General features: G+C 40.2%; 3 protein-coding genes and 1 long non-coding RNA gene across 6 annotated transcripts; 1 reads left to right on the forward strand and 3 right to left on the reverse strand.

Moving 5' to 3' along the window:
- Positions 1-11,002: 11,002 nt before the first annotated feature.
- On the reverse strand, positions 11,003-31,561 carry LOC140937713 (trimethylamine monooxygenase-like). 2 transcript variants are annotated; one of them, XM_073387277.1, is made up of 5 exons: positions 31,331-31,561; positions 17,354-17,525; positions 15,371-15,535; positions 13,078-13,834; positions 11,003-12,522 (listed from the first exon to the last, which is right to left on the reverse strand). In XM_073387277.1, the coding sequence occupies exons 2-5, from the start codon at positions 17,520-17,522 to the stop codon at positions 12,246-12,248; spliced, it is 1,368 nt and encodes a 455-aa protein (XP_073243378.1). In that variant the 5' UTR covers positions 17,523-17,525; positions 31,331-31,561; the 3' UTR covers positions 11,003-12,245. The 2 variants fall into 2 exon arrangements, with proteins under 2 accessions (XP_073243378.1, XP_073243379.1); XM_073387278.1 differs by lacking the exon at positions 31,331-31,561 and adding an exon at positions 26,616-26,798.
- On the reverse strand, positions 18,736-25,796 carry LOC140937208 (uncharacterized). 2 transcript variants are annotated; one of them, XR_012165442.1, is made up of 2 exons: positions 18,903-25,796; positions 18,736-18,815 (listed from the first exon to the last, which is right to left on the reverse strand). XR_012165442.1 is itself a non-coding variant. In XM_073386744.1 (2 exons), exon 2 carries the CDS (start codon positions 25,279-25,281, stop codon positions 19,144-19,146), a length of 6,138 nt encoding a protein of 2,045 aa, XP_073242845.1. In that variant the 5' UTR covers positions 25,282-25,528; positions 25,616-25,796; the 3' UTR covers positions 18,736-19,143. The 2 variants fall into 2 exon arrangements, 1 of the variants encoding a protein (XP_073242845.1); XM_073386744.1 differs by having other exon boundaries at positions 18,736-25,528; positions 25,616-25,796.
- A 990-nt stretch (positions 31,562-32,551) lies between the features above and the next one.
- LOC140937212 (uncharacterized) lies at positions 32,552-40,223 on the reverse strand. The gene is made up of 4 exons (XM_073386747.1): positions 40,086-40,223; positions 37,743-37,945; positions 36,134-36,213; positions 32,552-34,879 (listed from the first exon to the last, which is right to left on the reverse strand). The coding sequence occupies exons 1-4, from the start codon at positions 40,147-40,149 to the stop codon at positions 34,756-34,758; spliced, it is 471 nt and encodes a 156-aa protein (XP_073242848.1). The 5' UTR covers positions 40,150-40,223; the 3' UTR covers positions 32,552-34,755.
- A 1,563-nt stretch (positions 40,224-41,786) lies between these two features.
- On the forward strand, positions 41,787-44,799 carry LOC140939005 (uncharacterized). The gene is made up of 2 exons (XR_012165593.1): positions 41,787-41,904; positions 44,247-44,799. It is a non-coding gene; the product is annotated as an uncharacterized lncRNA (long non-coding RNA).
- Positions 44,800-61,292: the final 16,493 nt, after the last annotated feature.

Raw genomic sequence — 61,292 nt, forward strand, 5'->3', positions numbered from 1 at the left:
AACCATTTAACAGACCGGCGCGTCTATAATTGCCAAGAAACTCACGAACATCTTCTCTCGTCGCCATAAAATATTGGAAACTCAACAACAGGCCTATACAGTACTTAAAAACGAGGCTCTGGCATGATTATTTCGTTTTACAATTGACTTTACTTATAAAAAGAGTTCTCAGTTGCTTGAAACGGCAAAGTTCCTAGCACTGACAGATTTCCAGGGGCTGATCTTAGACTCTTCAGTTGTTCTCACCAAACCGTGCTCAGCAAAATGAGAGAGTTCTCCTCCAAAATAACAGGTTGTCCACCAAAATATGCTCAGAAAAATAAGAACGTTGTCGACCAAAATAACGGATTCTCCATCAAAATATGTGGGGGTGTGTTCGAGCAACTCGCTCGCTACACGATGAGGTACAAGGAATCTGATTTATACCTTGGCCTTTATTCTTCTTTGTCTTCTGCTAACAATCTTAATCTTCCTACTCTTTTAACTCTTTTCTACTTTTCTACTCTTCTCTACTTACTAGTTCAAGTATAGTAGCGGTTTTTATAGCCAAAGTTGGACATGTTTGGGTTAAAAATAACTTTCTAGTTTTGATAAAGATGGCTGACAGTCATTGAAACTGTCAGCATCATTAAGACTTTTTTTGGCTATGTTTTGAGAACATTTAAATAGATATTAACCTTACTAGGCTGATGAATTTCTTCAAGAATTTATGTCACGATTGATTGATTGATGTCACGATTTGATGTCATTGATGTGTTCGATCTTGATGTGCATTTGTATTTTTTAAATATTTAATGTAAACAGCTAGCGTAAGCTCTCTAGATGAGCCCTTTAGGCTCTTAGAGCAAATGTTGCAGTAAATATTGTTTATGCATAAAAAAAGACGCTGACTTGAGGTCCTCAGGGGGCTTTCGGAATAACAGGAGTTGACTCTAACGATCAGTGCCTGATTTTACCTGTACACTCTGCCTGTGATGTTGGGGTTTAAGACGTTTTATTGATCAAAGACCCTTCTGCGGTTTTTTCAACTTTTGTCTTGGACCAGTTAGGAAAAATCCGTCGCCTTCACTGGAAATAACACCTTAAAATTAGTAAACTTGCGATGTTTGAAAGTGACACGTCTTAAAAGATGTTTATATAACTGATCCAAAAGGAACTAACAAAAATAACTTTGGCTCTAAGTATTTCAGTCATTCACATGCTCGGACCTCTTTGTAAATTTTACAACACTTTTTTTTGTTCTATTTTACTCCTTTCATTTAAGACTTAAAAACCAATACTTGCATCTCTTGGTTTCAGAGTCTGTTGCTGAAACTCACGTTAGATTTTAGACTATAACAAAATAGCGTTATTAACCACTTCTTTTTCTTTCTAAAATGACACTTACTTTTAAATTCATGTTTCTCAGATGATTGGTTTACACCGTCACGGGACGATTCGCAACGACGATTTTTAGCGCAACACAGCATTGGAGCAATGTTGCAACCTTTTGAACCAATGTCGCAATAATGTTGTTCTGCTGTGTTGCTCTTAGACCTCTTAAGGTGGTTCGACAATTCCAATTCACGTATGGAAACTAGACCGAGACCGCGGTCATGTTGGATCAAAAGTTTCAACTGCGAATTGTGTCGTTCTGTTTATTTTCTTGATCCATTCACAGTAAAAACCGATCAAGCCTTCCTACGAAGGATAAAATTAAAGCCGATTATTTTGCTGTTTAGCTCATTTTTTGGTTTAATATTGTTCTCTTCAGCTGAAAAATTGTAAATTCAAACATGCCTCGATTCAAAAATCGAATCAATGGTAGTGTTTACACTAGAGCCTTAATAAGCTAAGAAAGTTTCAAGACAAGTAAATTTAAAAGAAAGCTTCACAAACAACCTATCTTTTTTACTTCAGGTTTACTTAAGCCTATTTTCCCACTCAACGTAATTAAGACAGGGGCACCCAACGAGAGTATAGTTCAAAACCACTTAAAAATAGCATTGTTAAACGTATTTTAGTTTTTAAAAGGTAGATATGGGCATATTTTTATCCCCTAGAAATTTTCCATCTGTTCGGATTTCCTAGGTGAAAGTCTAGTGATCCGAAAATTATAGGGATCAAACTTACCTTTTCGAAAATTTCTGCTAGAAAAAAGGCTCCCGAAAATTCTAGGTGACCTTTAAAGGGTAAAAATCCGTTAAAAATGGGCAATTATACCATTTTTTAGATGTTCGAAAATCCTAGGAGAGGCAGGCAAACAAGAAATTTTACAACAAATGTTCCGAAAATTCTAGATCGCAAATCGTCTTCCTAAGAGATATTTTCCGAAAATTGTCGTTGGGTGCCCCTGTTAAGATTGATTGACATGCTTCGCGTTTCTCAAAGCTTAGAAACCGCAAGTTCGCTAAGTTAGGTTTAATAATGGTTTTCAAGTCACTTGAAACTTTCTTGAATCGTTTAACTTTCCGACTTTAATGAGATTCAAAGTAAAGTTACTTAAGATTTTACTTAGGCCTTCACACGTATATTTTGGTTAAGTAAAACTTAGCAGCTCTTAAGTCTTACTTAAGGTGACTCGACCCAGCTTTTTTAGGGGGTACCATCCTACTTTGAAGCTCTCTGGTATCCCCACCTTTACTTTTATCGTAAGTCTAACACATAGAATGGATAACATATAGATCAATCCACAATATAACATAAAATTTTTGGCGATCGGAGTAAATGTCAGGTGGTTATAACGCCACGCCCCTTTAGGGTCTGAGTCGAAAATCTGCTGTTGCCAGCATTTTTTCGTGAAAATCTCTCGGCTACACATAGTGCGCATTAGTGCCTTACGCTGAACAGAGTTTCACCAAAATCGTAAAGACCCAATTCGAGAAATTCTTTGCACGCGTGCTGAACAAGAATGCTGTATAATGACAGACTAGAAACAATAGACAACTCCCAAAGCACAAACTCAGCCAAAACGCTAAAAATCTTCAATGTTTACTCAAGTTTGGGTTTATAGAAGATAATGTGACAGTTTTTCAATGACAATGAAATTCAGAGTCCGGGTTGTTAGTTAATCAATTGTGGCCCTGAAAAAATTTGAAGGAAAAAAAAACTACGAGTTTTTAAGAAAATGCTTTTTTCGTGAGATTGACTCTTAAACGCTGACAAACGTCAACAAATAGCGAAAACTATAATTTCTAAATGTTTGCTTTGTTCGAAATCGCGTGCATTTACAAGGCCCTAAAGCGTTTTGCTGACTTGCAAGGACCCATCTGTTATAAGGATGCCCAAAATACAGAGATGAATCTCATAGTTTATTAGATATAATCCGTGTAAAATTTGCTTATCATTTTCGCATAAATTATGACCTAAATTTGGAAACTGCTGAATTTCTCGAATTGGGTCTTTGCGATTTTGGTGAAACTCTGTTCAGCGTAAGGCACTAATGCGCACTATGTGTAGCCGAGAGATTTTCACGAAAAAATGCTGGCAACAGCAGATTTTCGACTCAGACCTTAAAGGGGCGTGGCATTATAACCACGTGACATTTACTCCGATCGCCAAAAATTTTATGTTATATTGTAGATTGATCTATATGTTATCCATTCTATGTGTTAGACTTACGATAAAAGTAAAGGTGGGGATACCAGAGAGCTTCAAAGTAGGATGGTACCCCCCAAAAAAACTGGGTCGAGTCACCTTAACAGCCCAGTGTAAATATATTATCAGAAACTCATAAGGGGTTGAAACGTGAAACTCTCATATGTTTGCTTTGTCCGATGCTCGTGATTATTCATTTTAGAAAGTACCATATTTGGAACGAGAAGAAGCGATAACTGACCAATCAAATTTCGTAAACAAGGTGACGTAATTTTCCTTCAGGTTCCCGCGCCCGCTTAAAAAAATGGCCGACAAACGGGAGAAAATACTCCCGAAAGCCGAGAAAGCTTTCAAAGGTTGAAACCAGGAATATTACCGAAACACTGAACAGGATATTATTGCCTTGCCACCTGGGCCAAACGTAACATTATGAAACCCATTGACGGTTTCGCAACTTCTTGAAGTTGTCACCTCAAAAAACGATGCCTCGTTGACCCTCTGCACAGTAAACTTATACTGCAAATAGGCTTTTAAAATTCTTGCTAAAAGTCTAGAATAAACAGTGAAAAATATTTTCGAATAAAATTCATTAGCTGCGTATCGAAAGTGTCCAAACCCTGAACCTGACATCTTCGCAAAAAGTGATGCTTGTAATGAATGTGAGAAGCACTTTAAAAGCTTAAATTAAACTTAGATGTTGTAGTCACGATCGTGTTTTGAGCTAATTTTATGAATGAACAAACTCAAAACAATAGACAGAGAAGCCGTTTCTTGAAAATTTTTATTCAAAGTCCAAAAAGTTAATCCTTTAAAGCAATTCGGAAAACACTATCTGGATCGTGGATCCGTTCACGCAAGTGACATCGGCTAAGGAGTTTGGATAGAGTGCGAGCCAGCGAGCCATGCAAGCCATGCGAGCCATGCGAGCCATGGCAGCGCGCCATGCGAGCCATCTGAAAACCTATCTACACGAACGATGAAACCGTATCGTTTTCAAAACGCGCAAAGCGTTTCTAACACGTTTCTAAATCCTTTCTCTTGATTACGTGGTATGCCACTTTTAAAAAACTTCAAGAAAAGACAGACAAACACTGATAGAAGCAACGGTTTCTTTCCCCGCTTGGATCGATGCTTCAACGAGACACTGCATGCGTCGATTTGCCATCTGCGAACTAAATAAAATACATAAAACATTAGCAATGATGAATAATTCATTGCACAAAACAGCTGACAACAGACTAAAGCAAAAGTAAATCAGGTAAATACTCACTTTTAGAAGCAGTTTATTGCTAGATTAATTCGACTGAACTGGATTGTCCAAAAGGATTGAAGACTCTGAATATCCGGCCACGAGCACGCTGAACGGTTCGCAAGAACGAAACAGGAGACAAAGACTATCAAAGAGGGGAGAGAAAGTCTGAGTCAAAATTTGTCGCTCTCCCTCGACCCAGACTGTTCGCGTCCAAAATAACATGGCCACCGCGTGAGCCATCGCGGTTTAATATTCGCGATTGAAAGCACATTTCTAGCAGCAAAACCAATTACAAAACGAACTATTTCCAATTAGAATATTATTAAAAATTTATATTTTCCGATGGCTCGCATGCCTCGCATGGCTCGCACGCCTCGCATGGCTCGCTGGCTCGCAGATTATCCGGACCCTCGGCTAAGCAAATGGCAAAATTCAACACAAAACCATCTCAAATCAGGGCACATTTTGTAATTTTTCTTTAGCGCCGAAGAGAAAAATTTATAAAACGTCTATGAAACATTTAAAAATACATAAATTCCCTTTCAAAAACGTAATTGTCTTGGCCATAGAGTGCAAAATGTACCTGAAAATTCAGCCAAAACTTCGCTGACTTGGTTGCATTTCAAAACAGACCATGGGCTCCGCCATGAAGAAAACAAGGTTGAATTCCTCGAAGGACGATTTCTTGATGAAAAGCTTCCCTTTCTCCACATAAAGAAAGCTGAGCATTCTTTTGAACTTTCTCTTTCCATTTTTTGTCTTTTAAAGGTGCATTTTTAACCTTGAAATGCAGAACTCTTGTCTTAAAACATCTGCATAGTGATCGCTCAGCAGCCATTCTGTTGAAAACGGATATCCGTCACTAAGATTTCCAAATATGGTCAAAATGAATATTCACAAGCATTGAACGCGAGTTACACGTTTCAACCCCTTATGGGTTTCTGATATTATATAATGAATTGATTATTTGAAAGAATGAATCCGTCAGTTGTTCCCGTATTCAAATTCAATTCGGCATTCTGCATGCGTAATGAGCAGTGAATATGTTACGAGAACTTCTCTGTATTTGGACGGATTGAGAATCTTTGAATGGATGAAATTTCTTAGAAGACATTTACATCAAATTTAGGGAAACTGAGCTGGTAGAAATTTCCTAAGTGCCTCGCGTGTGAATTCATGGCTCATTGCGAATGCAAGGATGCAGAGATGATTTGAAGTCTACAAGTACCAACGGATTCAACTTTCAAATAACAAATTCATTAATGGTATCTTGCGGGGTACGCTTCACCTGGCTTGACTGTAATAATGCAATTTATGTTGCCGGATTGTTTTTGGTTCATAGATTGTGACGGAATAAATTAACGCGTTTATTGGTCAGTATGATCAAAATGATAGGAATTAATTGTCCAACTTTAGTTGTGTCCAACAAAATCTCGGACGTGAAGAGCTTTTCGTTTCCTTTACCTTTGTCAGTTGACCTATTTTCCTCCGCGTAGATCATCTTTTCGAACTTTGCCGTTTCGAAGTTTGATGCTTCATTAATTCAGTTAGAATTCAATACTCGAGACTTGACCGCCGAACCGTCGCAATACACACAGAAGGACCTGAAGTTTCGTGATTAGAGTTAAGAAACTGAATAAATCAAGTTCCTGTTGGGTTCATTATACCAGGGTAAGCTGAACTGAAACTCATTCACTCAGTTTCCTAACCCTAATTACTAAGCTTCAGAGTTTTTCGGCATTCTGCAATATACCCCAGCCTAGCTATACCCAAATCGTGGGAAAAGGAGTTGCAAATGGACCATCCATTCCAATGAATTCGTACCTACCTGATCCCAAAGAAAAGCTGTCCTTATATTGCCCTTTCACTGGACTCTTTCTGACACTGTTTATGCAGTTAAAGAAGGTAACCTCTGACAATCAATGCAATTCACGCCTAGTTCTGGTAAAGGCGAAAACCAGTAGGGAATGAGGGGAGGGGACGAACGAGGTCTGGGATCGAGAATGTTCTCCCAACTTGCAAAGTGGTCACTTATCGTGGTGATCAGCGGATAATTGCAGTATTATTTGGAAGCGAGAAGCGAGCCCACAGAAAGAAATTCAACATTAGATTGAAAAAAATAATATTATGCCTCTTTATTTTTTTCGCATATCGTATTCGTCCTTTGGTACTGAAATTGCAAAATGGTCGCGACAGTCACAGCAACCTTGTAAATTCTTAACCGGTAACAACACGGGCTGGACTATAGATCGAGTTTACAGGTTACTTCTTTTTTGCCGGACGAGGACATCAGAAGATTATAGAAGTTATGATGTTGATAAAAATTACTAGAGAAAGTCTTAAATTTATCTGAAGTAGGTCTGTTCAAGTCAACCTCGTTCCCAGGGTTCTCTCCTACCCGCCCTCTGTAGGGCGGGTAGGAGAGAACTCTGGAAACGAGGTTGTATTCAAGAAAGTTTTATAAATATGAGCTTATATTATCACACTCCACACTCCATAACAACAGCAGTGATAAACATTTCCCCTAGTTTATTACGATCAGTCAACATCTTGAATTCAAAGTTAAAATTAGAAATGATCCTAACAAACAAGTCACAACTATGGCTGAAATCTCTGTACCTTGAAGCGACAACCATAGCTGAAAGCTCTGTACCTTGAAGCGGCCTTAACTTTCCTTAGGTTTCCAGCAAAACACTACTTTGGTGGTTCTTATCACCTTTACGCAGCTATATGTTTCATATTCCAAATTCTGCAGAGGATAATTGATTAAAACAAACTATGTCTGTCAAGCGACATAAAATGAACAAGTTTGCGAATTACCAAAATGTAACGGTCCTTCCTTCGACCGCCATGTTTTTGTTCCTTCTCAAAATTGGTCTTTGTTTTTTGACGTAATGCGGCTGGTTAGAGGGTTTAGCTCAGTTGATTGTTTACCAGACGTCGGAACCGTAGGCTCGGATAAGAATCCGAGTGGAACACACATTCCCAGTCTTAAAATAACAGAGTTGAATGTGCTGCTTTGGAATATTGGCATGACAAGTAAAAGAACTACTAGTAGTAACCAACGGTTAGGGAGTGCAAGCGATATGGATCAAATTGTTTCAATGCTGTGCTTTGCGTGAGTTTCACGTGATAGAAGGTCAAAACACAAGTGATCAAAATTGCTTTCTCTGCATTCCATTCATTCTTGGTGGAGGTCCTAACGAATCCTGGCCACATACGTGCTGGGCATGCGCAATAACAACGCAACGATGAATTTTGAATAATTTAAATTTCGAAATACAGCTAGTTATTTGATTAAGCCTGATTTGTATCCTGACTGATCACTGATCATTTAGAGAACCAGTGGTAAGAGTTGGAACAGGTTACGCCATGTCTCACCAGTTGACGTGATTGAGTGCAGACAGTGATGAGTGCCCAAACATAATCCTGCATGAGCAACGACTATTCATGGTCTTTCCAAAGGCTTTTAAATTATTTCTTATTCTTGTCGGCGGCAGTTGTAGCGAACGCTGATTTACAGACCGAAGGTGCTATGAAAAGTGAATATAAATTTGCAAAACTGATGGTACTAAGTAAAAATTTACTTTGCCGTAAACACGACACCGATAGAACCCAATTATCACCTTTCTCGTCAGCCAATCAGCATTAAGGAATGTTTATTTCTATGTTGACGTGTTATAATTCTTAGAAACGATACGGAAGCCAATATTCTATAATAAGAAATCGGAAAACACTTTGAGGAAAGATCGAAAATGGCTTCCGCAGCTAGAATTCTGAAATATCCACAAAGATTAACTAACCACTTGAAGAAACTAAGTGCTGAGAAAGACGATGAATGCAAAATCTATGCGCAATGGTATTTTAGCCACACAGAAGACAGCGGCGAAGCAGATAGTCAATGCCCATGTGGAAAAACAGGCATACGATATCTTTGCTACATTACGAACAAGATCACTAAAAAGTCGACCTTCGTAGGTACAAGCTGCGTGGAGTTCTTTGATGAGGAAATGAAAGAAGTGTTACAGATGGTTCTCAACTTAATTTCAGTCGGTATAATTGGAAAGTATAAAGGTGGAGGAAGTAGAGGAAAGAAGAGGTTCGAAATTCGCGCAAACGCGAATCTTGTAATGAAAGAGTCACGCTTGAAAGTTCTTTTCCAACATGTTCCTATCTACAAGAAAAGAAACGGGAAATGGGAGATTCAAGTATTTACCCACAAACAAGGATTGATTGAAGATCAAAAATACGAATTGAAGATCCAGTCTTCAAGATGGAGTATGATATACGGAACTGGCATATCATTTAAGCTGATCGAGATAAACGAAATTTGACTTATTCATTACCGTGGTTTTGTTTCACACTGACGAACATCTTTTTGGTCTGAAGAACGATTAGAAAACGGTGGTGAATTGATGCCATGTGGAAGAGTTTTTAAAAATAGAGGCCTTTACCCGGCGAGCTTGTTAAACGGTGCCAGTTTGTTTTAATGACTAACATAAATAAACTTAGTCAGAGAAAGCATTTTAAAAAATACTGTCTGGGTAATACAATGTTATTTAGTAATATTGCAAGGTATATTCAAATGTCATCCTATAGAAGCGTACTCATGTGATCAGTTTGAATTCTTAAACTAATACTGAAGCGACTAGGGAGCATGAAAATACTCGCTGGAGTTTGACTGATGACGACAATTTAAGTAGTATCAGCCTTGCCGCTTTTTTTTTTCGTTCGAGCATTTTGGCTGATTATATAGATCCCACAAATGCCCGGGATATTTCACGTTTACTTCGAGGTCTTTACTGGTACTGTTATTACTTCATGCAATTTGTGCCCCTCACAGGTCTTGTTTCTGCCTATGTTTTCTACTCTGAGCTGAGGTTGGTTATGGCAATCCCGTACTTATTAACAATGTAGGACCTCGCGAGACATCGGTACGAGACATCGACCTATGCCGTTATTGCAGCACATAAATGAGTCCTAACAAGAACGAACGGCTGCGTGCCTACTTCGCTCTGTTGGAGTTTTACCGGTGTCATGTTGATGTCTTGCTATAGCCTGCTCTGTTTCATATATGTTTATTAAATTCATACATGAAACCCTGGGGAACTTCGTGGAATCCATTGCGGCAAGTCTAACTAAGAGGGTCGACGATCTCGTGGGTAAAGTTTCAGACCTTAAAGCAAGTCTTGAATTCAGCCAGAAGGATATTGAAAACCACAAAACACATTAATTTGATTGATACGAATTTACACTGATCGCCTGTTGAGGAGATCACTAAGCTTCAAACCTTGGCGCGAAGCAGCTCGAGAAAGCAACTTACCTCGAAAATCAAAGCCGTAGAAATAACGTCCGTATTGAAGGCATTGTAGAGGATTCGGGAGTTCAGAAAGTTGGAAGAGCACGGAAGTCAAAGTGAAGGAGATGTTCACTGAAAAACTGCAGATGGAATCACCTCCCGCAATTGAGCGTGCACATCGAACCGGAAAAGACAAGAAACACCATGGTACGCCAAAACCGAGAACAGTCGTATGTACTGACTCTACGATTGGAAGGAAAGAGAAGCGATCCTTAAAGCAGCCAGAAGAATCAAACCCCATGGAATCCATATTTCTCCTTACGTCATGTCAACCTAAACAGTCAGTTAGATGCTCATCTGGATGATTTGCATGCTACTCTTGACTTATTAGGCTTCCCCTTCCAAGTTATAGGAGTCAGTGAAACTAAAGAAAATGTTTTAAGAGGATTCAAAATGAATAATGCCTTGCATGGCTATAATTTGCTTTCACAGCCTTCCAGATCAGCTGCAGGTGATGTTGCTTTTTACACCAGCAAATCACTGAATGCTGTCAAAAGAACTGATCTTGGTGTAACTGATGAGGAATCTGAAACTGTTTGGGCTGCGATTAAGAATATAAAATCAACAAGTATTTTGTGCTGTTGTGCCTATAGGCACCCTTCGTCCTCTCCTGAAAGATTCACTGAGCATATTGAGACCATATTGCATAACTTAGCAAGAGAAAATAAGAATGTATTTATACTAGTTGATACTAAATTGTGTAAACCATCCTGCTTCTGAAAATTTTCTCAATATGATGAACTCTAATTACCTATTGCCTTATATTCTCCAACCAACCCTTGTAACCGATAGAAGTGCCACTTTAATTGACAACATTTTTGCTAACACTTTCAACTTTAATGCTCTTAGTGAAGATCTAGTCACCAAAATATCTGACCATTTCCCACAGTTTCTGATCACTGAAGATCTTAAAGTAAATTATGCCACCCTTAACTATTAGAAACATGACTATTCTCATTTCAGTGAGGAAGCTTTTGTTGATGAAGTATCGCCTTGATTTCACTCCTATTTACAATAGTAATTTGAACACTAATGGCAAATTTTACCTTTTCTATTACTAAATCGATTCAGTTTGTAAGGCACATGTACCTTATAGGAGGCTTTCCAAGAAGGAGGTTAAAATATCCTGCAAACCTTGGATTACTAAAGAAATCCTTGCTAAAGTGAAGTATAGGGATAAACTATATTCCAAATTACTTAAAAGTAAACAACCAAATCCTAACCTTCATTATCTCTATAAGAAATTTAGAAAAAGGGTTGTTTAAAGATCTGAAAGATAGTAAAACCTCATATTTTAATCAATATTTTTCTTTAAATAAGCATAACATGCAAAAGCTATGGTCTGGTATTAGATCGATCTTAAACGTTGGTAAATGTAAAAACAGCTACAAAACTTTCCTTTTAAATAACAATAAGTCTGTTGATAATCTTAAAGACAGTGCAAACATCTTTAACAACTTTTTTGCAAATTTTGGTAAAATTACAGAGAAGGGAATCCCCCGGGGAAGTCATAGCCCATCATTCTACCTTAGGGGTTGCTACTCAGGATCAATGTTTTTAATCCCCTGTCACTTCACACGAAATCTGGACATTTATTGGTAAAATGGATGCTAGCAAGTCTTCTGGCCCACACAGTGTACCTGATACCATTTTGAAAACTATTAGGGACTATATATCTGAGCCTCTTGCACTTTTAGGCAATGATTCCTTGGCTAGTGGTAATTTTCCCGAGAAATTAAAATTGGCAAGGATTGCTCCTGTTTTTAAGAAAGGCTCAAGATTTGACAAAGACAATTATAGACCAATTTCTGTACTTGCCAACTTTAGTAAATTGTTTGAAAAAGTTGGAGCTGAGTTGTAGATAGTTTGGTGGGATAAAGGAACCAGGCTAAATTGGCGATGATTTGAACTCTGACACTTACCCAACCTACCCGGCCGAGGATTAAATTTCACCTGGTACTAATGACCGGCGGCCCTCAAACCATTTACAGTGAAACAAAAAATTTGCGTTGCAGGTGAAAATATATATGAAATGTGCCTCTTTTAAGTTCTGGCATTTTACAGGTTTCTTTGCTCAGTCTTAAGAAAGTGCTCCATGGAATCATCAAACTCTTCCATAAATGGAGTGTGCGATAGCGGGGCCTTGTGACCAGTATGCTTGCTTGTAAAACTTTGATCTCTGTAAGTTGTAATGTTATCAAGTTTAGTCTTGTGCCAGGCGTGAAGCATTTCTGATATATCCAAATCGTAGCCGTAATTGGATTCTTTGACAAGGTCAGCCAAGTAAGCTGTTTGGAAGTCGATTCTATCATCGACGTCGTTTAGTTCACCCATCCTGTTGGAAAGAAGTACATCAACATAAATGAAACGCAATCACGCAAGACCTTGGCTAACAAAAAATGGTCGTGGCACACTTATTTATTTATTTATTTTAATCTTCCACAATACACCCTGGGCTACCTTGGAGACCAGGCATAGCTTGCATTTGATTATGGATGCCTAACATAAAAAGTTGCTACAATTTAAAAATAAAGATATTTAAAGATATTTTATTTATATAACGCTAAAACTACATTTATACTCAAGAGCACTAATAAACACTGACAAACACAGACACATAACAATTGTATACCCAGAGAAAATAAACATGAATCACCGTAATCTAGTGAATAGGTTATCCTGTGCTAGTAAAAAAAATAACGTCAATCTGAATTACGCTGTTCATATTTCCAGCTACCAGACCAAAGATCCCCCCATAAAGGTAGTAAAGTGTTCCCACCCTGGGAAATTTTCTGGTAAAAAAGAAAAAAAGAGAGATTTTATATTCCTTTGCAATTTTTTCCCTCTTCCTCCTGAGGTGTCTCTTCCCTCAAAATAAACAATTGTTTACCTTGTTATCCACTTTCTGCTGTCAGTTTCCATCTCTTCTTTATTAGGAAGTTTTAGTTCCCCCATGATGTAATTTACCACCCACTTTGCTTGTACATCAAACATAGGGAAGGTGTAGGACTGATCCTGCATTCCTATGTATAGAACTTTGTTATTTCCACCTCTGGTCCAGAGAATCGATTTGTAGAGTCCCTCAGGGTACAAATTATTGTCTGTTTTCAGGCGCAAGTTTTCTTCCATAAAAGGCAAGGAGTAATGGTAGCCTGTGCAGAGTATGATGTCATCAACCTCTGCCGTGCTACCATCCTTAAAGTGGACTGTGCTTTCTTCTATCAAAGTCAGCATTGGTTTTTCTGTTATCCGCGGGGGCCATTTGAAACCCATAGGTCGAGTTCGCCAACAGCAGATGATATTTTCAGCACCGTACTTAAGACACTGGAGAGCGATGTCTTCTGCTGAGTAGCTGGAACCAATGACAAGAACTCTTTTGCCTTTGAAGTGAGAGGCATTTCTGAAGCTGTGTGAGTGAATAACTCGACCTGGAAATTGGTCAATTCCAGGAAAGAAAGGCATTTTTGGAACAGAGAAGTGCCCACTTGCTACAACGACGTAGTCAAATCTCTCAGCCGGAAGAACCTTGTCTTCTGAAAGATCTTTGACGACTACAGTGAAGTCGTTGGTAGAATCGTTGTAGGTTACTTGACGTACAACATGACTGAAACGAATCCAAGGGCGAAGATCGTTTTTAGACCAACGACCTGTGGAAGTGAAAGTTTGTAACGAAAGGTTTGAGGCCATAAAAATCACCTGGATTTTTACAATTAATGAAGTTTGTTGTTTGTAAGAATGCTGAGAACTTCATTTTTATACTTTTAGCCCACCTAAGAAACTCCCACCTTTGGTGTTAGCTTCTTTTAATCCCCTTCTTATAAATCCTAGATCCGCGAAAGGGTTCGATAAACCTCGTAGTTTGTAGAAAGGAGTTTGCTGTCGCAATTTTAGCCTGCGTTGCAGACGGTATTTACGGAGCATACATGGAGCATAGCGCGATTGCATAAAGTCTTCCCGAATTAACGGTTCCTCGGAAACCGACCACCAACACCTCCCTTAAGTCAACATTAATACTTACTTCTCACTTAGGGCAAAATTGTGACTTAAGGGAAGGGTAGGTGGTCATTTACCCAGGAACAACCATTGATGCAGTCTTCCTTCAGAATACAAAATTTGGGCATGTTTGAAAGGCTCGCTTAAAAAGCCATACTAAAGAATTTCAAAAGCGTACTGCAGGTATGTCTTTGCGTTTAAACCAAAAGCACCCACATTCAGCAAATGTATTAATGTTTACATGCCCCCTCCGGAGAAGAGCTTAATTACTTGATTCAATCGCTTCTTAGCACTTGTATCCATTCCCCTGCTCGTTTAGCACCGGTGGTAAACGAGGGAACAGGCTACTTTCTTGTCCTGCCACTCAGTTTGCATTTGTTTTCATGCTAAGAGTGATGGATGCCCAAAAGAAGTCATACAGGAGCAACCATTGTTTATAGTTTGTCCTGGGAGGCTTTCGAATTAAAGTTTCTTATTCGTAACTGTTGGCAGCGTAACAACCGTTGATTTATGAGCTGTAAGTACTATAGTCTGAGACAACCGTCGACATTTGGCGAAGCCACCACTGATTTTCTTGCGAAATAGGGGGCTAAAGCAACGACGTTTTTGAGCGACGAACGTCAACAGCAAGTGGCCTTTTTGCAATCTTGGGGCGTGATTTTGATCAAATTTTTAGGCAAACCATCTCTGTGAGAAGAAAGGCACCTCTTAAGAATACAGAATTGGTAGCGTCAAGGCATATTAAAAGGGAAAATACTTCATTTCCGGGTGACGTGTGTCGCTCAAAAACGTCTCTGCTTAAACTCCCTAATGAAGTCTGAGAAACGAGAGCAGAAATTCGATACTGATAACACATTCACTACCCTGATCTGGGTGGTGCTTTTGATTGGTCGTGCCGTGAAGTAAATTTACGTCAATGAATCAAAAGCAACAACCAGCTATGGCTAGTAACATCGTTCTCGTTTCTCAGACGTCATTTCGAGGGGGAAATCGGTGTTTGCGACGCGAAAGGTCTGCTCTTTTCTCAGATTATAAGTTAATCTCGTATCCAGATCTCCCACGGCCAAGGAGATCTGGGTATGAGATTAGCTATAAGTACTGTCATTTTTTACCTAAATAGTTTTACCCATTCATGTCACTTGCTGACATCCGATAAACCAGAATTGAATTTCAAACAATCGGATACTTACTTTGCAGATAATCGTAAATAATCTCCCTAGGTGGGTACGATGGAACAGGTTTTCCAAAGTGCTCTTTCCAGGTATAATCTGGAAGTTCATAAGCTTCCTTTGGGCCATTTGTCCAAAGTCCTTGATACATACTTCCATGCACAGGTTCCCCGTATTCATCAGTGCCTATAAGCAAAGTCAGTCGATGGTTATTGCATAACAGAAGTAACCCAAGAATTCTTAGGTATATGTGGTACGTAGTTCTGTTAGTTCTGTTCTGTTACGGATTATGCTGGTCAACTACTGGTCTCCGAGAAGCACATTCCCGACAGCAGCTCTGGTTTCGCCGGGAAATGCCGTCCGAGAAACGAGCGCAAAAACTTCTTTCCTGCTGACGTATCACTACCCATAGTACATTTGATTGGTTGAAGCAAGTTACCAATCAGAAGTATTACCCTGATCTGATAAGTGACACGTCATCGGTATGGAATTCAGTTCTGCGCTCGTTCCTCAGACGTCATTTCGAGGGAAAAACGGTGGTGGTGTCTTAGACTGTCGGCTGTTTTCTCAAGCTATTGAAAACATCGTTGTATAGAGTCCTTTCACGATATCAACAAAACAATCAAAGAAAGAAAATCAGGAGCTAAATGATAAAATTGCTAAATTTTAAGGTGAATAGACTGTCAACCAACAAACATTGAAAGATTGACTCGACGACGCCATGATCTACTGTCGTAAACTCTTTCCCTGTAATTTTTAAGAGACCCAAGTTTTGGAAATCCTTACCAAATGATATCACCCACTCTGCAATGTTGTCCTGTTTTAAAAGGATACTATGAAACCTTTTACTAAAGCGATAGCTTTTTCCTATGAATTGTATGTGTCCCATTCTCCTTGTAGATAGAGAGCAGGAAGTTTATTGGGGCCACTTCCTCGAAAAAAGGAGGCTTCGTGGTATAAGAAGATCGCGAAAGCAGCGCAATAGATGCTGGCCTCCTATTGGGCAGAAAAATATTTTTTGTCCCCAATCAGAGACAAGTATTCGAATGAGTTGTGGAACTGGTTTGTTACGAGTAGCATCCCAGAGGCTCTCTCGCCCGTTCTTGAAAACGTCCACCACCGCCAGTTTTCCCGACCCGAATGACCACCCCCGGATAACCGAGAATGATTGAATATCCGTGCCTTCTCAGTGCTTTCAAGTCCTCGTTCCTTGTTATTCACTTCAGCTAATACCTGTTTAAACTGTACCAACGTGTAGCACAGAACCTATCCCATATGCGACGCTCCAATTTCGAGATCAACGCGGCGCAACTTCACTTCGCTGCAGAAAGCGCGCCAAAATAACCGTTCTGTGTTCATATGTATGAACAGAAGCCATATCCTTATCAGTTACGGTTTTCGTGCAGGTGCAAGTGCTACCTGCTGTATTGTGGGTTATAAACTTAATCTGCGCGAGAGGTGAAGATTTGCGGGTAACAATGGATTCCCTGCTAGTAGAGGTCTCTCACGACGAGGTAAAAATGAGAGAAAGGAGAGAGACCTCTGCCGGCTTCCCACGCGTTTCCTATCACGCATGCGCTGGCGTTTCCTTAACAACCAGTGATTCAAACCAGTGACGTTTTTCTCACGTGTGACACAACCCACAGAACCGGTTTGCGCGCGAAACTTCAGCTGAAGGCGCGGGTATGTTGTGGAGAATTCTTCGCAATGTGAAACGATACCAAGAACTCCACAATCTCGCAAATTTGGGGAAAGCGCGTCACCTCTCCTTTCTCTCATTTTTGCCTCGTCGTGAGAGACCTCTGCTACCAGGGAAAACAATGGATTGCTAACCCATAAAATATAGATTTTACATTATTCCCCTCTCAGACCTTTGGCGACGCAAGGTTTTATTGTAACATGTCATGTGACGTCCAGGTAACCAATAACAACGTGCTGTTGTCTGTTTCGTTATCAGGATATGAAAACAAGAAGAAAAGAAAAGGACAACAACGAGCTTCTCACCTGTTTGCCAAGAGTACTTCCAAAGACCACCCCAATCAGACTGTTTATCAAAGCACACAATCTCTGGAATTTCCTGTCCCTTCATTTCCAATTGCTTAAATTGATATAGAGCGGACATTCCACTGGGTCCTGCACCAATCACACAAACACGTTTCGCCGCCTTATGCATTTCCTGAGAAACAAAAGAAGCAAATTGACTACTTTCCTGACTAGTTAAATAATCATTATGTCATGTGCTTGAGACATGCTGATTCGTATCTTTCTTTATTTCAGGCCTTATCCACACGAATCCCGAAATTTTTGAACCCCTCCCCTTTTTTTTGCGGATCCGTGTGGACTGGGCCTGAAACCGCTCTGGTGAACAGTTTCAAAAAAGAAGCAGTTTTGGTGAGAGGATTCACTAGCTTCGTGTGGACGGAACTCGACCGATTCATGTAAAAAAGTATGCTGTTTTATAGCCTTCGTAGCAAGCTTTTCAGTGCGGTTTCGAAGCAAAGAACGAGGAAGGAGAGACAAAGATCGCGCGAAAAATGGCGCGAGTAAAAGACCGGGAAGGGGGTTGGAAAGAAAGGTTGGCTCTCGTTCTATTTCTCTCGCGACCAAAACCGAAAATCCCGTTCTGCTCCCAAACCAAGCGGAAACGCTTGCTACGCAGGCTTGCTATTTTATAAATAATTATCCGGTCGGTTAGTGCACGACCTTCTGTTGGGGGAAGTTCCAAGCTCGATTTCCAGGTGTGAAACCAAATCCTTGTTTCGACTTCTCTCCTTTCCGTGTCACTTTAAGTAAGTGGTTTTACCCCTGGTTTTACTAAATACCCGGAACTGCGGAGATTTTATGGAGAGAAAGGAGTGAAATAAGCGCACCCAGCCGTCCACTTCGGCTCCGGACTGGCAAGATCCCTTCATGTAATAACCTTGTTTAGTAACCCGTCAAACCGGGCCAGCGCAACTCATTTAATCAGGGTCATGACTGCTTTTGGTTCTTTTATAAGGACATTTCAATAAGTATAACCCCAAGTAAGAGAGGAGAACCGACGTATCCTTTTCTGCCGTAAGCGAAACCTTAATGGTAAAAATGTCGGAATTTTCCTCAGAGAGCCCTAAAGAGACTGTGATTTCTACCCCTAAGCAAGACGGAAAGCAACCTGTCATTTTCACACCCCTCTCGTAATGGTTATAAGACAGAACTTTTCGAGCAGCTCTTTAAAGAAGATATTTGAAAACGCACTTTTTTGACAAAAAAAGATGCGCTTTCAGACTAGTGAAAACCAAGAGAACACTCACTGAATCACTGGCTCACTGGTTAAGCCAAGGAGCAAATATTCCCAGTATTGAACAGATTGTAATGTTGGGGTCGACACAGAAATTTCGACGCGTTGATTGGACTATTAATCTGTCTTTAATCGCCAAGTTTCTCGTGCTTGGTTCGATCGGTGATCACTGGTCATGAACGGTGAAAACTGAACATAAAATAAGCAAAAATGACAAATAAACCTAAAGAAAACCTAAATAAACCTAAAGCGACACTAAAGAGCAAAACTACTTACATTCTGTGCGATGCAATCGATGAGAAATTCAAAACATTTGCTCTATAACACTACACTTGAAAACACGTGGTGATCTGCTTTTGCTGTGGTCATGTGACCATCCGAAACTAACATGATATAAGTAGTCACGTAGTGTCCAAAAAGGAAGTGAACGCAAAAATAAATCAAAATAAAATTTGGACTAAACATTCCGCCGGCCTTGGGACAACCCAGTAGGTAGGCCCAACGTCACTAGCCTAGACTAATTATTCTCAAGATCGTTCTCCAGTAGGCATAGCTTCTGAATAGGTCGGATGAACACAGAGTCCTTTGTCTTGACTTTCGCTGTGCGCACCAGGCCGTCGGGGCCAGGGAAGACCTCTAGGACTCGTCCAAGTTTCCAGCATCCTCTCGGCACGTTGTCATCAACTAACAGGACAAGGGCCTTCGGCTTCAAGTTAGGTAAGACCTTTCTCCACTTTCCTCGGGCTTGCAGGGTAGGTAAATACTCACGCAGCCACCTCTTCCAAAATAGGTCTGCCAGAAATTGTACCTGCCTCCATTTCCTTCTGTGATACTGATCTGCTTTCTCAAATATGCCAGGGGGTAGGCAGATAGTCTTCCTCTGCATTAAGAAATGCGCTGGCGTGAGTGGCTGAAGGTCATTTGGGTCGTCTGAATTGGCGGTGAGCGCTCGCCCATTTAACACTCGTTCAACTTCAGTCAACAGCGTCTGAAGAACTGCTTCCGTAACTACTTGGGTCCCTAGGATAGACTTCAGAACAGTCTTAGCACTTCGCACCATCCGCTCCCAAATCCCAGACATGCTAGAAGCAGTTGGCGGCTGGAAGACCCATTTGCACCCTCGTTGTAGAAGCTCTTGCACAATTTGTTGCTGGTTCCACTGCTCGATCGACTCTCTCAGCTCTCGTTCACCGCCGACAAAATTTGATCCTCTGTCACACCTTAGTTCAGTCACTTCACCACGACGGTTTATAAATCGTCGCAGACACATTATGAAGTCGTTTGTGTCCATCGAGTGAACCAATTCAAGATGTACACTACGTGTCGTCAGGCAGGTAAATAAGCAGCACCACCGTTTGGCTGTTCCTCTTCCATGCTTGACGTATAAAGGACCGAATAGATCCATTCCTGTGTAGGAGAATGGGGGTTCGTACGCCATCATCCGGCTTCTTGGCAGGGGAGCCATTTGCTGAGTCATCGGCTTGGCATTCAACTTCTTACAAACAAGACACCGACCCAGGACAGAACGTGTTAACACCCTTATTTGTGGGATCCAGAACGTCTCTCGAACCCTTGCTATGAGGTGTTCACGCCCCAGGTGACCAATTGATGCATGGGTGTGGCGGACCATCAGGACTGTCGCTGGATGATCTCTGGGCAGTATTATTTGATTCCTGGCAGTGTCAGCAGCTGGTGGTGATGCTATACGTCCCTTGACTCTCAAAACACCATGGTCGTCTTGCATTGGGTTCAAACTAGCGATCTTACTGGATCCCCTGACTTCGCCCCTGGTCTTTAGATCCTTGATCTCTTGATCGTAGGCTGCGTGCTGGACGATCTTTGCGATGGATAAGGTAGCAGCATCGTAATCTTCTAAAGTCAGACGACCTGTGTGGACAGTCTTCCGGTCACGGATGAAATGAGTGAAGCGTGTGAGCCAAGCCACTTGACGTCTGAGACGGTTCCAATCAGAGGAGGTGCTTATTATTTGTTGCATGGTGGTCTCAACAGGTGTGGCGGGGGGGCAATTAGACTGTACGCTTGCCTGGCGGGTCTTGACATTGGTGTTTATGTCAGTACAGTTAGCATGGGTTTCTTTCTTAAGCTCTAGGCCTTCATCGGGGACTTCTCGAAGGCTTGCGTTGGGCCAAAAGGATTCAGGTTGCCATAAGAACTCTGGTCCTCGTAGCCAGCGGTGATCAAGGTTTAGCTCAGAGGGGTTCAAGCCACGTGACGCATCGTCGGCTGGGTTCAAGACACCTGGCACGTGGTTCCAGTCGTCTGGCTGTGAGTTTCCTCTGATTTCTTCGACTCGATTAGCGACATAGGTCTGGAAACGACGCCTTTCATTCTTCAAGTAGTGGAGAACTATTTCGCTGTCTGTCCAGAACTTGGTGCTCTGAATAGGAAGGTCCAACTCTTCTCTCAGCATCTTATTCAAGCGTGTAGACAGAACAGCAGCTTGGAGTTCAAGCCTTGGAATGCTTGTGAACTTGACAGGTGCATTTCTTGCTTTCCCCACAACAAACGAGCAGTGAATAGACCCATCTGGATTCTCGACTCTTAGATACGCAGATGCACCGTAGCCAATTTCAGAGGCATCAGAGAAGATATGCAGCTGTAGTTTGCATTTGGAAGCATCTGTTCCAGCTGGCAAGTAGCAACGTGGGATGCGCAGTGCAGAGAGGGATGACAGCTGTGAGGTCCAAGACTTCCATCTGGCTAAGAAGTTTTCTTCGAGTGGCTGATCCCAGTCTACCTTAGCCTTCCACATATCCTGGATAATTACTCTGGCAGTAAGGGCCACAGGCGCAGCAAACCCAAGAGGGTCATACAGGGAACAAACGGCGGACAGTACTCCACGCTTTGTTTCGGGTCGATTCAAGTTCTTGATGTCAAATCCAAGCTCATCTGTTTCAGCAAACCAGCGAATCCCTAGCGCCCTTTCCACTGGCAGTTCGTCTAAGTCAAGATTCAGATCTGGTGTGGCTCTTTTCTCGGTGGGAATGGTTGCCAAAACATTCTTACTGTTCGTCATGAATTTCGTAAGGTTGAAGCCACCGTGATTCAGGATTTTCACTAGGTCCGATGCTACAGTAGATGCTGTATTCTCCTCACTGAAGGATGGCAGAGCATCGTCAACATAAAAGTTCCTGTCAACAGTTGCAACAACTTGCGGGTTGAACCTTTCAGCATTGTCACTGGCTGTTCTTCTCAGGGCCCAATTTGCAACGCAAGGGGACGAGGTTGCTCCAAATATGTGTACTTCCATAACATAGACATCCGGGGGTTTGTCGTAATCATCTGTCCACCAGAGGAATCGTAGAGCTTCTTGATCTTGTTTACGCACACGCACTTGATGAAACATTGCCTCGACATCAGCGGCTACCCCTACATGCCCCTGTCGAAATCGCAGCAGCACACCAACGAGACTGTTTGTCATGTCTGGCCCTTGAACGAGATTCTTGTTTAGAGATGTTCCTTCATACTCAGATGCGGCATCGAAGACGATACGGAGCTTGTCAGGTTTGTTGGGATTAGTCACTGGATGATGAGGTAAGTACCAAGTTATCGAGCTTTCTCTAGCTGCTTCTTCAGGGGACAATTTGCGTGCATAACCCTTCGAGATGTACTCAGTCATGACTCCACGGTACTTAGCAGCCATTTGCTCATTTCCTGCTTTGGTCAGGCGTCGTCTAAGCAATTCTGCTCGTCTTTCAGCTAAAATGCGATTGTTTGGCAGCTTTGGCTGATCTTCCTTCCATAGTAGGCCAACTTCATAATGCCCGTCTACAAGGGTAGTAGTTTCTTCAATGATTTTTAGGGCTCGTTTGTCTTCCACAGATAAGGGCTTCTCTCCTGCTTTCAATGTTCCATAGTCTTCGATCTTCCAAAACCTTTCAACAAAGTCGTCAGGTTTGTGTCCAACAGAGATGAAATTGAGCTCAGCTCTTCTTGTCCCAGCGATAGTCAATGGACCTGAAATGCTCCAACCGAGAGGGTACCGATAACCGTAGAGGCCGCTCTTGTTGTCTTTCGGGATTCTGACTTCCTTCTGCAAGTGTGCAACAGGGACGTTACTCCCCACAATGATCGAGACTCGTTCAAAGTCCACCACTGGGAATGTAAGGTCTTGAAGGTGCGGATACTTATGGACATCTACTGTCCCCGGCAAAACTCGTTCTGATTGATTCAGGTCAGGGAGAACGTAAGCTTCATTAACATCAATGTCTTCACCGTATGCTTCTACAGGACTGAGAGTAAAGGAAACGCGTCGACTCTCCACCAGCTCCTCGCTGTTCGTAATAGTCTTAATCCCGATTTGCTCCGAGATCCCTTTCAGGTCAAGATGATCAGCAAGCTCTTTGTCAATGAGGGTATCGGTACAGCCATTGTCAAGAAATGCATATGTAGAAAGGGAACCACCGTTCTCTGCAGTAATGGTTACAGGAACTACATTTAACAAAACTTGGGCTCTTGTGGTGCTGACACCGGCAGATGTAATCGAAGTCTGTGGCCTGTCGCTGGGCGGCTGTCTTGTGCCTTGCTCCATTTGTGGTTGCCGGGTTATTGGGTCAGCAGTCGGAGTACTGTATCGGTTAGTGGGGTTATGAGTGTTCTTGTTTCCAGGAGTTCTGCGTCCATTGTTGTTGTCCCTATGCAGTATTGGTAAGTGGTGTCCAGGACACAGAGAACAAGCTGGTGGCTCAGGACAGGAAGTACCACTGTGATCGGGATTATGGCAACCACAGTTAAAGCAGAACCCATACGATGCTGCATATTGTCGACGCACGGCTACACGGTCACACTGTTTGACGATTGGGCACTCCTGGAGTCGGTGGGGAGTAGACTTGCAAATTGCACAGTTTGCAGAGTTCTCTTTCTTGGGGGCGTTCTTAAGCGATGTGGCGTTGATCGTAGCATTTTTCGTGGGCAGGTCCGATCCTTTAGAAGCTTTGGGGGGGGACTTGTTTGTCCTGTTTTCTCCCCTTTGCGGCTGCATTCCAAACACTGGGTCATTCCTTATTGACGCTTGCCTTTTCACAAATTTTGCAATGTCCTTTAGTCGTGCAGTTCCACCACGGCTAACAATCTCGTAGTTTTCGGTCTGCCACTTGGTGATTAAATCATTTGGGAGTCTGTTTACGATTCTTCTCAAATTGGTAGCTACGCTTGCTTCGCGTTCCACATCTCCCTTCAGAACCTTGGTTGAAGTGTTCAGCTTCTCGGCAAAATTAAGCAGACCCATGTTGTCACCATAGGCAAGTTTGGGGCCTGAGACTAACTCTTCGATGCAGGCTTGCGTCACCTGAATAGGGCGACCAAAGCGTTCCTCTAAGATCTTCATTAGCTCACTATAGGAGGAGCCTCGGTTTCTTTTGATGACCTCCAAGGCTTCTCCTTTCAGGAACTTCGGTAAGTACTCTACCCGCTGCGCATCAGTTAGTAGCTCACTTTCAAGGTGAGTATGTGCCTGTTCTTTGAAGAACGGGAAGTCTGCTGGGTTGCCATTAAAGGGTGTAGGAGAGATTCCGTTCAGAAGCTGTACCTTCCACATGGCTGCTACATGGTCTTTAGGGGCTTGCTCTATTACTTTGTCTTCTGGCTGAGACTTAGGTCTATACTGGAAGGTTCGTGGGGCTTGGTATGGTGGCTGCTGGCATTCAGTGACTGGCAGTGCTCCCTTGTTTGCAGTATCGGCAATATTGGATTTGACCTCAGTGGCTGGCTTTTCCTTGCACGAACCAGGTGCTGTGTCTTGGGGGGTGGAGCAACTGACAGGTATAAGAGGCAGTGAAGGTTTGGGTGTCGGTGCTGGGATTTTTGGTGTTCGGGGTTCTGAATCATCAAGTTGAATTTGAGGTGACTGTCCCAGTGGTTTCTCCTCAATGGGATAGGTTGTCTGAACAATATTGTCCACACCATTAACAACACCAGTTTCCTCGTCGAACTCATTTTCAATCTTCCAGTCCAGCTCAGCTAGAACGGCTTCGTCCTCGAGTAGTCTCAATTCCTTCTTTGCGCTCCGCTCATGCTCTGCTTTGACCAATTCGGCTTCTTGTTGAGCCTTACTCTTCGCCAACTCAGCTTCCTCTTGTGCCCTACTCTTCGCTAACTCCAATTTCTTTTTTGCTAAAAGCATGGCTCTAAACCTTTCTTTCCGGGACGACGAAGAGGATCTTGAAGTAGTGGAGCTCTGAGACTGGTGCGACTTGTGACTTTTAATGGAGCGTTCATCATCACGTTTTTGTGTTTCTTGATCAGTCCGTATTTGGGTTTCGCATTCTTCTATTGTAAACATCATCTGTTCTTTGAGGGACTTGAACCTTTGCTGTACTTCTTGTAGTCGTTTGCTGTCACGTATGCCTGGCAGGTACTTCGAGTGTACAGTCTCAAAGGATTTCCAAATGATAGCTAAACGATCTACTATTTTGCGGGCGGACAAGTGCTCCCAGTTAGTGTAGAGGAGAGTTTGGAGCTGCTGTGTTTCAAAGGCAACTTCTTTAGATTCCTTGTTCCACAAAGATGCAAGTCTGCGTTGTTCGCTTATTTCGCGTTGATACACAAGTTCACCAAAATCAATTTGAGTATTTGGTACGGGGTCCTGGCGTAGGGAGTATCCAACTGCTCCTTTCGCTGAGTCCTCAGGGTCCATTCCGCGATCCACTATCGCGCGGTCCAGTCCAGAGATTCCTGCGATTCCGTTCGGTCGGTTCGGAGCGTTCGTTTTCTCGAGAATCCAGGTGAAAACACAGTTTTCTCTTCGTACTTTGTAGAATTTTTCACAATGTTGGGGTCGACACAGAAATTTCGACGCGTTGATTGGACTATTAATCTGTCTTTAATCGCCAAGTTTCTCGTGCTTGGTTCGATCGGTGATCACTGGTCATGAACGGTGAAAACTGAACATAAAATAAGCAAAAATGACAAATAAACCTAAAGAAAACCTAAATAAACCTAAAGCGACACTAAAGAGCAAAACTACTTACATTCTGTGCGATGCAATCGATGAGAAATTCAAAACATTTGCTCTATAACACTACACTTGAAAACACGTGGTGATCTGCTTTTGCTGTGGTCATGTGACCATCCGAAACTAACATGATATAAGTAGTCACGTAGTGTCCAAAAAGGAAGTGAACGCAAAAATAAATCAAAATAAAATTTGGACTAAACATGTAATATTTGGGTTATCCACGTTTATACAACTAAAAGGGCGACTTGTCTTAAACATTTTGTCTTTAAAAACATATTCGGACCGGCACCCAGTCAAGGCTCCGCTAAGTGTCCCCTGGGAAGCAGGAGAGGCTAAACAAATATGTTATTTGTATGCAACGACACGATCTGACCCGGTAGACTGAGTGCAAAACAAAGGAAAGCCTTCCAAGCATGAAATTGCGATTGACCGAACTGGAAGTTGGAGGTAAAATAGACCTAAATAACGTACTCGATAGCATAAATAAGCCAATTCTCGATTCAGAGGTTGGTGCTGCTAGTTTTCAATGTGACTGATAAGGAAAGATTAGCTTTAAGCAAATCGCATCATAAACTGATTTACCGGCAATTGGCCACAACCGTTCTGTTTAAATTAATACTATGAAATGCTAATATGGAGTTGACCTTGTGCTGATGTGGCAATCGGCTTCTAAAAGTCACGAGCGAACATCGCAACTGAGAGTATTTCTATTGCTTTTTGAAATTATTCCGCACTGTCTGTCGATGTCTTAGTCGCTGTGTATTGAGACAAGCGCATGCAAAGGGACCAAAAATTACCAAGACTCGTGCAAACCCACAAATTTGGGGTCGAACTTAATTAACAGATTCTGCAAATGGCTGACCGCACAGAGAGGCTGACACAGATGGAACGTCACAAAATTGTGGAACTGCTGTTATTAAACTGTTACTTTCCAGTTATATGTCTGATTGAATCACGCAGTATCGAAAACCGACAAAATGCAAGAGAGTTTAAAGGTTCAAATGAAAACCTACCTGGTCTCTGACAGATTCGATTTTACTGAAGCAAACCACAGCTAAGAATCAACTAAATCTGCTGATTTCGGTTCGCTGGCTATGTACCCTCAAACATGGGCCTTAAGGGCAAGGGTGTGGAACTCAGTCAGTCGCTTGGTTCATAGCGTTTTTCACATGACGTCACGGCGGCCATATTGGTGTTCCCAAACAATAAAACGGCGGCCGTGTTGGTGTCCCAAACCAATCCTGTGGGAGTTGAACTCTTTTCTCATGTAAACACTTTCTTTTGCCCCAAGAAAATTTTTAAGTTTTAAAATTTGTGTAGATGCTGGTCACGTGACCAACACCTAAGGGTCTTAACATAGAATGTGCTACTTTAGCTTTACCTCTGCAGATCGGTATAGATATAATATAGTCTCCCTAGATGATGACAAAAAATCGTAGGCCCCGTCTCACACTGAATCTGGCTCCTAGATTGTGGGACTCAAACAGACCCACTAGTTAATAACGCCCTTGGGTTTCTGCACAGTGAAGCTGACAAGAAAAGACCTAATTGTTAATCTTTAGGTATTTAGGTATTTTATTTATTTGCCACACGATTACGATAATTACAAAAAGATGCCAAAAAAAAAAAATGTAGGAAGAGATGGCGAGGAGGCCTAAAAGAAACTATAGAGCTTATGTTAATTAGGCCTCCTCAATTACAATTTTTCGAAGATAGTATAAAAATTGCGGCGACGGATACAACATAATATGAGGTGAAAAATTAAACTAATCAATATTACGGAAGTTTACAAATGTTGAATATTAAAAGGCTTTTTCCCAAAATTTTTGTTGGAGTATACTAATAATTATTACAAATAAATGCCTTAAGTGCTCTTTTAAAGGAGAAAGGTGAGGAAGCGTTGATGATGTTGGTGTTTAAGGTGTTGTAAAATTTAGGTCCTTGATAAAAAACGGAAAATTGTTTGGTTCGAGTACGACAGAAAGGCAGACGAAATTTACACGAGTTTCTTGTATTATACGAATGAATTTGACTTTCTAAGGTAAATTTACAATGAAATTTTAAAGGTAGAGTATGGTTTTGATAGGAGTACATGAATAAGCCTAGTTGTATTAAGTATATATCATGAAATTTTAAGATACCAAGATTTTGAAAGATTGGATCAGTATGTGCATAATCTTACGATTATACATAGAGATTGTTAATGATTGTCTTCCGTTGACAATGAAGAGAAGTTGCTTTGCCTCCTCACGCATCATTAAATATTCATTTATTTCATAAAAACAAAAAAAAACAATGTTAAAAAAAGAATTCGGAGATGGGAAGAAGGGCGTCGGAAATGAGAAGTTAAAAGACAGGAAGTCGGAAGTTTGTCTCTAGCTAGCTATTATAATAAACAACTGGTTATGATTCTTAAGTGATCCTACTAGGTCTAATTAAAACTTATTGGAAGGCGTACGTTACTTACAATAAAAGACTACAATTATTACAACCATTTACTGACATTATAAACAATAAATCGGGCTAAGCAGAAACGATAATTTCCCAAGTTAAGAACTGGGGAGAGGGGATGTTGCACTGGATTAGGTAGCATTTTGACCACGATTAATAGCTTCTGAATAATTGCTGAATTAGCTAATTAGACTCAAGACTCTTCTGTTTAAATGCCACTTTTTCGACTAGGCATGACCATGGTTTAGGTTCAGTCGTCGTGCGAACCTCATCATTTACTCAAAGTTGAAGGCTTGTGTTTAGTTGCTCCTAAATGAGCAGTGCTTAAACTTGTTTTGTCTTTGTGGAGGGAACGGTACGGCCATTGTGTCTGGCGATCAGCTTTTTCCTTGGACATTAATACCCGATGTGTGGGGGGATCGGAAATCCTTGTTTTTGTATTGGCTTTAAAAATCAGCCAATTCCAGAGCGACTGTGGATTTTGAAAATCTTGAGCTTGTATTTAAGGAATGTTTTTTTTAGGAAGGCATTTTGTGAAAATTTTAGCAATATTTTTCAAAGTGAGTTTTAGGTAGTTAATTACTGAAAAAAGGTGCTTCTAAAATCTGGAGTGGATCATTTCTTTATTGAGTGCGCTGTATTTTGCTTTCTTGGCATTTCCTGATCAGTACTAGGTTCTTATGAGTTCTTGTTTTGTTTTCAGTAAGGCATGCAAGGTAAAATGGGGAACCGGACTTAAATATCGTTCTTTGATAACTGATAAATTCATAACCAAGCTATAACCCACCAATCGATGGAAAATCATCTACGTGAATAGTTTGAAAATGACGTGGATGCTTGTCGTCTCGCTTAGGGGTAGAAATTGTGGATTTTGATCTCACTAAGGAAGCCAGTGTGTTTGTGTAGGTGTTGCACGGTATGTTGTAACAATATTGTTAATTAGCAACGGGTCAGTGGATACACAGCTATTTCAAGAAGGGTTCTCGGATAAAGAAATGTGCACGCGACAACCCCGAATGGTAATATGGCCAGTTTGATCAATACACTGTTCCTGACGACTGTAGCTGTCGAACCTACTTTTGCTGCTTTCCCTTAGCACTCGCAAACTTCTGTCTATGGCCTCTCGTGCTATTCTTTCAAATTTCTTTGAAGAACAGTGAACTCAAAACCGCCCACAATACCTATCGGGATTGTCGCGTGCACTTTTTCCGACAACCTTTCTCGAAATAGCTGTATACTGCGGTACTTTTACTTGTATGTTCATTCGCGTCATTCGACCGCCCCCTACGCGCCCCCATCAGTTTTTCATATAATCACGCATTTAGGGACGGACCATTAGAAAACTTATGGGGGGGGGGGGGGTGGGGGGGCGAAGTACAAAAAACATATTCAAGCAAAGCAAAATTAAATGAAAAAAAATTCATGCATGCCAATTAACCGTAAAAAATATTCATGCTACGGCCTAAAAAAATTCCTGCGGCTCTAAAATTCCCCTCCCCCCCATAACTTTTCTAATGGTCCGTTCCTTACAAGCCACCATATGCACGATTTAGCGCCTTTATGTTTTCATTGCTTTATGAGCATGGCATTAGGCTTTCCGCGCGTTTGTACAGTTATTATCATGGATTCAGTTTGCTGGTAACGACATAATAAAGAGGGTCGCACACTTACGGCTCGTGTGGACAAGCCCCAAAGATGGTTGCTTATTACACGATAAATATTTTATATTCGTTTAGGCGGGGTAGCGAATTTCAATATAAATATTTTTATCCATAAAGGTACTGATCTTTTAAAGAAATCCTCAAAACAAAACAAAACAAATGCTGTCATACAGTGTGCTGGAATATGTTGGTCTCCTTCAGGGCTCTAATAAAGCCTGAGCAAAGCCGACAAGCGTGACCGTCATTTTTTTTCCTCGAGGGCCCCTACGGGGAAAAGAGTTGAGGGTCAGGAGGGTATTCCCTTATACATGCCATATAGGTATGTGCTGCCTTATCGGGTAGGGTTTTTGCGCCGTTTTGGTCTGAAAGCGGGTATAGATTTTGCCCATTTTGGTCTGGAATCGGGTATGGTTTTGGAAGGAACTACGGAGTGCATGGACGTATTTATCGTTTCAGTTCCAAATGAGTGAGAAAGAAAGAGAAATATACGAATTCGAAATAAATTTGAATAATTTTTTGTTTGCGCTCTAACAGCTAAGTATCTGTCTAAAGGCCAGGGGCCCGTTTCTCGAAAGTCCCGGTAACTTTTCGAGCCCGAAATCAAATATTCAAATCGAAATAAAAAGAATGAGAGCGCCGGTCCTGGCTAGCAAACTACTCCATTTTGTTTCATTAACTGACAGTTTTATCATGTTAGATGCAAAAATATTGAAACCTCAATCTTTAATGTAAACGGAGACAGCTTACCGGGCCCTTTAATTATCGGGACTTTCGAGAAACAGGTCCCAGGTCTGAAAACGGGTATGGATTTCAGAGGTCTAGTCTGAAAACCGGTGTGGAAAATTACATTTTTTGGTCTGAAATCGGGTCAGGTTTTTAGGGGCGGCACACCGCCACTAAGAATTCCCAGGAGTACTCCCCCCCCCGGGGTTTCTGTATCATAAATGCTTGAATTATGACTGTGGGGCCTTAAGTATATGAACAGCGTATGATATTTGGGTTGCCGTCCTATAGAGGGTCTTGTCTTAAACAAGGCAATAAAATGCCAATGTTGTGTCCTTGGACACTGCTTAGACTGCTTAAAGGATTTGCAGCCCTCTGTTGCAATCCTAGCCCCACGCAAGCTTCCGTTAACTGACCTCCGGGCCCAAGCTTAAGCTAAGAGGCTTGCATGGCTAGAGTTTTGAGATTCGATATGACAAACCTGATCTCACAGGAAATTCTTGATTCTAAGACCAGCCCTAGTAGTTTTCTCAACCGGATTCATGAAAGAATTCTATTTGAGCAAGTAACACTTTAAACACATCATTTCTTATATTAAAACCGACGCCGATGACGCCGGCCATCAACTCGAGAGTTCGCCTTTTCGCTGATGTACAACAATGGGGAACTGCGACAGTTACGAGAGCAAAGTTACAATGCGAACACTGTAAGAGACCCAAAAATGCTTGGGATCTGGCTCCTGCCCGGCGCTTTGTAAAAATTTTCCACTTGAGTGGCGAATGTCGCAATATCCAAAACCCGCAGAAGGGAGTTACAAGAGAATCTCAATGGGGTTGACCGTTAGGTGTATATAAACTACAACAAAACTTAAGCTGATAGATTTTCACACCCACCTCTAATCGCGCAGAAAAACTTTCCGTCGATTCAAAGTTCTGTGGTCGTTTCTTTTGCACTCCTCCTGGCGTTTATTACAGTTCAGTTGTTTTGACTTCTCAGAATAGTCAGTGGGGAACCTCCAGCCTTTGTTGGTGATAAATTACAGACGTCACCTATCTGAGACTGCTGGCAGATGTTTATACGAATTACTCAGTAACCGTGGTTTTACTTGACTTAAGGCGGCTTGAGAAAAAGTACAATATACTCTTTGATATACATAGCCTTATCACATGTGCTTTCATGTGCTTGCCAAAGTACAATCACGTTACACTGTTACCAGCAGCACGCCCCTAGGGGGGTACTCCTTAGTGTGTAACGGGCAGGCTTCTGTAACCGGTCAAGTCGCCCGAACCAAAAATTTAAAAGAGTGCATGAGCGATAATGAGACGAAACAAGCGGGATAATTGTGTAATAAAGCAGTGGCGGATCCAAGGCAGGGGCCCGGGTCTCCCCTTATTTTTAGACCAAACCGAAAAATTTTTTTTGGAGACCGGCCCCCCTCCCCCTTATCTAAGGGTCTGGATGACCGCCCCCCCTTATCCGGCACTTTTAAGTCTCGTTCTTTACGCCTTTAAAATGAAACAAAATAAGCACGATAAATGAGTAAAATGTATCTTGTTCTTAAAGATTTGATGAAACGAAACAAGCGCAATTAAGATGTTAGGATTGTTATTGAGAATGATAAAATTTCGGGCGACTGGTTTCCGGCGACATAACTTTCCACTTGACAGGACTGATTTGACCTTACCCCCCCCCCCTATAATGGCCTATACGTTGAGACTCCGTGCTAAAGGGCTACCCCCCAGGGGGGGGGGGGTACTCCCAAACATTACCTATACGGGTATAGGAAACAACTTATACAAACCCTATACGGGTACCGGAAACAACTTAGCCAATATATTGCGCTTAGAAGAAAGACGATTTGGAGAAAAAAAGCAAGTAAAAACAAGAGTGCTTTGTAGAGTAAATTAAATGAGCGCCATACATCTTGATCTCGTACCCAGTAACACAATTTTCTTGACTTTGAGTTTAATCAACACCCACACCATTTTTTAACGCAGGCACTTGAAGTTTAAGAGTTATGTTACCCAAACTCTACTTTCAAAATATTCTAGGCAAAAAGTAAAACAAAGACAATCTCTACATACTTGTGCATGCACTGAAGACATACATTGTAGTACTTTTGAGTATTTCCTAGTTTGGTTTCTACCACATAATTATTCATTTTTTAGCCGTAAACTCCCTTAAAAATCTACACGAGAGCTGGGAAACTTATTATTGATGTTTTCACAATATCATGTACATTTAACAGAACTGCTGATTATTTTGTTTCATTCCGGGAGATATTCATGGCATCTTCCTAGTAGGACAGACCTTGCTCCATGTTTCAAGTCAAGGCGATGGCCAAAGAGACTGCAAACATAATTTCAGAGATGCTATAGGAGACGATATTTGTGCTTCTTCTCCTTTAAATGTTACGACAGTTCATTACTCTTAAAGCACTTTTAATTTAATTATTTTTTACTCTTAAAGCACTTTTAATTTTATTATTTTGGAATTTCAAAGAAACTTTCACAGTTGAGCAATGTCATTTCCTGGAACTAAAAACCTAGTATCAACGTATATAATTCAAACTGATGTCCATCCACTTCATACGATAACATTCGTGAGTACTGGCTAAAAAGACCAAGAAATTTTACCTTCAGCTACTGGTCATTAATAGCAATACCCTGAGGGGAATACTGATGATATCACTGATAGGGCTTAATATTATATAAGGATATAAGGCTCAAATTAATGTTGTACATTGCAATGCACAGATAGTATGAATGCTTAATCTTCAACTAAAAACATAACTATTGTCATTTTTATATTAATATAATTATCATAATAACAGTGTTACAGTGTGTATATATTGTGGTTCAGTTTTATCCTTGGTTTCAATTTTATTTCTCTTTGTTTTTAACTCATTATCATACATCAACAAAAACCCAGAACAAAGGGAAATAAAATTGAACCACAACATAATATATTATTGAGTTATTGAAGGGGTGGGGCAATTTCCAGGGAAAGCATTCATTAGAGTATGCTTGCTTTTTTTGAGTACATACAGCATTATATTCTTTTGGTACTATTTTTTTCTTTCATTTCCAATGGAGGTAACCAGTGGTCATGCTCATAGCAGCCACAGGAAATCTATGGACCCTGGCCTGATATTCTAATCATCATCATCATCATTATAATTATTATTCATTCAAAATATTTCTCTGTTTCTGATTGGCTAAAATCCCACGTTTAATTCATCATAACTAGCTACTGTCGACCAAATTTGTGAGAATTTTGTGATATGTGAACTGATGATGTCAATCGTGCAGCAAAATTGCCAGATTATTGAACCCTTAACTGAGAAGACCTGGGGAGGAGGTTGAGTTGTTTTGGTAGTGATACAAAATGGCGGAACACTTCACTCATTTCACGAGGATGAAATAGGCGAACTATTGGCTAAAAGAATTGGGAGAATATTTGCAGAAAAGAACAACCCTTTATCTCCTAAACTTGCCGATAAACATGCAATATGGAAGATGAACTTATCATCGATGGAGGTAAGCATGTTTTAGATCGTTTTCAAACTAGGAATTATTTTGAATGAATTATAAAACAATTATTGAATTCTGCTTACATATCATGTAAAAAATCATGAAGATCTCGGAGGGTGTTATCCACCTTCTCCATAATTCTTTAAAATGATACTCAGCCTCATTCAATAATTGTTAATTATTATTATTAGTTACACAATCAAATAAGGCAAAATCTGGCCACGGCCAAAAAGTACCCTTCTATCAATGTGTGGCACTAAAGAATAGTCTTCTGACTGTACCTTTCTCTAATTAACACCCACTATCTAATAGAGGCCTCCTATGAGAATTACTCCAAAATACCAGGAATTAGGAAAAAGGAGTCAAATAATTTAGTTTCTTGCTTGAAAAGGCTTTGTGTATTTCATCTTGCTCAATGTCAAGTTCAAAGTCAGGATAGACTGATGATGGCAACACAATAACCCTGAGCAAGGATTCTGACATTGACGTTAGAATTAAAAAGAGCCGCATGGATCTCTACATGTAGATGGCCTAGACATATTAATTGATGGAGTGGATATTCCACTGTTTCTAAACTTGATATTTTCGCCGAAAGTATATTACTTTTGTTGAGCTTGTTAAAGTTATGAGAATACAATGCCTCTCTTTTTAAATTAAACGCCTCCTATCTATTAAATGCCCCCACTTGGACTCCGGAATTAAATAGACGCCCTAAGTGTTTATTAGGTCATTATTGTGGATTAGTTTGGCTCTGTAGTACAGTAGTGTATGAACTTAATAACCCCTTATCTTGGCCACTTAGTGTCTTTCCGGTCAAAAAGTGTCATGTCTTCTTCTTCCTCTTCTTCTTCTGTAGCTTTGTCTAGAGGCTGCAATTCTGCTGAACCGGTTCCATGAATAACACCATACCTAACAGAAAGTAATAATAAATAATCAGTTTTTGTTAATAGATGTCTCTTTAATAGTAACTAATATTTATTTAGTCGTTTTCCTTATGTATTTTTTTGCTTTCTTTTATTCATTCTATTGCTATGTAATTTGCTGCACGTCTGTTTGCGCAATGAATTATTAATAAAGACCTTCATCATTATTATTATTATTACAATCACAGATTCACGCTTATGTGATAGCACACCACAAAGCAATTCACCTTGGTTCCTATTCAAGATCTAGGGGATTATGCTTGAAAATCAAGTATTACCAGTGAAACTATTTGGTATTAAGCCCAGCTGAAGGTGTTATACTCCTAATTCGCCTCATGTAAGGGAATCCAGATTCCAGAATCTGGGTAATTTTTGGTTGCAAAATCAGAATCCCGGACATCGGAATCTGAAATACAGCTCAAGGAATCCAGAATCCAAGTTCCACTTACAAAGACTGGAATCCAGTACCTAGTAGAGTTGACTCCCTTTATTATGGACACCGTTGGGACTTTGAGTTAGTGTCCTCATTAGCGAGAGTCCGTAATAGCAGGATTTTATTTCAGTCAAACGTCTTTAATTTGTTTTTGCCAGGTATTTAGCTACTGTCCATTTTATTGTGGTGTCCATCATAGCGTGGTGTCAACAACGCAAGAGTTGACTGTATCTGCCTAATGACACTGGACGTTTTTCCTTCTCCTACTACATGTATCAAAATAAAACATTAAAAGTCCTACATAGTCTTTGATAACTGATTCTGAAAGGAAATGTTAGCACCTTGCAGGCCTGACTTAGTAAGGTAAATGACACCCTATGTCACTTATCTATGTAGTATTGGCTGGAAAAATTAAAACACATTTTTCAGAAAAGCAATACACCATCTGATTATCAAAATGAATAAAAAAACTAAATAAAATAAGAGTAGTGATGCTGGTATTATGCTAAAATGGCTCCAGATATGTTACGCTAAAATACAGACCTGTGTATATTAAGGTTAAATTGGCTTAAATTTCATTTTGAAAAATGTTTCAGACTCATTACTGCACATTACCATACCCTAATCAAAAGTAAGTAAAAATCACACAAAGGATATATATGGAACCAAAACAATTATTTACAAGTACAAACTGATATTTTCTTAAATTCTGTCAAAAAACAGTGCAGCTTCCAGTGAATATCACACTAAAAAAACATGTGACTAACAAATTTCTGTGAGCTTTGTTCTAAAATGAATAAGACATACTTTTTGGCTTTTCTTCTCCCTCTTGTTTTAACCGCACGCACAATAAAGTAGATTACAACAAGTGCACTGATTCCAACAGCCTGCAAAGAACCATAAAAATAGTTAGTACACTGGACAAAACTGTTCTGGATTGACATTTTACCATACAAAAATAAAACAAGCCAAAGAACCTCAATTTTATATTTTTCTCTTTTGAACTTTATGGCATTACACACGGGGAAAAATGTTTTCATGTTGATCAAGCAAGGGGGACTTGTGTTACAGCATATCCAAACTTAGTAATGAAATCACAAAGGTATGCAAAATCAACGTCAATATTGTAGTTAATTTTTTATCCCTGGTAATTTTTATTTTCCTTTGTTTCAACTTCGTTAGCATAAATTACCATACCCAAAAACAAAAGAAAAACAAAAATTACCTGAGTTAAAAAATTAACTACAACATCAATCCAGAACAGTTTTGTCTAGCGTACTATGTACTATAAGTGATAACATTCATGAGTGTATGTTGTTCTTATTCAGGTGGGCACACACATTCTTACAATAAGGAACTTACACAAACGTATTTTCTAGCAACTTGATGCCAATTAAAGATAAGGCCTTTTCCCTTTTAATACTCTGTATGTATCAACTCTAATTAATGCTAGCAAAATTCTTATTTCTAGTGAGAGTCTTTTCTCTTACAGAGACAATTTGCTGGAGAATTTGGGAAAACTGCATGTACTACCCAAGAATGCTAGAAGTCTACGTCCAGTTAATGTGCATCACTCAAGAACCCCTTTGCCTAAGGTCTGGAAAAGAATTTTGGGAAGCAGGGATGGTGTAGTGGTGAGAGCAATTGCCTTCCGCCTTCTTCACACAGAAACGCTATGAAGTTGATTTTATCTGGGAGATTGGTGGCATGTTCAGGAGACACCTGCATAATCCGGGAGAGTTCACATAAAAGTGTCTACTTCAGTAACCCACTCAAGGTGGTGGTTGTTTTTTAAAAAAAACTAGATGGAGAAACCACCCTTGAATGGATGCAAATCCTTTCCAAGACAAATGAAGAAAGACCCAGTTTTAATAAATTGGAATAAACAAGTAGCATTACATGTACTGTATAAGGTGACTGTGCTCTCTGTGGATGATTATAAAAATACTTTGTGACAAGAATAAGTTTTAAATTTTGATCAACAGAGGTTAAAAGAAAGCTAGAGAAAGAGGGAAAGGGCCAGATATTTAAAACGGAGTTTAGTCCATGTTCAACAAAACCACATTCAAAGCCATTTTCAGTTTGCCCAGCTAATGCTTTTATCTAAACACCAATGTTTAGGATGAATAATTGCATTAATGCATATAGGAATAGACTGGAAAGCACTTATTTCCTTAAATTAACCCAAGAAAAAACAGATCTATAGGCAGTGTTCTTGGCAATTGAGCTCTGTGGGCAATTTGAAATTTTCACTCCCTCACTTAACCCATTTTCCGCCAAAAGAAGATGGCTCAGACTTCAAAGCTGCCGGCACTTAATAAGAACCCACTGTGGAGATCCAATGATTTCTTAAACCATGGCCGAAGTTAGACTTTGTTTAAATAAGAGACCCAAAGGGTTTTGTTAATTCACTTACCACATACAATGATCTTTGCAACAGACCATGTGTGTCTGGCTGTTTCACAGATTCTACACTCTCAGAGGTTGGTGTAGATGATGTAACTGTTTCATTAAAAGATTCATTGCCGCTGGGTTTGTTTGTGGTTGGTGGTTGGGTTGGTGTCATTGTAGCATTTACTTTGCTAGTTGGTTGAGTGACATTTTGGTCAGATGCTGCACCTGCATAAGGAAGAATATGCATGTGTAACGTCCAAAACAACTATGCAAAGTTCTCATATTTCCAAACCGATAAGGATTAATCTTGTAATTTTTTTCCTTTTTACTTGTGATACATGTAGTGAAGAAACAAGACAGTATTGTGGGCACTTAGGCATTCATATGTTTCACTTGTTCACTCACACTTGCTGGCCCAGAACTCGAGAGAGTCCACTGCCTAATATGAAAACGACATATAATATGATATTTTTATGATATTCCTGTTCCTGCTGAAATGTGCTGTGATCAAAAGTCTCTTTTGGCATGCACTCACTTCCACACCACTGATGTACACAGGCCAAACTGGGTGTCTTGAAAACAAAGACCCCCCAAGACCCCCCACCAATGACTCTGAACTTCTGAACTTTATTGATTAGGCAGTGTGCAAAGAAAGTAGTGTCAGATAGCCTGAGGCTAGTGGATTTTGCTATCTGGCTAGTGAATTCTGTTTTTAACTTGCACGACTGGCGAGAGTGATGATTTTTAAGGAATTTGAATAACAGAAGAACTGTGAAATCAATTCTGCTCGTCAAAAAGTTTTTGGGGCTAGTTGAAATGACGTCTGGGCTAGTAAATGCTAGCTTCAGCTTGCCTGAATGGCAAGCTGTAAACACCCTGTTCGGGTTAGGAAACTGACTGAATCAAGTTCCATTCAAGTCATTATACTGGACAAACTGACCTGATAGTTGATTAACCTTAATCAATAAAGTTTAGAGCCATTCAGTGGAGGGTCTTAGGGGGTCCTTTTTTTCAAGACACCCGGCCAAACTGGGAAAATCTCCCTATGGATACTACGAAAATGCTGTCTTGAGGTATTAATTCCTGAGAGAGAAAAAGGGAGATACTGTGTCGTATTTTTGAAGTCTGGGACGAGTCACTGAACATGAGGAGCATTGAACCAAACAAAATGGCGGAGGCAATTGGAGGCCGGCAGCGACTACACAAGTTAGCTAAGTTATCGGTCTTTTTCGAAGTACACAGGTCCTCCTTTCATCACCACAGTGAAGGAGGCAACAATAACAAAAAACAAAACAAAACAAACGGTAAGCCAAATCTCTAATTGTCATTTTTATTATTGTCTTTATGGGAGGCTCATAAAGGGGGGGTCCGCAGACCGGTCCGTACAGTGGTCCGTGGACCAGGTCCATAGGGGGATCCATGGACTGGGGGGCAGTGTTTTTGGGTCACCCGAGGTTTTAAATTCAGGACAAAAAAAACCAAAACAAAACAAAACAAAATACTTTTCAAGTTTTTGTTCTACAGAGGCTATCAACTCCAAAAAAAGATATTACTCTCAGCTTGAACAGGTGATAACAATCTCAAACATTCACCTTTTAGTAACTTTTCTAAAGATAACGAAAGGATTTTCAATGACAAATTTATCACAGACTTAAAACATAAATTCAAAAGTAATCTTTACTCCCAACACTGATCATAATTCTTCAAAGCTACAGGTATTTTTTGAATGTACATCTGGACATCAGATCCACATCAGTACATGTACTTTATGTTCTATTTCCGATCATTTCCATTTTTAAAAACAGGTAACAGGTAACAGTTTACAAAAATGATCTAAACAGGCTAATGAATGATGTGAAAACGATGCCCACGGCTCTTCACTGGCAAGACCATGGATGATCACATATCAGTAATGACGGTTTAACATTCAGTTCAGTATAACAAACGGACCAATTGAACAACAACTAAGCAAGGAAAATCTTTAAATATCAAAATATAGATTTACCTTAAGCAAAGAATAACAAAAGACAAGTATTTACGGCCATACGCTTTATATTACAAATGCTGACGACGTATTTTAACATACAAAAGCTTACAGCTTATTTCGTATGCTACACGTACACCCTGTGTCGCTTAGAATGAACAATTCAAGCTTCATGATCAGTATTAAGGTTTTTTATTTTTATAAAAGTTTAAAATATGTTTGACGTGTCACGCCTGTTTATTATTTTTAACATTTCTTACCTTTTCAGTTTTTTTTATAATCACAAAGTGGTTGCAAGAAGAGCGCGCGGGCAAGTACACGCTAAACATCTGTTATAAATAAAACAGTGCACCAAAGGAAGTGATAATATTCTATACGCACCTTGAAAAAGTACAACTGATGTAAAAACCATCAAGATAGCCACCCGTTTCACGCAAGTATCCATATTATTGCAGTTTCAGGCACCAGTTTGTCAACCGTTACGCTTGCTCGTTGTTTTTTCCAAGTCACACGACATTACAAAAGACCTAAAATTATTCCGAAACATGCAAATGCACAACAAGAGGGAAGGGTGCTTTGTAACCGCGCCTACAACGCCCTGGGCTGGCAAAGAATTGTGGTACAAGCAATGCGGAAAAGCGGAAGTACTTGCCGGAAGAGCCCCCAAAAGGGATAGTTTCCTGCAATATCAGGTGACAGGAACTATATGTTTTCCTGGTTTACGCGTCACGTAGCCTATTCGCTTCGTTTGACGACGACAGCCTCCAGGCTTTCAAAAGGGAAAGGGAACAAGATTATCTACATTTCAGGAGACAGCATTTTTTTCTCAGCGGCACCTTTATCGGCTTACACTCCTTGATTTTTCTTCACTAGATATACCCCTTTCGGTTTCTCTAGTCTGTATGACGGGCTTCGTTTCTTTTCAGGACAGAAGGAATTTTTTATATCCTTGTATGGCCAAGAAATGGATAGGACTGGGATACAGTCATAGAAATACGGCAGCACGCCTTATCTTGTTCTCCGAGATCGCCCGCACCAGATGCTTCCTATATAGCCCCCCCCGGGGGGGGGGGTACCCCCATATATGGGCTATATAGGTACGTGCCGCGGAATAGGGTATGGTTTTTGAGGTTCTAGGTCCTTAAATAGGGTATCTTTTTTTTACCCTTTTGTTTCTGTGTCCCTGGTGTGGTCCTTAGATAGTTTCATGCTATTAATAAATTTGTTTTTTCCTTGAATAGGGTGTCATTTTTCGGCTTTGGGCCTTAAAAAGGGTACCAGTTTTCGCTTTCTTAGCCCTTAAATAGGGTTAGGGTTCTCGAACCCTCGAGGGGGGAGCCTTGAATATTAAACTTCCGCGTTTGAAAGCTTAGTACTTCCTTCCAGGATATAACGAGTTTGTTTTAAGGAAAAAGGCAAAAAAGGAAAAACTTAAAAGAAAGCTATCTCAATGACTAAGAAACGGCATATGGTTAGTTTTTTTTTTCAATATAATGTGGCAATATGCTAAGTAGCGGGAAGGGTCTCAAAAAAAAATTTAATGCCTAAAATTTTCACGAAAAACTTTTTCCTGTCCTCTTTAAAGCGTTGTATGTTCAGTTAGAATTACCCAGCGATCAGGAAAACAAGAGTGGCTTAGCAGCTGAGCGGTTGTTGTTTCTTGGGCATTGAGTAAATATAAGTCACTCGGATACGCTCGGCCCCGAGGTCCAACCCCTTACCCTTTTAAATACCATTTTTGACAGAAAAAGTATCCCCAAGAACGCCTGATGTTCCGTCCTAGCGTCCCACACAGGCGTTCTTAGGGGAGTTGTCAGTTTCTGCAACCCATCCCTCCCCAGTTCCCACAAAACGCGGTGAGGGAGAGCTGAAATACGAATTCCCTAAAAACGCCTGCTTGGGAGCCTGTACTGCTTCTCAGTCACAGAGATCTAAAATTATTAAAATTATTCCTTTACATGGTTTTGGAATGCTTAACCTTGTCCCCAGGGTCTTTTAGTTTTCTAGTATGCCTGTTGCCGAGAGGCCCCTGGGAACGAGGGTTGGGGAATACTTTGTAACCACTCGTACAGTGTCATGAACTTCTTACCGGAAGGCCTTCCGCGTTTGCAAGCCACGCAGAGTATATTTTATACTCTTTACCTTTGATTCCTGAGCAATTCGCGGAATTCTGGAGACCTGATCCTGTCAATCTACAAAGGTAAGAGAGAAAAAAGGGAAAAAAAAAAACACCAACGGAATTCTGTCTCCCATTTTTTGTCGTGCTTTTATAGTAACTAGGCTAAGACAAAGAAAAGAAAGTGAAATAGACTGCGAGCTTACGAAGCAGTTTCTAAATATGGACCAATGTGATACAAGCTAAGGACGACTTGTTTTTTACTCACCAAAAAATGCACGAATGATAATTTGGTGTACAAGAGAAAAAAAAATGCTTAGATCATTTGTCCACGCATCGTCCCCTCTACTAACTATGGTCTCACGGAAGCTTGGCTGGAAATCAATACGGAAAGAAGGATTTTTCATAAATGTTTCCCCTTTATGAAAGGCTTTAGTCCTCTTTCATATTTAGAATTTCTTTCTTGAAATCCTGAGAAAGATAATCATAACACTAAAGAATACAGCAATATAAATGCATATAAACGGAAAGCAAAACCGGAAGTTAAGATTACTGAGAATTGGCAAAAGGAAGTCGAAGGGCTTATACTATTAAAATGACCAACGACTATGAAATGTAGCTATCTATCAAATTTGTTAAGCAATCTGCTGCTAAGAAGTGAGTGAATGATCCTTGTCCCAGTCGCCGTTACATTCATCCTCTTCACCAGGGACCGCGCAGAGGGAGGGGCTGGGGGGGCTTTAGCCCCCCCACTTTTTTGCAAGAATAAAAATAAATTTAACAAAAATAATTTAACAAAAGTAACGGAGTGAAAAATAGCAAAAAATCGTTAATTCGAAAGTGACCAGAGTTACTGGCAAAGACAAACGAGCAGATAAATAGACAGAATGAAGCATTAGTCGTTACAATTGTAAAATATTTTTTCGCTTCTAACCTAGCAGAGGTAAACGTCTTTTAAATGGCTTCTTTTTCCTGCGAACCTCTCAGGAAAACGCGTTGTTTCGTATTGGTCAATTTCGATCCGAAGTAATAACTGGGTTTAGTTTAGTGGGCGATTCTCACAGTTTCAACCTTGATTTTTGGAAGATCATGAAGTTATTGTTTCTCTTGTTATTGTGCGTCCTGATTTTAGCTCGATCAGCGCGAAGTCCATCTTTTTATGTCAGACTTCACGGCTCGTTGAGCATTCCAATTGCAAGTTTTGTTGAACGCGGTCTGTTTTTAAAAACATTTTGTCATCGAAAGTACTTAAACCGCAGAATTGTGTATAGCTCTGGTCATCAAGGAACATTCAATCCGGCGGTTATTACGAACAAAGAAATGCATGGTACACGGCAACATAAATACGAACGACGAGACTTCACATACCACTAGTAATGCAAAGAAGAGATCTCTTAAAATTTCTGATTACTTTTCCAAACAAAATGGAAAACCTTCTTTATCTGGTGAGTAAACTCTGCATAATTTTTGCTACTTTTTTCTGAATCTATAATTGAATTTTCATTCACTAAATTATTTTCAGTTACTGTTTTGTTTTGCCGTGTAAATATTTTGAATGAATAATTAAACAATTATTGAACTCGGCTTTCGTATGATATGAAGATATACAGATCTCGGAGGGTGTTATCCACCGGGCTCAGGCCTTAGGCTTTGGCGGATAACCCCCTCGATCTGCATAACTCTTCATATCATACTCAGCCTCGTGCAATAATTGCTCAGTAATTATACAGCCTTGAGTTCAAGGGTAGCTCAAGCAAAATCGTTGGATTTCTGGCTTATTTATAGTAATAAAAGGTTGATATCAGTAGTATAACATAACAATCTATGATATTTCAATTTAGTGATGGTGAATTTTTAGACCCGATAGCAACATCACTGAAGATGTGGAAAAAATCAATAGTTTTATCGTTATTCACATTCTCCATCACTTAAGAGAAATTGAATAGAAATCCACAAGCATGCCCCCCCGGCCCCCGCCCCCCCCCCCAAAAAAAAATTTTCCTTCACGCATTCTTCTTTAGCCCCCCCACTCGAAAACTTGCTGCGCGGTCCCTGTTCACTCGTCAAAAACTCCATTCCATATCCTCAATTTCTGAGAGTAAAAGCTGTGGGCTCTTTAATAACGGTGGGAAAATGCTAAGAGTTGGGTGCAAGGGATTTACAAGGAAAAACTCTAGAGGCAAACTTTGCGGTGGGGAGGGCAGGGAGATTGAGAAACGTTTTCGCGTGGAAACATTGGTTACGAATGCAAAATAAATATTCATAAAAATGGATAGGCAAAATACCAAATTGGTACGGGAAGGCTACTCCTTTTGATGTCGCTGGGGCTTTCTTCAGTTCCCGGTTATTGATTGTAGTTCCGCTTTTGAATTCCTTGCTTTTTATAATTATTGACCAATTTTGAAAATTTCTGTTTCTACTAACAGCGACGTGAAGCCATGCCGCTGGAAACGCTCTCTCTCAAATGTCCTTGTGGCTATATCAAACATGACGTTATGTGCTTGGGACAATGGCAGAATTACGGACAACGGATTCTCAAGTTCTGTGGCGGGCTTTTTATCTTGAATTCAAATGGCGACGGCGTCACGTGCCGTAAATGTAACAAGAAGAGTAATGTAATCGAGTTTCATTGTTCTTTCTGCGACAGGACAACCAATATTGGCGTGGAGTACCGAGTGAAGGGGCACACCGGACGAGCCGTCTCTATGCAGATGTCAGTGCATAAAACTGTTGTATTTTTCAACTAACTTCGTGAACGCGATATTGTATTGTGCATTCTAAGACACCTCCAGATTAGATTAGATATAGGTCAAGCAACTTCAACAGAGCAATGTACTGCGGAATGTTGTGTATTACTTCCTCACGGAGGTCGTGGTTTGATTAAAACAAAAGACCAAAAGGAAAACTTAAGAAGAAATCAAAGAATGTTTGATGTGTTGTTAACAGATTTCGTCTTTCATTAAAATCGTTTTTCTCATATACCAATACTACGGAATAGAGGTTACAAACCGCAAGTAAAACGCTGCGAGTAGATGCTTGGCAGTGGTACATCATTACTTGTGAATCTATTATACTGATCATAGAATCAATGAGAAAAATGGGTTCCATTTGTAAGTTGGAGTTGTAATTTCCACAGTGAAAAATATGCAAATTATTCTTGTGTAACCAATTAGCATCATTTTTAACTGGAGTCATTTCCACAATGCACCCCCCTCCCCCAATGCCCTGCCAAAATAATATAGCATGACACGTTTATGAAACGTGACTTGGCCAACTGTTGGTCTAAAAATACTGTTTTACAACAGTAATTTTCTGTTTCTTTATATATAAGCCTGGCAAACCAAATTATGTTTTAGTTACGGTTCATCGTAGCATCTTTTAAAGAAGACATTGCAAAAGTGTAGTACTCTACTCTGAATACATTTACATCATTTAATGGCTGCCTTCACGGAAAAAAAATCACTGTGATCGCAAGGATTGAGAGAAGAACGCATATATAAAGTGCCCAGGCCCAACTCGGAAATCACAAATAGTGTTGCAATAACAAGTAATTAGTTCTCCCCAAACCATTCAATAATTGCAGCAGTTCCAAACGTAGAATGAGCGTTTCTATTCAAGCCTTCAGGTTAGGTCTTCGCATGGAAGACCCGGCTTCGAGTTCTTCCGTGATATCTGCAAATATAGCTCTCTTCTCCCAACAAAAATTTCACTGATCTATCTGCCGTAAAAAAGTCACTGAGGGTGGAAAGGACCAACTCCTAGCGAGGCATGCGCCTTGTATGGAAAAATCGACCACTGGGGTCCAGAGCAGTTCACTTTGCCGTGCGGACTGTTTAAAACCCGGGGAAAACTTCAACAACAGTTTGTTTCGATCGCGTTATCCTTACATTTTCGATACATTTTCGTTTCGCAAAATATGTACCACAGGACTAAGGATATGCACAGACATGCCAAGATAGGCTCTATATTGATTAACAAGAAACAGAAAAAAGTAAATAATAGGTCTTTCTTTAACCGCGCACTTCGCGCCTCGTTGAAAAGCGTTGCTTTCCGCAAAGGGCCCTACCGCACAAACAGTGGGACAACCAGTGTTCAAACCAGACTTGCGACACGTTGGCACGGATCGGTCACAGTTATTTGCACAGTCACACCGCGACTGAGAAAACTGAAATCGGGGTCAAACAAAGACGCACTAATGGGGACGGGATCTTGCCTAGTTCCTGTACGGCGTCTCAGGCCTCAATGCATTTCAGTGACGTACTCGAAACAAATTCGCAAGGAACACTTGTCCCAAAACGCATATGCCGCGCGAAATAATGAGGACTAGATATACAGGCAAGGCAAGAGGGGTTCTATTAGAGAGTAACGGCACAGGTGGGAATTGCCTGATAGTGCAGTACAGTGGAAGAGAGCTTAACGTTGACCTTGTTTTGATACCAAGTTTATTACAGTCGAATATCTCCAAAAGGACACCACTCTATTACAGACAGAGAGTTTTCTTTTGCAAATACACCAAACTAATGTTCAAAATAAACAATCCTCACTTCAATAATAGGGACAACACTTGTAATCAGTGTAATGCAGACACTTGGATCTGTTGCGGTGTTCGTATTTTATAGAAGGTTTCGCATTGTATGTAAATAATTGACTTACGCTAACTAGCAATTATACAGCACGATTTTCATACTAAGCATGAAGTTTGTATCAAAACAAGGTCGACGCCAACACGCTCTCATTCACTTCAAGGCTACTGTACTAAGAGGACAAGTATTGAACGGTCTGTTAGAACTTACTCATCACAGACGCCATTAAGATCAACCTCAACTTTATTTATTTGTAATACCTTACAGAAAACTAACTAGCAAAGCGAGGCTTGCGGGAAAAAAGCTGGAACTAAAAGAATACCGAGAGTTACAAAACATTTTGACAAAAGTCTCTTTATATATATATATATATATATATATATATATATATATATATATATATATATATATATATAACTTCACAGAAGTTCAGGTTTCGCGAGTAATCATCGTTTTATTGCTACAGAACTGTTTCGTATGGTGCAAGGACCACACTCATCAGGCAATTTTGACGACTGAACTGTTCAGTCTGGCAGTTCAGTCGTCAAAATTGCCTGATGAGTGTGGTCCTTGCCCCATACGAAACAGTTGCGAATATATATATATATATATATATATATATATATAAAATCAGCTAATATAAAACCTAAACAAGGCAGTTGTGCCACTTTGTCTCTTGACATAAAACACTTTGGGTAGGTTATTTAAACGAAGTCTACCTTAGACCGCGGTTTAGCAAATCTTTGGACCTCCAGATCTCTTTCTTAGTAGGGCTATTTTAAGAGGATAACTGCTTTTCTAGTCAACACTATATGCTTTCATGAAACGTTTGACGATAAATGGTGTTCACATAAAAGCGTTCGCCAAAGCGAAAATGGCTTAGAACGGGGTTTTGTCAAACACTGGCTAAACTCCGTTTAAATAACTGGCCCATTTAGATTGATCAAGGCTATGTCCACAATATACCGGATATAAAGGTTTTCGTGTCGGTACGAAAAGCTAGCCAGTATATAGTATGAGCACCTTTCCGATATGTGACTCTCCAGTTTAGGACAGTTTAGAGATCGGCGCGGAGCAGCTTTGCTCCGTTACAGAGATCGCGCCGAAATCACCGTTCTTATGTGTGAACAGAAGCCCTATCCGGTATGGTTTCCGCGTGCCGCTTGCAAGAGACGGATGACATTTCAGCCTAGTTTAGTGTGAACATATCCTAAGACCCACGGGGCCTACTACACACGATTGCGCATCAGAGTCAATCAAAGCCGTACATGCTCATTACCATAAAACACTCCAGCTCTCACAAATGGACAACTTCGAACTCTGTTAAAACAATTCTCAGTCTAACAAATCATATAAAATGTTAAATAGCTTAAAACAAATAACTGGTCACTCTGGACACAGATCTTCATCCTATCTAACCGACCAGGTTTAAATCCTTAAGTAACTTTTCGATTTTCTCTTTAAATGGTGGCTCGCTTAAATCAACACCTTTAACTGCATTTTTAGGAGGGATATTTACACCTTTCATGTACTGTACAGTACCATCACTGTTTACATTTAACCCCATGGCATATTCGCCTCCATTTGTAAGTCCACCTAGAATGGCCACAAATACTATTTTTTCGTTGTTCCCTTTCCGTTTTACTTCGGTTATACAAAAAGCCCCGCTACGATGGTCACCCTTCTTTTCAAACCTGTCCTCACTAAAACAAAAAATGTTAAGTTTTCTGTCATAGGATACGTCCTTTGGAAGAAGATGAAAATAGGTAGCCTGCAAAACTGGTGAAGTATTGTCGGCCTTTTTTTCAGCTGATGGCAGTCGAGTAACGGCTGACGCAATAGACGTGCCAAAACGAACGACCGGTTCGTAACAGTCAGCAGGAAAAATCCTGGTCTTCTTATCTTCTATAGTAAATTTGTTAGTTTTTGTAGTAAGCAAACTGTCTTCTAAACCTTTAACGCTAAACTCAGCTTTAAAATCGCATCCCATGTAAACCATATTTACATGCAAAGGGCCACAGAAAAGCCGCACTGAAAGATCATTCTGAGAGTCGGTAAGCGATGAGAACATCTCACCACCAAACATTTCGTAAAAGAAACGCCTATTTACCTCGTTATTTTTTAACTTCTCATCAACTTCGCAATTTGGAGCCAACAGAAACAACTTTACTCTTGCATCTATCTCCCCAGTTTCCTTTTCCCAGTTTAACAAGTAATTTCGCAAGTATTCTAATGCTTGAATACGTATACATGTAGTGTCTTCAGGAACGAAACACAACAATCGCCAAATGATGGAAATTAAACAGTGGTAAAGCCATGGAAAACGGTCAGTTTTTACATTTTTTTCAATCTTGCCATCAACATTTGCAAGAAATGGTTTAAAAAACTCTGGATTAAAATAGTCCTCGCCCCGTTGAAATACTTGTTCACAAACTTTACAAAATGCATAGTATCCAAAATTGGACACTCCCTCTTCTGCTCCGCGAACATGATCAAAGAACTCATGTCGCCCAGCTTCCTTTAGTATTGAGTGAGGAATAACGTGTCCCAGTCCTTCGGGCTTGCTATCTAATTTTCTACATAAGAGACAAATAGGCAGGCGTTCTCTTACTGCCCATCGCGCCAAGAGTGCGGCCAGCTTATACATATCATCTGGACTGACCTCTTCACGACGTCTCTTCTGCTCTATCACCTTTTGTCTCAGTTTCTTATATTCTTCACTGCCAGATTCTGTTGCCATTTTGTCCAAGAGGAGAGGCAGTTCATCGCTCAAAATCTTTCTTCTTTCACTCTTCTTCACCACCTTGAACCAGAGACTTTCATGCAGCCCAAACTTGTCACGACAGCTATTCTGTGCAACAGGAGAACACACTATATATTAGCAGACAGTTGTAGCATTTTCTGCCGACCACAGACCACCACCAAGAATACCTCTGATATATAGGTTTTACAGGACATAAATAAATCGTTAAAGAGAAAATGTAAAAATGGCAATTCACAAGTGTACACATGCTGGGCTCAAAAAGGGTGACTAAGTGATCGCTACCCAACTCGCACTTGGACAGTTTTCTGAGCTACTAAAATCTTTAGTGTATCAGTAGGAGTTCATTTAACTATTTAAGTAACTTTATTGAACAAGACATTACTAATAGGTTTCAATATGCGATAGTCACGATGATAAAGTTAGACTACGAGTAGTCCCTCACTTTTGCTCAGGGATAGTAGAGCGAGCGAAACGCGAGGGCGCGTGAAAATCACCCCACGCGAGAAAAGGCGACACGCGGCAGTGATTTTCACGCGCACTCAAGTTGCGCTCGCTCTTCTATCCCTGAGGAAAAATGGGGGACTACTCGAAGTCTATGATAAAGTTGGTGGCTAATTGTAACAGAGTTTAATCTGTTTTTCACAAACTAAGTAGAAGCTCATGTTTTAAGGGTTACCAACTTATCTTAAGTTTTATATGTTGGCAAAAATCTTAAGCGTGGGCTGTTGGGAAACATATAGCGCGTTACGCAACACAACGTGCCTTACCCTAAACATAGTAATGGAAACCTTGATCGCGTGTATTTTTAAAGAGATAAGGAATGTATTAAGTTGACAAGTTAATTGCTTTTGAATGTTACGTGCGTGATGTGATAAGAATATGACACATAGATATCTTATAACAAAAATGCCAAGACTGTGTATAAGAAAAAGAGAGTTGTTATGATTAGGCAGAATGAATTAATGAATGTACGGTGTAGTGAACGAGGATCGTTGCAGGGAATAAAGATATACAGTCCAAGTTCCGAGTGTTTGATTGAGTGCGTGGATATTCCCGAACATGGGCAAAACAACTTAGATCACATAGGCAAATCAACTTCAGTTCTGATAAATCTTCTTGTACACAAAACAACTTCACGGGTTTTTATCATTATTTTTTGAAAGTAAATGTTGTAAGAAAATCGCCTACAAATTTGTCCAAACTACCGGTATTTTCTTAAGTATGCATGGAATGTCCCCAATACAGGTTGAGACTTTCACAATTGTATTTTTGAATTTCTTAAATTTAATGTTTCAAATTCCTCATTGTTTGGATTAGTACTGGGCATGACCAAAAAGCCCATTTTGTGACATCATCAGTTAAGACATCACAAAAATGAAACTTGAGAATTCAAATTAGACAAGTTCTTCAATATTTTTATGTGTACTGTATATGAGCTAAGTATCATAAGGTTACCTTCTTATGAAGGCCACTAGAGAGTCATGTGACTGGTAACCATACAAATGTGTACATGAAATCCACACTATTTGTGGAATATCATTGCTTGTATTAATTTCAATAACATGCCTTTAAAGGGAAGAATTAAAAAAATTCTTGTGCACATATCAGGCCCCTACGGAATCCGTTGGCCACTGAGCTTAAAAAAATCTCCAGCGGGTAAAGAGAGTCAACTCAAGTGTAAAACATTATTGTTTGGAATTCTGGAACCCACCTAATTTACACTATTTGTAGAAATGTCAACTAATGAGTTTTAAAATGTCAGTGTGGTGCTGAAGTACAGTAACCTGAGAAAACAGCCAACCTTTTGTGACGACTGGCTGGTACATGTATCCTTGCAAAATGAAATCTGACGAATGAGCACAGAAATTCCATACCGATGATGTGTCACTATCGGTAGCGCTTCTCATGAAGCAAAATTAATTGGTTGAAGCAAACTTCCTACATGTACATTATTAACCGTGTATATTTCGTATTTTTTTAAAAATGTTATGAGATCCTTTTTGAAAACCATATTTTATATGAAATAGTTATCTCAATAAGGATTATTATTATTATTTCATGGCACAGCCAATGATCAGAAGTACTAAGTCTGGGTAATACCATCAAACGTCAATGATATGAAATTTCTGTGCTTGTTTCTCAGGTGTCATTTTGTAGGTAAACTAGTGATGGTGTCACAAAGGCTTCCCATATTTCTCAGGCTACTGCTGTGGCTGCTATACTTTTAAGACACCAGTATATACAAGTCAGCTTAAGGGTAGCCTGCAGTGCAGGCGTATTTTGGGTGGGGGAAACCCTGTTAGTCGAGCTTGCTTTACCAGAGCCAGACTCTAAAAATTCAGTCGTTTCATTTTTTTCGTCGGTGGGACCTAGTTTGTAGGCCACGCGTTCCTAGCGAAGACCGTGGAAACTGGGGATAAGAATCATGGCGACTTTCACTGTATGCAAATTTTTTTGTAATTATGCACGACATGCAGGAAATATCCCCAAGTAGGATGAGAAAATATTATAGCAGGGAAGTCCTATTTTGTGGTGTTTTAAGGTGTTACGTTTCCTAGAATATTGTCGCAATTACTGGAAATCTACAGTTAAATAGATTCACTTTGTTTTATGCATTTAATTGATAGATTTTCGCAGTTGTTTTAAGATGTGAAGTTGTGTTGCACTTTATAAATACTTGAGATATCAAGTATCCACTGTCACGTAATTTTTACGTGCATACCTGCGTGTCCATAGAATAGAAATCCCATATTGAGCTTTCCGGAACGGGTTGGTCCAAGAATTCTACCCCTTGAAAGTGTTGATTATTTAATTGGAACAACTGATCACTTCAGTGGTCGAAAAAAAAAGAATAATCTTAATGAGCAAAACTTGAAGGTTTTCTGGAAAATTAGGATCGAGGATCGAGGATCGAGGATCGAGGAATCAGGGATCGAGGATTGGTTAAAAAGAACTTGAACATAAAATAAATAAATAAATCGTGGATCAGTGGTGGGATGTGGGCCGCAGACTGTAGATAAATTTCACAGAACATAACCCCGTTCGCTGCACTGAACACTAAATTCAAGTAAACTAATCCGATTCTGTCTGAGTCAGTGATTGTTTTGACGAGAAAGTGAAATTTTCCTGGAAAATGAAACACTTTATCCCAGTGATACTGTAATAAAAGAAAAAAACTTTAACACTTTTTAATTTTTAATTGTACATTTGCTTTCAGTACTCCATTATTTTTCTTGTAATTGTTGTATGCACGACCCCACCAGCAATGCTGATCTTTTTATCCTGCTAAAATAAAGTTCTTATCTATCGATCGCTTTTAAATATGATTGACGGCACACTATGGTCTGCTACCAGGGACTCCACAGTCTGAGCTTATGCATCAAGTTCAACCCCTTTACAGTTTAACTTTCTAGTGTGACTAATAATCAGATGAGTCAGCACCCTTCCATGAGTAAAATGGACAAGCTAGAGAAAACTTTTCAACTAGTACATGTGTATTCCGTGGATTGATTTGATATATTTCAGATATCCATATAATGTTAGGGTCAATTCATTTGTTTTACAGACGAGCCACATGTAGTGCCTAGCTGTGAGAAGACAAAAATTTACTTGTTGATGTAGCTAATTGAAGAAGCAGGCCTTAAGGCAATTGCCGGAGCAATATATAAAGAAAAATAGTTTTGAATGACCTGGAAAGCCTTTATGCATGCTATTACGATTTCCCAGAAAGATTTTAATTATAGGGTTAAGCTCCAGAAAAGGCGTGTTAGTTTTTCCTCTTCTTCTTTACAAAAAAAGCACCCAGGGTTTTCCTTTATTCGTATCTTAGTCAAAAAGTCATTTGTTGGCAAGATCCTGTGCAGAAGGTTAAAATGAAATAATTTCATGGAGTTTTGTGCTTCTTGTAATTTTTGAAACTAACTGGTAAGCAGCGGTCCAATTCACACCATTTTGTGTTAGGCCACAAGCTAGCTTCCATCCATTTGTACTGGCTATGGGTCGGGTTGATTTTGCATTGTACTTTTAGGCTTTTTAATGTAGTTCTTAAATTCTATGATTGTTTTTTTATTAGGCTTTTTAAATGTAACAGTTCATGAAAATTCTTGATGTAAATTAATTTTCTAAGATACAGGGCCCCTATGGAGACCAGCCTTAGAGCTGAATGGGCTTAACCCTACCCTTGTAGAAATTCAGTACATTTAAAGTATACTTTATATAGGTGATAAACACTTTAAAAAGTATACTTCATTTGTACTTAAAGTATACTTACCAGAAGTATACTTTAAGTACACAACTTTTCGACACCTAAAAAGTATACTTAAAGTATACTTAAATGAAAGTATACTTGAAGTATACTTAATGGGAAGTATACTTCAAGTATACTTAAATTATACTTAAAGTATACTCAATGCAATATGTTTATCAACCACTGAGACACATCAGACTTGGATCAATAAAATCATTTATTGATATAACAAAAAAAACTACCCTTAACTTAAAGCAATACAAATGTACTAAGAAATTATAAAAAAATATACAGCAAATCTTGTTGGAATAGGTTTCCACAACATAAAAATATAAATTTTCTATTCCTATCAAAGGAACTCACCGCATTTGATTACCATAATATATTATTCTTCTTGATTTTAGTAAAATTTTCATTGACAATGAGATCATTTCAAGGAAGGTGCATGTATATTAACAGGTTTCTTTCTGAACTTTCTTTAACTCACTTGTACTTAATAATTATTGCTTACAACCATCACACAATATTCTTCTTAATTTTAGTAAATGTTTAATAGACAAGAATGATTAGATTTGTCCTCTTTGGCTACAGAGTAAATTGTGCCATTACCTTATTAAAGAAATATGTCTACCTATTACATACAAAAACTGGAACGAAAAATGCGATCTAACGAAAACAAGACTTGGGTTTTATATTTTGAATTTACACTGCACTTTAGGCGAAGTAAACAAGCTTTCACTTTGTAAACCTTAAGGCTTAACTCGTGTGTCATTTGCAAATGACTCGCAAAGAAGAATCGATATATATTGAAACGACTGGAATCCATACATTTTTCACCCCAAAACTTACTTGTATCGTCAAAATTCAGTCATGGTGTACTTCTTTTGTTTTCTTTTCAAGTTCCACTCATATTGTACTCGAATTGTGAAGATAAATTAAAAGCAATATTCCAAGCGAAATATCTTGAAGACACTCTCGGCAAAGCTCAACGAACGTTCCTTCGAATCTGTATCGCCCGCCAAAACCATATATGGAAGTTAGGTATGCTGTAAATGATTCATACATGACCGTATGACCGTCAGCGGTAATTCAACACCGTCATATATACCTTTCTTTCCTCGAACGTAAAGATGTCCGACAATGAGCGATGGTTTTGCTTCGAGTTCTCGTTGTATTTCTTAAGGTCCTCGTAAGAAAGGAGGTAAAACGACGCGGGCCTTAATTACATCCAGTATCTTTTACTGCCAAATGCAAAAATTCCACGAAAGACGTTAAAGAAATGACCAGAATGAAACTGTGCGACTTTGCCATTTCGCCGAGGGATCGGCGGATGATCTTCTTACGAAGGAAGTCGATTGAACAGCTAATGTGTGCCCTGTGTATCTAGAAACCTCTTATATACTTCACCACTCTGAAGAAATCTTTACATGATCTCAACTGTGTCCTTAATAGAAGAAAACTGATTTGATCTGAATAGTATTTTGAAGTTAAATTATACTTAAAGCATACTTTTACTATACTTTTGTCTTGTGGTGATTTCAAGATCCGGACAAACCTTCTTAGATCCTCAGATCAGAATGTGTCTTTCAGTTTCAAAGTATACTTAAAGTACACTTTTCTTTCCAAAACTATTTTTCACAAGCACTGAAGTTTGAAGAAGTATACTTAAAGTATACTGAAGTATTTGAAGTATAAATGAAGTACATTTGCCAAATATACTTCATTTATACTTTTTTTCTGGAAGTACAAACGAGGTATACTTCAAATGTACTTTTTTCTGAGAAGTACATATAAAGTATACTTGAAGTATACTTAAAGTATACTTAATTTCTACAAGGGTACAAATAAAGTTTTACTTTACTTTACTTCACATGTTGGGAAAATTTATTGCCAATACTGTACCTCATTTCAAAATGTAATCGCTGTGTTGCCTCAGTTCAAGATATCTTGATCTTCCAGCTATTTGCTTCAGTGTCTGCGATTGAATGAAATGGAAATCATACAGTGCCGCTTGTTTACTTGTTTCAGTTAAAAATACATGTAGTTATGGTGAGTCCTTGGACTCATCTTGTGAACAAATCATGAGTCCCACTCCAGAACCATTGAGACCCAGTTAAAAAACAATGAGTAAGTCCTAAATTGAAAATGCTTCGGGCTTTACGTGACCAGACAGTTAAAAGATATTCCTTTGTAAAGCACAGCGAAGACTATATTAAGGTGCGCATGCGGCACGTCTTTGGGGATTTTTATGTGTGAGGGACGCGGGACGGTGAGTCAGTTAACAAAATCACTACTGTTTCCAAAGTATCATCAGAGATCAAAAAGGAGACTTGAATGTCTCAGACACGGTGTGTACATTTCAGCTTTTATTCGCCTCACTCCTCCCGATCTGGGTCTAAAAATGTCGCAATTTTTTTGACGTTTGAAACGTGTCTCTTAAACAGGTCCTTAAAAACCACCGTATTTGAAGTATATTAAATCTGTGTAAAAACAATCTTACCTTTACTCTAAGAGAATGTGGTTCCAAGATATGTCGGGAAAGACAGCGGTGATAAAATGTCAGAGTCGGGCATTTGATAAGTGGAACCGCTCCTTATGTAAAGCTCGGGAGATTAAATGTAGTGTTACATGATATGCTAATAGACTATAGTCCGGAAGCCAGGACCCTAAAAGAAGGGTTTCGTACAATGATCGGGTCAGAAAAGGTTTGATAGCGGATTTTGATAGAACAAGACCTGCTGATCAATGTCAGCTAGTTAGTAGAGTTGATTTGTGGTATAGATCACAAGTTAAGCGGCTATTTTAATAGGTCACCCCTTTAAATTCATGGAAACGAGGCTAAGATACAACACCACTGATAATGCGTAAATTAAACGTTTATTTTGACCTGAATCTACAAATATCGTTACACCTTTGTAGCACGAATCTTAATCATGTTCAGATCGCTCAAATTGAGGTCACGTGACCGAACACGTGACAGCTACAAGGTCAAAAATGGTGTTTTAGAGCTTTTACTAGCCTATTTTAACGTCTTCATTACCATAAATGTGTTAATTATTCATAAATATTCTGATATTTTATACGTACTGTTGGTGCATTACGCACTTTAAGACAAATTGTAGCTTATTGAAACTGAAACAATAAAAGAATGACAATTTTTCTCCCATTTCCGGGTCAACATGAAAACGAGGCTCATTCCGGTAGCTTCTGTTTACGGCGTTATCTGCAATTGTTGATCAAGGGAAACCTCTAATATCGTTACTTCTTAACAAATTATATCCCAATCATGCTTAAACTTTGCAAAGCAAGGTCACGTGACCGAGCACGTGACCTCAGACAAGCCAAAACTTCTATTTCAGTGCTAGAAGTTGCCTATTAAATCGCCCGGAACGCATATACGTCGATACTTATGTTATCTTACAAAATCTGTTGTTTACAATACCCTTTTTGTCAGTGAAATGAAATACTGTATAGGAGATTACTGATAGCAATATTTCTGCCTTTATAAATTTGCTCTGTAGAAAATATACGTCAAACATCAAACAATTCAACAGTTCGAGAGCCTTTTCACTCCTCGTCGCTTTCTTCAGAGTCACTTATGCAGGTAACACCATGAGGGTTTTTACATACTTCATCATCTGCCATGCAGTAGCATCCTTCAGTACAAGAAAGCCGTGTGTTTTTGCAGGAACAGTTTCGCAAGCAGGAAGACGTCTTGCATTTACACGTCGTCAGTTCGAGGAGACTTTCCGGAGCCGGTGCCTTTGTCATTAGCAATGGTAAAAGATGCTTTTCATCCCTCACCCATCCATGACCCTCTGGTGACTCAAGATCTTGCATCGCTTCAAGAGCATGCCTCCAGATGAAGGCCTGGTAGTTTGATCGCTTTAGATGTTGAAGTAGACAATCAGACGTCGGTGGAAGCATTTCGTTTTTCTGCTTTTTCTGGCAGAACATGAAGTAACGCAGCTCATCTACGGTGCTTGCCTTTTTGGATGTTGTATATAGACTGCAAACAAAGGCTTCGCATTTGCCGGCTGTGGTTACGTTCAATTCTTGTTCCTCTCCGAGATGAGACACGCTATCCTGGTGGTCAGTACTACGACAAAAACTATCCCAAGCCTTCTTCTTCCCGATACCCGCCAAAACGCTGGTCGAATCACAGCCCGTGATTGCATGGAATCCAGGAAGAGATCTACAAAGTTTTTCACCCAAAGCATGGGCGATGTCATGCACTGGAATCATTCGTTGTCGGTCCTTCAATCCGGTGCGAAACCACAATTCTGGACATCCCAAACTTCTAAAGTGGCTAACGCTTAGGATAAGGACATCAGTATCCGGCGACTGGATAACAAGTCGTCTATCTGTTCTTGCTGCGTACTTGGCATGCAATATCATCCTGGTGTCTGCCTCTTCATGATTTGATCGGAGTGCCTGGACCTCTCTGCACTGACCTCTTGTCACAGTCACCGCTTTCTCGCCATCTCTGATCACAAGCTCCTTCTGTGGGGGAAGCTGGTTTTCACCGAGTCTGCAGAGCGCAGCTGACAGGAAATCGCACAGGTTAACCTGGTATTGGAAATATGTAGCACACATTTAGAATTGGAATCTCTTATGAATGGTTACACTCAAAGGCAAAAAATGTTGATGTCCAATTCACATTGCTGTTAACGAAAGTTTAGTTTAAGTGTAAAACTTGTTAACTAAAATAATCTAAGCCTTACCTTATTCTTGGGATTGGAAATGTACTTTCCCCATTGCCTGGGGACTGGAGTGGTAGGACCTCCTATCCGCACTTCAAGACCAACGGATGCTCCTCGTCGTTCACGCTCTCCTTCCTTTATGGAGTTCTCCCAGTATTGGTCAAAGACTACATGGACTTGCACACAGTTGTTTGAAAAGAGCGGGGCAGTGAAGATGTTGTAGTACTTTTCAGAAAGATCCCCAAAGGTACTTGTTCGGCAGATTTTGACATTTGTATGATAGCCATGCCGTCGATGATAACAACAGTTGGATTAGGTAATGCTGTTAGTTGCTGAACCACGTTAACGTCTTTCTCCAGAAGAGAGCATAGGACGCTCTTTGTCCCTTTTCTTAGACTCCCATCTGCGTTTGCGAGTGAATATGGTACTGGAGACAATTCAAAGCTTAGCACATCTTTCAGAGAGATCTGTCGCGTGTTTGATACGATAAGAAGCCTGCCAAATAAGTCCCTGTCCGCGTTAACAGTGACAAGCTTGTCGCTGGATTTGACGTGGACTTTCTTATTTGCACTGCTGAACGTCTTGATCTTCATGTTGGGTATTGGTTCCCAGAAACCAACGGCATTGCTATTAATACGCTGCTCGACGAAGGCTTTCATTTGCTGCCGGCCTTTCTCGGTACTGTGAACAAGGGTCTGGGCAACATCTTCCGGAAGAACTACTCCAGTAGCAATGTTGAGAAGCGAATCCGAATCGAGATTAAAAGGATTTGTCATCAAGCCTGAAGAAAAACAACTAATCATCTTCTTGACATCTTCTTCGTCTCGTCGAACTCTTCTTGGAGCTGCTTCCTTGTGCGATGCTTGTTCTCCATCTTGAAGGCCGAACATGGCTTTCAAAGCAGATGTAATAGATGCTCGCTCGTGTATTGTTAAAAACCACCGCTCAAGAGCCGACGGACTTTGTGATATCCCGATCACTCCTCCGCTTGATTTCGAGTCAGCATTGATCGACTGCTCCAGGGCCATGTCAGTGGACACTTGTGAAAAGGGCTGCCCTGAACGACTTATGGAATGATTCCCCTCAGCAAACTCCTTATAGACTTCCGGGTGAGTTAGTTCCAGTTTCTGCATATCGGCGAGATAAACAGGTAGGTAGCGAGCATAGTTGTGCCTGTCCATGGCAAAAAATTGAGGTAACATTGCTGCAGTACTGGAAAGATGCAACTTCCAATTTCCGGTTCTCTCTGCCTTTAGAAACTGTAAAAGGGTAGTGACCATAGAGCAATACTCATCCCAAAATGCAAATAGGTTGGACCTTTCTTGATTCTCTGATTTAAAAATGGCGAATAGATCCGTAATTTCCGTCAGATCTGTTGTGATCTTTCTCACGCTCTCTCGTGCGCTCTCTTTGTCGCTCTCCACCGCTCGAACGCAGTCCGCAATCTTGTGCAAAACGGGTTCTTCTGGGATCTTTTCATCCCGTGACTCGTACCAGAGAATAAAAGCATCCCACATGAGACGGAAGAACACTTCTAAACAGAGCTTGTGTGCCCTTATTCCTCGGTTGTAAGATTTCCCTTTCATTAAAGCGGACGTCGAACCAGCAGCGTATACACCTGACTCAATCAAGAGGTCATCAAGTCCAGAATCAGCGAATTTCTTCCCTAACAGCGAAAGAAAGTTCAGAACAACATGAAATCCGCCCATGCGTACCACTACGTTGGAGAACTCGTTAGGAAATCTCCACTGTATTTCCTTTGCCTTGCTATATATGGCAAGGTCAAAGGTTACCACGGCGTCGGCTTGACCCATCGCGGCACTTATCTTCTGTGCATGTTTCAGCACTGTGTATATGGTCGAAAAGTCATTAGATGATCCATCGATCATTGGACAGTAGCCAATATTGCTCACTACTGGCATCTCAGGATAGAGAATGGCGTTAAATCCTGCCCAACTTGGAATTGATTGCTTTTCAAAAACATCTGCAACAACAGCTTCTCCAAATTTCTTGGGACAGAGCCGAAGAAGAGTCCAGATGAAATCAGCTTTTCGAGCGGTGCCTGTTTCATTGTTCAAATCATCATACCACTTCATGTCAACAGAGCCAACGTGATCAGTTACAGCTGGACGTCTTCCTCGAACTGAACACTGTTCGATGTCGTACACCGTACCCGTTGCCTGTAATGAACGTCGCTTTGGTCTCTGTTCTACTGGGTTGGGAGGTGGATCTGGACCAAAGGTTCTGTTCTGATAAATAACCATGGTGGTTGCATGCGTAGTATTCTTCCCGTCGATAGTCTCCTCATTTAAATCATTATTGTCGGCGGCAATCTGTACAAACGAACCAGCCTTTATTACAGTTGGTATGACAGTACCGAACTCTTCAGTCTTGGCAAGAACGTCCTCTGCAATACTTGTATTCACTGCACGCATCTCATCGTAGGAAACGCAATGTCCCATTCTGTTTAGCAGTTCGATAAGCCGCTTAGATGTTGTCAGATGATGAACACATATAGCTAAGCTGGTGTGCTTAGGAAGCTTAACACGTCCCTTGGAATTGCAATGGATGATATCTTGTGCGATACTGAGGATTTGTCGTTCATCTTCAATTGCGGTAGACTGGTTCAACGCATTAGAGGGTCTAGCCCGCTTATCTGAGACCACGAGCTGCTTGATTAGTAAATACAGAGAGTCCGGGATGAGTTGTCTGGCGGTCTCCATGCTGACGTCTTGAGTATTTAGTGGTTTGGTGTTAATACCTGTACATTTCTTTATCTCTTGTTTGATTAAGCTTGCCACACGACGTATTTCACTTGACTGTGGTGTTTCATTGCCGTTGTTGACGCTTACGTTTCCATTTTCGGGGCTCTGAAATACAGCCCATGCGTTTAGAACATCTTGAATGTTAACGGTACTTGCATAGACAAGTTCAGATTTACTGCGGTCGGCTGGCTGATGGAAGACAATCGAAGTGGAAAAATGCTTTTGCAAGCGTATTTTTAGATTTTGAGTGGTGTAACTTTCCGGACTATCAGCGCCTTTTTGTGTGAGAATTTCCTGATATTTGCTTAATAGAGACATCATATCGTATGCTCTGCCTTGTTCGATACCAGCAGCTAGATCAAATACAAGGTCTTGAAAAGCCCTTTCGTGAGGTGAATCTAGGGCTTCTCC

Source organism: Porites lutea, chromosome 5 (genome assembly GCF_958299795.1).
Source record: "Porites lutea chromosome 5, jaPorLute2.1, whole genome shotgun sequence".
NCBI classification, from domain to species: domain Eukaryota; kingdom Metazoa; phylum Cnidaria; class Anthozoa; order Scleractinia; family Poritidae; genus Porites; species Porites lutea.

Coding starts and splice junctions, on each gene's coding strand:
- LOC140937713 (XM_073387277.1), bottom strand. CDS start 17,522: ATGCATAAGGCGGCGAAACGTGTTTGTGTGATTGGTGCAGGACCCAGT. Junction 15,536..17,353: donor GAAGTACTCTTGGCAAACAG/GTGAGAAGCTCG, acceptor CTTTGCTTATAG/GCACTGATGAATACGGGGAA. Junction 13,835..15,370: donor TATTTACGATTATCTGCAAA/GTAAGTATCCGA, acceptor TCACTTCCACAG/GTCGTTGGTCTAAAAACGAT.
- LOC140937208 (XM_073386744.1), bottom strand. CDS start 25,281: ATGGACCCTGAGGACTCAGCGAAAGGAGCAGTTGGATACTCCCTACGC.
- LOC140937212 (XM_073386747.1), bottom strand. CDS start 40,149: ATGGATACTTGCGTGAAACGGGTGGCTATCTTGATGGTTTTTACATCA. Junction 37,946..40,085: donor ATCAGTTGTACTTTTTCAAG/GTGCGTATAGAA, acceptor TTCCTTATGCAG/GTGCAGCATCTGACCAAAAT. Junction 36,214..37,742: donor TGCAAAGATCATTGTATGTG/GTAAGTGAATTA, acceptor GGTTCTTTGCAG/GCTGTTGGAATCAGTGCACT.